The 72,089-nt window shown below is 35.2% G+C and overlaps 5 protein-coding genes and 1 pseudogene across 5 annotated transcripts; all 6 read right to left on the minus strand.

The window, feature by feature from the left end:
• Nucleotides 1-7,012: 7,012 nt before the first annotated feature.
• Nucleotides 7,013-7,949, minus strand: LOC124106332 (olfactory receptor-like protein OLF2; annotated as a pseudogene).
• A 5,013-nt stretch (nt 7,950-12,962) lies between these two features.
• LOC124106329 (olfactory receptor 5W2-like) lies at nt 12,963-13,886 on the minus strand. Its single transcript, XM_046463937.1, has one exon. The coding sequence runs from the start codon at nt 13,884-13,886 to the stop codon at nt 12,963-12,965; it is 924 nt and encodes a 307-aa protein (XP_046319893.1).
• A 7,665-nt stretch (nt 13,887-21,551) lies between these two features.
• LOC124106327 (olfactory receptor-like protein OLF2) lies at nt 21,552-26,146 on the minus strand. The gene is made up of 2 exons (XM_046463936.1): nt 25,252-26,146; nt 21,552-21,574 (listed from the first exon to the last, which is right to left on the minus strand). Exons 1-2 carry the CDS (start codon nt 26,144-26,146, stop codon nt 21,552-21,554), a joined length of 918 nt encoding a protein of 305 aa, XP_046319892.1.
• Nucleotides 26,147-33,154: 7,008 nt separating this feature from the next.
• LOC124106333 (olfactory receptor 5W2-like) lies at nt 33,155-34,087 on the minus strand. Its single transcript, XM_046463940.1, has one exon. The coding sequence runs from the start codon at nt 34,085-34,087 to the stop codon at nt 33,155-33,157; it is 933 nt and encodes a 310-aa protein (XP_046319896.1).
• An 18,205-nt stretch (nt 34,088-52,292) lies between these two features.
• LOC124106338 (olfactory receptor 5W2-like) lies at nt 52,293-53,240 on the minus strand. Its single transcript, XM_046463945.1, has one exon. The coding sequence runs from the start codon at nt 53,223-53,225 to the stop codon at nt 52,293-52,295; it is 933 nt and encodes a 310-aa protein (XP_046319901.1). The 5' UTR covers nt 53,226-53,240.
• Nucleotides 53,241-64,097: 10,857 nt separating this feature from the next.
• LOC124106322 (olfactory receptor 5I1-like) lies at nt 64,098-64,874 on the minus strand. Its single transcript, XM_046463932.1, has one exon. The coding sequence runs from the start codon at nt 64,872-64,874 to the stop codon at nt 64,098-64,100; it is 777 nt and encodes a 258-aa protein (XP_046319888.1).
• Between the last annotated feature and the right edge of the window lie 7,215 nt (nt 64,875-72,089).

A 72,089-nucleotide genomic window follows, 5' to 3' on the forward strand; every position in this document is an offset into this window, starting at 1 on the left:
GCATTGAACTGCACTAATCATAGACATGCTTAGTTTTTATCAATCAGTATATTCACTTGATTTAGAATTTATTCATTTTATAGGGCTTTTTTGGCTTTTGTCAGTACAGATTATTCGTTTATTTTATTTCATTTATTTATTTATTTTGGTGCATCTCAACTATACAAACTGGTATTTGTTGTGGCATATTGCAATATATGAATCTACAATTTGATCAATTTCACTCCCCAATAATTCCCACTCTCTGCCCTTCCTCCTCAGAACCCCTGCCTCTACCCCAATTGTCACCCTTCTACTTTGATGGAGTCCCTTTATTTCCCTATGTTTTCCATCTAGCTTGCACATCTGAAGGAAAACATACAGTATTTTCTCTCTGACTTATTTCTCACAGAATTATGATTTCAATTACCATCCTTTTTTTCTACAAATGACAGAATGCCATTCTTATTTGTGAATGAATAAAACCCCAGTGTGAATAGAGAACATTTTCTTTATCCATTCATCTGTGGATAATCATGTAGATTGAAATAATAACTTAGCTATTATTTATTGTGCTTCTATAAACATAGGTAAGCATAGACCACTAAATTTTGCTGATTTATTTTCTTTTTTGTTTTGTTTTAGTGTGGAGGAGTGAGGTAGCTAGGTCATATAGAAGATTTATTATAGCTTTTTGAAGCTCCTCTACATTGACTTCCATAATAGCTGTACTAATTTATATTCCCACATACAAGATAGTTCCTTTCCTCTGCATCCTCACCAGAGTTTATTGTTATTTGCATGCTTGAGGATTGTCATTCTAATTGAGGTGAGGTGGATCTCAGTGTAGTTTTGATTTGTATTTCCCTAAGGGCTATACATAATAAGAGACAAAAATGGTAAAATTACAACAGATACAACTGAAATCAGAAGGAATTTATATACTACTTTGAGGTATTATGTTCCAATAAATTGAAACATATGTAAAAAATGGATAAATTTCTAGACACATGTGATTCACCAAAACTGACCAAAGACAACAAAGAGGATATAGAAAACCTAAAGAGACCAATAAAAAGATGGATGTATAGCTGAATTTTACTAGTTGTTTAAAGAATTAATTCCAAGACTCCTTAAATTACTCCATGAAATTGAGAGAAAAGGAATGCTTCCAACACCATTTTATGAAGCCTGTATCACCTTGATAGCAAAACTGGAAAAGAACACTTTAAGAAAACTACAAACGAACATACTTGATGAAAATAGATGCATAAATCCTCAATAAAATATAAGAAAAGAGAAAGAGACTTCCACAACACATTTGTTATGGTTTAGATGTGGGGCGTCCCACCTAACTAGTATGGGACAATGCAAGAAAGTTTAGAGGTGAGAAATTGGGTTATAACAGCATTAATTTTATTAGTCCATTCATCAACTGATAGGGATTAACTGGGTGGTAACCGTAGGCAGGCTATTGGGAGCATGCCTTTAGGATATATACTTTGTCTCTGGTAAGCAGAGCTTAGTCTTTCTCTGCTTTCTTGCTGTCAGGTCCTGACTACTTTCCTCCACCAAGCTCTTCTGCTGTGATGTTCTCCCTCTATGGCACAGAGCAGCCATTAGCCATCTATGGATTGAGACCTCTGAAACTGTATTAACGAAACCTTTAAAATTGTTCTTCTCAGGTCTTTTGGTTACAGCAGCAAAAAAAGCTTACTAAAACAACATTAAAAAATCATATACCATAATCAAGTTGACTGCAGTCCAGGGATGCAATACAATGCTGGTTCAATGAAATCAAATCAATAAATGCCATACACCACACAAATAGAAACAAGGACAATAAAAGGAAGAAGAAGAAAAAAAGCAGGATAATTTCAATAGATAAAGAAAAAGCCTTTGACAAAATATATCCACTATTTATGATAAAAACCTTGAAGAAAGTAGGGGTAGAAGAAACTTACATGAATACAATAAAGGCTATGCATAACAAACACAAAGTCAACATCATATTGGATGGGTTAAAATGAACACTATTTTCTCTAATATTGGGAATAAGATAAGAATATGCACTCTCACATTCCTATTCAATACAGAAGTTGAAATTTTAGAACACTTACTCAAGATAAAGAAATAAAAGGGATACAGATAAGAAAGAAAGTAGTCAAATTATGTCAATTTGCAGGTTATTTACCCTATGGTTAGAAGATTAAAAGTTTCACCAAGAGTGTCCAGGGTATTATTAACACTTTCATCTTTACTCTGTCATGGTTCCATCTAGGAGCACCCTAGATAATGAAGTGGGAATGTGACACACTGAAGATGGAAATCCTTCTCCTGGGATTCAGTGACCATCCAGAACTTCTAAATCTTCTTTTTGCTGTGTTCTTTTCCATCTACTCTGTTCCCTAATGGGGAATCTTGGGATGATTTTACTAATCCCCACCAGTTCCCACTTGCCCATCCCAGTGTACTTTTCATCTGCATACTGTTCTTTATTGGTGCATGTTACTCTTCTATCATTGCCCTTGAATTACTGTGGGCTTGATTTCTGATATGAAAACCATTTGTTTCATTGACTATACTGCAGAGTTATATATTTTTTCTGTTTTTTGATTGACACAGAATCCTTCTTCTTGGCCTCCATGGCTTATGACAGGTACATAGCAATCTGCAACCCACTGCTTAATACTATTATTATCTCCAAGAGGTCTGTTGCAAGATTGTGCTCAGAGCACTTTGTTGGTGTGTGTGGGATTCAATTCTGACACTGGCATGTTTGACATCATTCTTGTGGTCTTGTGCTAGCTTGGTAGAGGCAATCTGTTTTCTAACAGTTCTCCTCTCCTATGCCTGCGTTTTGGCAGCCATCCTTAGAACAGATTCAGCAGAGGCCAGAAGAAAAGGCTTCTCCTTCTGTGCTTCCAACCTGATAGTGGCCACTCTCTACCATGGCTCCCTGATCTTCATTTATTTGTGGCCCAGGACAGGTCATTCACTGGATATTGACAAAGTGACCTCTGTGCTTTATAAGTTGATTATATCTATGCTGAACCCCTTAATATAAAATCTAAGGAACAAAGATGCAAATAATTCCTATAAAAATAATCATTAAGATTGCTCTCCTTTGATAAAAGGAATCAGTCCTGTAATTTTCAAATATGTCTATTCTTTGACATTTTTTTCTGTCTGTTGCAAATGTCAATTAATAAGGATATTTCTCCAAGCTGTGGATAATGAAACTTCCACAAAAGAAAAGACCAGAGCCCAACAGTGGAGCTATACTCTCATTTTATTTATATCATCACTATCTGTTATTTCACAGTTGAAATTTTTCATATTTATTTCAGGGAAAGATTTACCTTTTCTTACATGTTTGTGTCTCTTATTCTTACACATTTTCTGTTCTTACTCTTTAACTTTTTTTCACAATTTTTGTCAATAATTAATAAGTCACTGAAATAACATAATGCTCCTTTTGTGAAAGAAAATTAATGACATTAACAAAGATTATTTGCCAATTAATTTTAATTTTCATATAAATATATGTTCATTGTACTTTACCTATCCAAATTTCACTCATTCTAAAAAGACTTCTTAAATATTATTGTCAAAATTTTATTCTGAGTCCTCCATTACAATCACAGGGTAGTTTGTACTCTAAATCTCGTAAGAATCATAGGTGTACTTTGAGTACTCTATTCTCATCATTTTGTGTCTTACATTTATTTATGTCTGTGTTCTATTTTCCTACAAAAGTTATTTATAAATTTTGATTTGTTATTTGTATCTTTTGCATTTGTTTCATAATGTCTTCCTGGTTTATATTCTGAGTAAATTTTATGAAAAAAATACAGGTTTACTATTGATTGTTTTCAGTTCTTGCCATATATATCTGACATGAAAAAAAATGTTATTCCTTTTACAATATTTTTAGTTCAGTTTCCACAGTGGTACCATATGCTTGGATGTCCATTACAAGTTATTACCAAGTAGGATGTCTAAAAAATAGGTCAATTGTTAACAAATTTGTGTATATAGAATAATATAAAGTCTGGTTCTTAGACTGCTTCCTAAAAAGTCGAATGGGTACGGAATTTCTTGATATATAAAGTACAAAGCAAAAATTTCTGAGGGATTCTTTAGTGTTAGGGTCAAGACTGGGCATTGAAGCCTGAAATTGGTGGAGTTATGGCTTAGTTGGCTGCTGGAAAAGACCTTTACAGAATATGTGGATGAGAAGTAAAAAAAAAAAAAAAGTTAAATCTGAAGATGAGGTTAAATAATTAGAAAGCCCATGAGCAAAGAGGAAGACTTTCTGACAAGGAAAATATATGGTGGATTGTAACTTACAGCCACAGTTTCACTCACTATAATGGGATGTATTTTTGTAAAAAAATAATTTATCCATAATGATCAGTAAGAATATGGCATTCTGAGACTGAAGAGAACTAAGTACTTCAACCTGAGTACTTAGCAATAAATATTTTTTGAAGTGCATGGATGTTTCAAAATAGATGGCTATTGATTCTTCATAGCTGCCATTTCAGCAAGAGCTTTTAGGATCAGCCCCTCAGGGTATAACATAAAATGAGTTGCTGTGGGATTAATTATCCAAATTTCTTGGAAATGTGGAGTCTGGGACTGAACTCCTTAGTGAAGTTTTAGGCCCCTGATCTGAGCAGCATAGAGGTGTGCTTGGCAGAATGTCAGCAGGGGTAGCACGAGGAGCCTCTACTCAGCTTTAACCAGGAGCAAAGGCAGAGTCAAGAAAATAGGTCATGAGGAGGATAAGGAGAAAGCTGCACACATGATGGAAACCATATTCTAAAGCTGGATTCTGACCAGCTAAGGGAGACAGATCCTAGAGAACAACTCATGACGTGGTTCTATCAGCAACACCATCCTTTCTTGGAGCACTAGAAGATCAGTTCCTGAGAGCTTACTCAGTAGACTCACAGAGACTGTCCAGAACAAAATCATATGTATGTCTACTATCCTTTACGTATGTAACTTATAAATATGGATATACAGATATAATCAGAGAATGTGTATATTAAACCCCTGTTTCACAGATGAAAAATCTAAGACCTGAACGTAGACACATAACCACCAAGTAATGAGAGCACACAGATTTGAAACCAATACCTGGCTCACTTTAAGGTCCAAATTTTATTCTTAAATTCTCTCTTATTTTTATCATTTTTAATAATTAAAACAATAAAGTCAAAAATTAAAGACTGTTATATATCTTTCTTTAAAAGAAAAGCTGACAAAAATATATGAGAAATATGTAGCAAAAGGAATTCACAATGTGTGTTTGCTTTTTATATATGCCAATATATTGAATATGTTTTCAATAAATCACATTGAGTTGGGAAACTGGACAATGATTAAGAGCTCCTTATAAGTAATATATTCCATGAACAATATGTATGCCACCTGAGATTATAGAGACAAGCAGATATTTAAAAGATAGGACACTATTGTTTGTTTCTTTTAAATTATTCAGCCAGTAATACAAGATATACATTCTGAGAAAATTACATATTTTTATAAATTTGTTCATTTCTATAAATTTTAATGTAATAGTTTTTTAGCACATTTTATAAACAAAATGATGTATAAAAGTAGGGAAGAGGATTTTAATGAAAAACTTGCATAAATGCAATCTTCCATTTATAACAACAACCTGAGATAAGATGAATGCTCTTGAAAGCTTGAAATTCTGTGATATTATTCATCACCATATTAACCAATGAGTGATAACATTGACAACATTCGCCACCAATTAATTTAACTATTAGAATATTTATAGTATTTTCTGATACTCAACCACGCTTAAATTACCATTATTAACATTGTTTATAATAGAGTTTCAGTTTATTTTTCAGACATAGAAAGAACCAATATAAATCATTGTAAAGGAAATAATAATGTAAATGTTACTTTTTTATATATATTTATGTTAATTCTTCTTCCTTACAACTTAAACTGTACCAATTGGTCATTACCATTGTTCTAATTTTAACTAACAATAATATATTATAAAATGCTATAAACCCACTGAGAGAGAAGGAGGCACCTTTCCAGATGCCTTTGGAGAAGGTCCTGGTCTTAAATCTCTGGCTTCCAACTGTGCAGCACCACATCTGTCCTCTAATCTGAGGGCAAAGAGGGAAGTCCACTCCTATGCCCAGACTACAAGGTGAAAGGAAAGGCTCTAGCTTCTGGTTCAGGGGTTATTACTGCTAATTAAGGCAGACTGGAGAAGAGTGGATGTGAGCTAAGAAGTTCTGTACATTAAATGCCCTCTTTTACTGATATTTTCTTTCAGTTTAAGCAGAAGTCAAGAGGTGTGGAGAGATTTCCTCTAAAACAAAATAGTTCATGAAAAGTGAGGAAGGGAGAACCTTTAAATTTACAAATACTCCTTTTTGCATTTATTTTGCTGGAGACACTGCTTGGTTTATTCCGTTACTGTTTTCAAATGGCTCTCTGAAGCCAAACACCCCAAACAACAGAGCCAAAAATAATGGGAAAGGAACCAGACAAGAACATTGCCTTAAAAACTGTGTCTAATGTGCTCCCTCTTTTTCATTCTTAATTTTTTATTTACTATTTAGTTATTCTAAGTGTTATAATGGAAATTTATAGAAACACATTAGTGCTTAGGAAGGAAACCACGAAGAAGAATGAGTTTTACTCCCTCAATTTTCCTCCAGTGTGTCAACTGTGTCCACTAATCCCATATTTGAAGTTGAAAGCTTAAGGAGGGTGTGTTGAATTAGCAAGGCATCTTTCTGGGTCAAACATCAACAAGGTGGGAGACATTAAAGGACCCTTTCTGCAAAACACCTCAGTGATGTTCTTTTGCTCTTCACTTAAAACAGGAAAACCAATAATTACAGCTACTTAATCTCAATTTCATCACAAGAGATATTTCCAAGTTTCTACTGATAAGAACCTATGTCAATGCATTTATGTTTTACTCTCAAAATCTGTTGATGTCTTCTGAGTGTGAAACATGATTTCACCCAGAACACAAGTTAGTGCTGATAGCTTTGCTCAGAGCACCCTTTACATCCTTATTTCTTAAGCTGTAGATCAGAAGGTTCAACATGGGGATAACAACTGTGTAGAAAACAGAGGCCATTTTATCTGTGTCCATTGAGTAACTCGAGCTGGGTCGAAAATACATGAAAAGGAGTGTGCCATGAAATATGGCCACAGCTGTAAAGTGAGAGGCGCATGTGGAGAAGGCTTTATGTCTGCCTTCAGCTGAGTTCATCCTAAAGATAGTCGTGATGATGTAGCTGTAGGAGAGGAGGACAGTGACAATGCTGAGTCCTACAACACAGCCATGAAGGTGAACATCACTATCTCGTTGATGGAGGTATCTGAGCAAGAGAGGGCTAGCAAAGGTGGGATGTCACAGAAAAAGTGATTGATGACATTTGAATTGCAGAAGGACAATCGAAATGTCAAGCAAGTGTGGATTGCTGAGTCTACCAAGCCTACAAGGTAGGCAACTGCCACTAGCTGGGTACAGATCCTCCTGGACATTGCGATTGTATAAAGAAGTGGATTGCAGATGGCAACATATCAATCATAGGCCATGACAGCCAACATGAGACATTCCACATCTGCAAAGGCACCAAAAAATACATTTGGATGGCACATAAATCATGTGTAATTTCCTTTTGCTCAGATAAGAAATCAGCCAGCATCTTTGGAGAGACAGTGGAAGAATAGCAGATGTCACAGAAAGACAGATTGCTCAGGAAAAAATACATGGGTGTGTGAAGTCTGGGGTTCACCTTGATCAGCAAGATCATCCCTAGATTGGCAATCAAGGTTATGCCATAAACAAGGAAGAAGAACACAAAGAGCCCCTTTTGCACATCCTGTCTGCCAGATAGTCCCAAGAAGATGAACTCAGTAAACAGAGTGAAGTTCTCAACTGCCATTGTTCAGATCTGGAAATTCCTGTATATGTAAAAACAAAGTGAAAGTGGAGGTCATCACAGTCTTTCCTTAGTACTAGTTAATCTCCTGGCTCACTCTGTCGTCTTTCTCTCTCTCCCTTCCTCCCTCTCTTCCTTCCTTCCTTCCTTTCTTTCTTCTTTCACAATCTTTCCTTAGTACTAGTTAATCTCCTGGCTCACTGAATTTTCTCTCTCTCTCTCCCTTCCTCCCTCCCTCCCTCCCTCCATCCCTTCCTTGATTTCTTCCTTCCTTCCGTCCTTTCAGTAATCATTGAAGAAAGAATGCTACAGTTATTTAAGATTAGTTTTCTCTATTGGAAAAGTTATAATATTCTTTCATCTAAATTATGCCTGATGCTTTTATGAAAACCTATGTAGTTCTTGGAAATATTTTTGTTAGTTCTTTGTATAGATTAATAAGTTGATGTACTTATAATTTAATGTAATAGTTCCTACAATTAGTTGGTCCAGATATCCACATTTTCTGAGGAGACTGTTGTTGATGTCAAATTTGTAGAAAATTCTTCATCCTGTAAGAAAGAATTTTAGTTATGTGAAGATGGAAATAAAGTATACATCCCATTCTTGTTCCCTCATTGTCTTGGATACCTGGGCAAGTAGCAATTAGTCTTACACTAGCTTTCTACCTCTCCTTTACCTTTTTAGTGCTATTTAGCTGCTATCATATGTCTATATGCTATTGTCACTGGGAAGAAGATGGTGTGTAGATGAGGACTCACTAGGGTAGGAAGGTTAGTTGTTTCTGGAGAAGTAGATAGTCTGGGTTTCATGAGCAGTAAACTAGCATAGGTAGAAGGAAACATGCCAGAGTGCACCATTTTTCCCTTTTAAAGTGGTTATGGTCTGGCTGAGATTCTAAAGGCATTGTGAACTTAATTGCAGAGACATTGGTAGGGTAGGTAACATAAAGGCAAGAAAAGCACTGTAGTTTACTAGATGAGTCCTTTCAATTAACTAGTATCCACATGATCTGTTCACTACAGTTCATATGATGAAAGTAATACATGATGAATATCTTATTTGTTCACTGTCCCATATCCTCAGAGAGATTTGTCTCTGAACTGTGTCTCCCCAAATTTGTTATATGTTTTATTATTTTCATTGTTCCCTGTTTCTGTTTTATACTAATGAATTCTGCTAATTTTTATTTAAAAGGCCAATGGAATTATAGGTCCCACTGTCATATTTTGTCAAAACTAATTGTACATCTTATAATAACATTCCTGTGACCTTTGACCAGTGAAGATATAAGAAAAGTCTAGTTGAAGGTAAATGAAGAAAAATGAAAATTTGAAACCTTACCAGGAGTACAATGGTCAATGTGCAGGTCTCTGTATCTCAGCATAAACTATTTTAAATATTGACCACTATTTAAAGATCTCTAAAAGCAGTGATTTTCTTTGTAATATGAGAAGGTTTTAAGATATATAAAAATGCATGAAAGAGGTTAAATGACAAATGATATTAATTAATAATGCTACATGGTATATGGTATATAATTACCATATACCATGGTAGCATTTAGTGTATTCTCTGCTATATTTGTATTATTTAAATTGCTAAATAAATAAAGTAATTATAGTAAATGTTTGCATCAAGTTTCATAATTTTCTTCTGTTATATAACAATTTTACTTTTATTTCAAAAGTGTTACAAAAAACTAAAGTAATATATAAGATAGAACAAAAGTAAAATTAAAAAAAAAAAAAATTCAGAACCTGATTCAGAGCTACAGACCTGGTATCCGGATGCACCTAATCCTTCCCAAGGCTATTCATTGTCTTCAGATTGCCTGGGATTTTAAAGATCTCTGTGTTTGACCCCTGGGTGCTGAGCACTTTATCCCTTGGGAATAAGTTTAGCATCTGATATTTTAAAGAAGTAAGGTAATTGGGAAATAAATGCAGACCCGTTTTTGAAAACATAAAAAAATTGTTCTTACATTCTTATCTAGTTTAATGCCCAATATTAGGTCATGTAACACTAAAGTGGCTGCAGTCAACCAACATTCCATATCTCAGTGTGCCGGTTTATTTGTTTTAATGACATAAATGTAAAATCAGTGAATCCTTAAACATTTACATGGACACGAACACACAAATATTCTTTATCAAACACATTCAAATATTATGGTGGCCATGGTGACGCATGCCTCTAAACCCAGTGGCTTGGAAGGCTGAGACAGGAGAATCATGAGTTCAAAGCCAGCCTCAATAACAGCAAGGCACTAAGTAACTCAACAAGACCCTGTCTCTAAATAAATATCTGGCATGCAGATCAGTAGTCCAGTGCCCCTGAGTTTAGTCCCTGGTACTAAACTTTTTAGGTAAAAAGAAATAAAAGATGAAAATAGAAATAATTTTACAAAGGAGCAAAAATGAACAGTTTTCACATGGTCTTATGATAACTAGGTTTTGTTTTCTATACTAAGGAGTTTCTCATCTTCAACAAAAATAATGTCAGATTAACATACCTTGCATACAAATAAATATTGTGATTAGATATGATGCTTTCCTTTCTATTTGCATCCATTAATTTATTTAATCTCTTCTACTAATGACCATTTTTCTTATATCTAATTTTCATATTATAAAACATCTACTTATAAGTAAAATTATGCATACATAATTTATCATGTATAAGGGTTATTTTTAAACATATATTCTAAGAAATAGCCTATAAGAACAAATAGATTTCACCTTCAAAAGAAAATTTTAGCCTTCTCAACCTAGTCAGGCATTTTACATTATTTAATTATCACCACAGATTGTCATATATATTAGGCACTGAGTTGTCTAAAACCCATAAGTGAAAGAGTCAACTTATAGTGTTTTGTAGGCGTTGTTTCACTGAATCCATAGAAATTTCTCATGTTAGATTCCTGAAAGAAGCACAATAAAATATATATCTTAAAAATTACTTTTTATAATTTCTCACAGAAGTTAAAATGTGCTGATTTTAAAGCAATATTTGAAAACTTACAAAATTAGAGAGCCAAAGAACCTTCAGAGGCCATTAGGATCCATTTGTAAACCTAGGCAGTATCCCAACAGTGACTGAAAATAAAAGGGAGCAAATAGCAAGGGTTTCCACACTGGCGGACCATTTGTTTTATTTCTATCAACTTGGCTGGAAATCATTAACATTTTTACTAATAGAAAATAGTGTGGAGGGCAATGGCATTTCACAGTTCCAGGAAGAAAATAAATTAAACAGTTAAACTCATTCCTAAGTGCTCTGTCATGATTTTATCACCTCTCCAAGACTTTGATTCTGAATAGCATCCTTTAGGTGGCATGACGTCAGGGAAACAAAGAATGACAGTGCTTATAAGTAAACATTGCAAAAGAGTATAATCAATTAAAACAAACAAAAAAAAATAAAAAAGAGTAGGGGGTTAATTGATAAAATATGGAACAGGTGGAAATATATGAAGCCTTTTGTTAAGGATGTTGCATAGGTATTTTCCATCAGGATGTCTTCTCCTAACTTGTCAAAGTGTTTCACATGCAACTTTGGAAGCAGAGGTCTTTGGATCTTCATTTTAGCCTATAGTATTTTCACAAAGAGACATATCCCTGAGGCAGCTGGAAAACCAGAGAGACACAGTGACTTTTGCTTCCAAAATTGAAAAGGATAATTAAGCAATGCCTTGTGTTTTCCAGGGCTCTTAAAATGTGGCGATTCACAAGAAGTTAAATCAGTACTTGAGTCATGAGAAAATCAACGTACAGAATATTGATAACAGCAAATATCAAGGATATACACATATATAGGCCATTTACTTGCTATTAAGTTGATATTCATGTCACTGTGAATATTTTGGATTTGTATACACAACAATTTTATGTACTTTCTTTAAAGATATTTGGGATGTGGTGTGTGTGTATGTGTTGTCTCTCTCTCTCTCTCTCTCTCTCTCTATATATATATATATATATATATATATATATATATATATATATATATATACCATGCCACTGATTGTTTTCTTTTTCTTTAACAGCATCTATTATGTACTCAGAACTACTTTGCTATTTAGAATTTGTTTACTTTACCCATTTTGTGTCCCAGATTTCAGGCAAGTATTTTAAATAGGATAAAATGCTCAGTCCTTAAGCAAATATGCTCACAATCTCATATTGGAGATATTGACTTAAGAAAAAAAATTAATTATACAATTCTTTAAAGAAGTAAATGTTTGTGGAGGACAGATGATGACTTGACCGAGAATGGGGAAGAAGGAAGAGAAATAAATCTTCCTGGAAGAAGTTACTGAGGAGATGAACTTGATAATTTCATCACAAAATAGTCCTTAACAAGTTCATTTTAATTCTTTATTGTATTATTTGCTTTTTAAATGTCATGGATTTGTCCATATGAAGACTTCTCTAGTTGCCCAAATCTCTGCCTAGAATCAATATCTCTGAAAGATTTTAAATGTGAAACTGACCTTTGCTGTCCAAGGAAGATTTTTTTCCTGCACATTATATTTAGGCATTTTGCTTTGAAATGTAACTCATCATCTTTTTTATTTCAGAGTTTTTTGAGGCCTATTATCATAATTAATGAATTGACTGATTTACCTAGAATACAATGTACACTCTTATATAAACTAATAAATTCACAATAAAACATAAGGCACAAAAATATATAAAAGGCAGTTAACAAGAGTTTACTGTATTGTAATATAATTGAAATAAAGCACAAATAGGAGAGTGACCAAATAAAACTTTGAGAAAATTAAAAATTTGAGGATTTTTTTTAAATGGAGATAACATGTTAATTTCAGGTAAACATGGAAGCAGAAAGTTTGTACAACTGAAACATTTTCTTATAACTAAAAATTAGTACAAATACTTATTTAATAAACTATGTGAAACAATTTTCCTTCTGTGCATCATGTAATATTTTAAAATAACCCTAACTATAAATATGCAGACAATGTCTAAATATTATAATTATTTAAGTCCATCATTTATTTTTGAGTTTTTCCAGGGCCTCTTTCACATCCTTGTTCCGAAGGCTATAAATCAGGGGGTTCAACATGGGAATCACAATGGTGTAGAACAGTGAGGTCATTTTGTCTTGATTTAAAGAGTAGGAAGAACTGGGCCGAAAATACATGAAGAGCATGGTGCCCTGGAAAACTGCAACTGCAGTCAAGTGGGAGGCACAGGTGGAGAAAGCTTTGAGCCTCCCCTCTGCAGAGCGGATCTTTAAGACTGATGAAAGGATGTAGCCATAAGAGACCAGGACTCCAGAAAAGGTGCTCAGTTCAATGAAACCAAAAAGTGTGAATATTGCTAACTCATTGACCTGTGTGTCAGAGCAAGACAGTAACAGGAGAGGAGGGACATCACAGAAGAAATGATTAATCTCATTAGACTCACAGAAACATAAGCGGAATGTTAATGTCGTGTGTATCAAAGCATCTCCCAGCCCCACAAGGTAAACCCCAATCATGAGCAGGTAGCAAACCCTGCTGGACATGTTGACTGTGTACAGCAAGGGGTTGCTGATGGCCTTGTACCTATCAAAGGCCATCACTGCCAGCAGCAGACACTCAGAATCAGCAAAGATACAGAAGATCAAGAACTGCAGAGCACAGCCAATAAAGGAAATTGATTTGTTCTTAGCAAATATGTCAACCAGCATCTTGGGTCCAATTGCTGTGGAATAGCAGAGGTCACAGAAAGAGAGGTGGCTGAGGAAAAAGTACATTGGTGTGTGAAGCTGGGGATCCACTGTAATCAAGAAGATCATTCCAAGATTCGCCAGAAAATTAATGAGATAAACCAGGAGAAACACAGTAAATAGAGTGCTTTTCATTTCAGGGTTATTAGTAATTCCCATAAAAATAAATTCAGTCTGTGAGGAACAATTTCCTCTGTCCATTATTCCTTGTTCTTACCTAACTTTTAGATAAATCATTTAAAAAAAAAGATATATTCATGTTTCATTCTTTACATTCAGACTGTATCTACGTGAAAGAACACCATTTGTTTCCTAGATTTTCTTTTTAGTCTCAGAAAAACACCCATTCATGTGTCACTCTTTAAAGAACAATTGTATCTGCTTGACAATATTCATGATAAATCTGAGAAAGCTGATAGAAAATTTTGATTCAAATCTGAATGTCATTTAAGAAATATGTGATTTCTACAATTTCATTACTTTCTCTCCATCTTTCCTTCTTATGTTAAGGAGAATATTTTTTATTCCACTGAAATCTGTGTTCATCTGCAAAATAATATGGAAGAAACACTAGAGTAACTATTACAGTTAGAGAATTGACAACATTCACATAGACCAAAAGGGTAACTTCAATTACATTGGTTTTCAAAAATCATGATTGGTTGAAAAGATCATTGTAGTAGTTCTAGAAATATTAAGCATATCACTGACTAATAAAAATAAAAAATTCTTATTCTACTGTTACTACATATGGCTTTTACTGTTTGTGAAATATAAAATAAATATTCATTGATTTTTGTATTTTTTATAAATGTTGTATGATTTTACCACAATGATTGTTGCCTCTTTTTAAAGATATTCTGGAATTAAAGATTAGCCTATGGACCATGCAAAGAAAAATGCTAAAAAAAACAGTAAAACCACCTTCATTTAATACATATATTTACATTTCAACTAGATCGTAAATGGAAGCTTATACTTTTAAAAAAAAAGAAAAAGAATAAGGATTTTTGAATAGACATGTTTTACTTAACCATAAGTGGATTTATGTACTTCTAAAGTGATTGCATGTGTGTATTATTCCTAACTGGAATATGAGAAATAGTGAGAGATAGATATAAATGGGATGCCTGTTTTTCTGCTTTTGGCCTAAGTAACAATAATATATGATTCATCCTGACGTGATTTTGCATATATAATTATTTGTAATTCAGTACTTCAAATATCTATTAAATAAGAAAACAGCAAAAAATTAAAACAAAACCACTTAATTCAATGCAAATACCTACATGGTATAAAAAAGTGAACATTTGTTGGTGAATCTATATTAAAATGGAATTAGTAAACAGGAAATTCAGTGGTAAGGAAATTTACTTATGTCTTCCAGTTTTGAGAAGAAATCATCATTTTTTATCATAAAACCAGAATTTATGGAACAGAGTAGCTTGGCATAAAATGATTTATTTACAGATGTCTTTTTTTAAATGTAATTTCTTTAAACCTCAAGTCTTTGAGTTTGGAAACTCAGGAACTTACCTGTCAAAAATTTACCTGACATTTCTTTGTTAACTGAACCTTAAGCAGGTAGCATGGAATTATACCAGGTAACTTTTGGGATTTAACTCTCTGAAGCTATTCCCTCAGGCTTTGTTGTTATGCAAACTTATGACTTAATTATATTTATGGTTCTTTATTTTCCCCTCTGAATATATCCACATCTTTATGAAAGATAGAGTTTTTATTATTGACTATTATCAACAAACTGATATATGACAGAATGAAAACTATGAGTAAATTTTATGGTGCAAAGTACACAGAATACATACATAGCTTTTACTATAAAATATGATCTATGTCATCCTTGTCTAATTAAAACAGAATGTGAAGGAAATCAGCCCCTCACATTAGTCATTTCCAACACCTTTTTTTAAAAAAAATTTTCTGCTTTTTAAAATATTCTCCATAGTCTTAATGGATAAGTAATGACTAAGTAACTTTACTAGTACTTGCATGGAAGATGGAAGGATAACCTCATTGTTATACAGAATATATGTATGATGATGTGAGGGCGAAAATAAAAAGTGTGTCACATTAGATTGGGTAGAGAGAAGTGATAGGAGGGGTGGGGAGAGGAAGGGGAAATGGAAGGACAGCAGAATAAAATAGACATTATCAATGCTGTGTGTATATATGTGACTACATGACCAATGTGATTTTGCAACCTGTACACTCAGAAAAATGAGAAATTATATCCCATCTGATTCAAATGTATGATCTGTCAAGATCATTATACTGTCACGTGTAACTAATTAAAACAAATTAAAAAAATAATGTAAAAAAAATCTATGGGGGGGTCACTTGCCTTCTATTCTATCCCTATTCCTTAGAAACTTTACTTTATGGTTCTATGTGTTCACTTATCCTAAGCATAAACGTCATCTAATATGTCCTTTATATCAGTCTCCCCTCATTTAGCATCCCTTTGTCTGAATATATCCATGTTGCAGCATGTTTCTGAATCTTGTTTTCTTTTATGACTGCATAGCATTTCATTTTATGAATAAGAGACCCTTTGATTATTCATTTCTACTGGATGGACATCTGGGTTGTTTCTATTTTTATCTGTCGTAATAATAACACTGTGACTACTCATATAATAAGGGCCATATTCTTCACCCAGAATTGTCACATCCCCACTCCAACCATGTGCCATCCATCCACATATCTTAGATTTTACAATTATGTTGCATGCTATACAGTCAATACACTGCATTTTGAATTATGTGGAATTCATCCATATAAGGATTTCTCTAATAAATTTAAGACTTTAGGGATATTTTTTTCGTATTCTCTATAATCAGTACTAAAAGATTTAACAGAGTTAATTGCTTACTAAATATTTTTGGCTATTTTAGAGAGCATTGATCAAAAGTTAAAAGTATAATGTATCTGAAGGATTTTTACACATATAGCTTACATGTGTTAGAATGATTCACTCAAATATTGTACATAAATAATAATCTTCCTAAAAAACAGTTACAAATGTTTTGTAAAAGTGATTTCACTTCCTACTATTCATACTAATTCTTTGCTAAATTGCTTAATACTGGAAGAGTGAATTCATTACACTCCAAATATCACATAGCAAGAGATTCTTCATATTTCTTGAACCTTGGTGTACTACTGCAGTGTTTAATTTGATTAAGCTACCTCTAAAGGACCCAGAGCCAACTCCTGCTTCTATATTGGTCTGATTGAAATTTCTGTCTTTCTTCTATATAGGTGCTATTCAAGTATTTGTTATGTTTATGCACAGTAAAAAAAAAGATCACACACATAGTCACTATTTATTTAAATTGTTAAGTTAAATGTTAAGCTAGGTTGTGAAGAATTTAAGAATTTCTGCAATGATAATTTTCATAGATTAAAGATAGATGCATCTTCTTAGAAACACAGTGTACATTTAGCCTCCCTTCAAAATTTTGTTGTCATTAATTCCTCTGAGCAACAAAACATAGAAGTCATTCTAGGTTGTACTATTTCCAGTGTTTAAGAAATTATAGCGGTAGTCACAAGCTGTTACCTAATAAGCTAAGCTATCAATGTGAATCAATCCGAGACTAAATGGGGGAGTGCAAGAGGATCAGATGAGCCTGTCTTTCTAGAGATATTCACATGCTTATGTCACTTTGTGACACTCTTTCACCTAGCCCAGCTGGTTCCTGAATACCACAGTGTGACCTCAGTCATTGGGAAGAGCAGCAGAATAATGACAGTGGTTATTTTGAGCCCTATGTTCTAGTACTTTATGTAGCAAAAGTTAACTAGAGCAATGTGGAGAGAATATAATTAGATATGTATTTTTTCAGAAAGCTCTTGTTTTTAATATTAGACACTATGTCTGTATATACACATAGTCTGGTATATACGCTTGGGTTTATGTAGATATGCATGTGTCTGTTTTCTCACAGTCTGAAGAAAGCATTTGACAAAATTAGATCTGACAAAGGACTTGTAGTCAGAATATGAAGGACTCACAGGAATAATAAGAAAATAATAACCAACAGTATAAAAAATGGAGAAGAGGTTTCAATAGAAACTTCCCCAAAGAAAATCTCTGGATGAAAAATTAATGTATGAGAAGATGAACAGCAGCTGTAGTTATTGGGGAAGTGATAATTAAAGCCAAAATGAGATATCATGACATAACTGCAATAATACATGAGCTAAAATTTTAAAGAATCATATGTACCGTTAATAAAGATATTGTGAAATATGAACTTTCATGAACTTCAGGTGGAAAGGTATAATGTTGCATTTTGGAATACATGTGGGCAATTTCTATGAAAGTTACACAGACTTGAACAGCAATACAACTATTTAATTCCTGTGTATTCCTTATACTTAGGTATAAGTCAAGCCCCATCTTCATACAATGTTTTCTTAATGGGTGTTTATAGCTGTTTTATTTCTAATAACAAAAACATTGGGAATAACTCAAATATATCAATGTGAGTGGTTGCACAAATTGTAGCATATTACTGTACAAGAAATATACACATAAATAAAAAAGGATAAATTAGAGAAACATGCAATATTTGGATGAATCTCAAAATAATTGTGATGTTTGGGGAAAAAAACACACTTGAGAGACTATATAATGTATAATTCCACTTATAAAAATTATATCAGAATAAAATCTAATCTATACTGACAAAGTATATATCAATGCAAAATGCTTATAAAATGCATGTGGTCTCCTGAGGTAATATGAAAAGAACAGATGAAAAAAAGTGGTGCAAGGAAATTTTGGGTGGTGATTGATTTTTTCCTCGTCTTATTGTACTCATATTTAAAACAAGGATACATGGCAGAAAGAAAACTGAAAGGAAAGACTAGTGAATGGGACTGATTAATATCTTTATATTCATCCAATCATCTCATTTCATTCTTTTAATGGAATCTTTTAGAAATCTGGTAGCCTGTACTACACTCAATTATTTGGTTAAGTCATTTATTTTGATTTATCTGAAAATTATTCAAATACTTGTTGTTTAGTTTCCTTACCAAAAACAATTGATCTAAAAAATTCATAAGAAAATTTACAGCAGTAAAAGATGGTAAATGAATTCCAAAGGCAAGTTATGAAAGGCTATAAGAATTAGAAAAGATATGAAATGATAGCTATGTGAACCTACTTTCTATAGTAATCATTTTACTACCTAAAGGTTTCTGGTAACATCATACATATATATTAAATATACATAATGAAATTTATTTAAAAAATTAATCTGAAATTTTTTTCTAAATTTGCATTAACAGGGAACATTGATGTGATTTTCAGAGACATTTAGTTTCCATTAATAGTCTTAATGAATGTAATAATGTAAAAATATACAGTTTCAAATTTAGAGCAGGTAATATTTTCAGGTATTATGTTCCAATAAATTAAAAACTATATAAGAAATGGATAAATTTCTAGACACGTGTGATTCACCAAAACTCACCAAAGAGAACAAAGAGGATATAGAAAACCTAAAGAGACCAATAAAAATGATGGATTTATTAGCTGAATTTTACTAGTTGATTAAAGAATTAATTTCAAGTCTCCTTAAATTAGTCCATGAAATTGAGAGAAAAGGAATGCTTCCAAAAACATTCTAGGAAGCCTGTATCACCCTGATTAAAAAACTGAATAAGAACACTTTAAGAAAACTATAAACGAACATATTTGATGAATATAGATGCAAAAATCGTCAATAAAATATTAGAAAAGAGAAAGAGACTTCCCCAACACATTTATTATGGTTTAGATGTGGGGTGTCTGACCTAACTTGTATGAGACAATGCAAGAAAAGATTAGAGGTGGGAAATTGGGTTATAAGAGCCTTAATTTCATTCATTAGTCCATTAATCAACTAATAGTAATTAACTGGGTGGTAACTGTAGGCAGGTAGGGTGTATCTGGAACAGGCAGGCCATTGGGCGCATGCCTTTAGGGTATATACTTTGTCTCTGGTGAGCAGAGCTTAGTCTTTCTCTGCTTTCTTGTGGTCAGGTCCCGACTGCTTTCCCCTACCATGCAGAGCAGCCATTAGCCATCTATGGATTGAGACCTCTGAAACTGTATTAAAGAAACTTCTACTCCTCTAAAATTGTTCTTGTCAGGTCTTTTGGTTACAGCAGCGAAAAAGCTTACTAAACCAACATTAAAAAATATCATACACCATAATCAAGTTGACTGCAACCCAGAGGTGCAATACAATGCTGGCTCAATGTAAGCAAATCAATAAATGCCATACTCCACACAAATAGAAACAAGGACAAAAAAAGAAAGAAAAAGAAAAAAAAAACAGGATAATCTCAATAGATTGACAAAATATATCCACTATTTATGGTAAAAACCTTGAAGAAAGTAGGGATAGAAGAAACTTGCCTGAATACAATAAAGGCTATGCATAACAAACACAAAGTCAACATCATATTAAATGGGGAAAAATGTAAACTATTTTCTCTAAAATTGGGAACAAGTTAAGAATAGCCACTCTCACATTCCTATTCAATAAAGGAGTTGAAATTTTAGAAAACTTACTCAAGATAAAGAAATAAAAGGAATATAGATAGGAAAGGAAGAAGTCAAATCATGTCTAGTTGCTGGTTATTGATTCTGTAGTTAGAAGACTAAAAGTTTTACCAAAAGTTTCCAGGATATTACTAACACTTTCATCTTTGCTCTGTCATGGTTCCATCTAGGAGCACCCTAGATAATGAGGTGGGAAGATGACATATTGAAGATGGAAATCCTTCTCCTGGGATTCAGTGACCATCCAGAACTTCTGAGTCTTCTTTTTGCTGTGTTCTTTTCCACCTACTATGTACCCTGATGGGGGATCTTGGAATGATTTTACTAATCACCACCAGTTCCCACTTGCCTGTCCCAATGTACCTTTTCATCTGCATACTGTTCTTTATTGGTGCATGTTACTCTTCTATCATTGCCCTTGAATTACTGTGGGCTTGATTTCTGATATGAAAACCATTTGTTTCACTAGCTATACTGCAGAGTTATAATTTTTCTGTTCAATCCTTCTTCTTGGCCACGTGGCTTATGACAGGTACATAGCAATCGGCAACCCACTGCTTAATACTATTATTATCTCCAAGAGGTCTGTTGCAAGATTGTGCTCAGAGCACTTTGTTGGTGTGTGGGGGATTCAATTCTGACACTGGCATGTTTGACATCATTCTTGTGGTCTTTGCTAGCTTGGTAGAGGCAGTCTGTTTTCTAACAGTTCTCCTCTCCTGTTCCTGCATTTTGGCAGCCATCCTTAGAACAGATTCCGCAGAGGCCAGAAGGAAAGGCTTCTCCTCCTGTACTTCCCACCTAATAGTGGCCACTCTCTACCATGGCTCCCTGATCTTCATTTATTTGTGGCCCAGGACAGGTCATTCACTGGATATTAACAAAGTGGCCTTTGTGTTTTATAAGTTGATTATCCCTATGCTGAAGCCCTTAATATAAAACCTAAGGAACAAAGATGCAAATAATTCCTATAAAAATAATCATTAAGATTACTCTCCTTTGATAAAAGGAATCAGTCTTATAATTTTCAAACATACCTATTCTTTGACATTTTTTTCTGTCTGTTGCAAATGTCAATTTAATAAGGATATTTCTCTAATCTGTGGATAATGAAAGTTCCACAAAAGAAAAGGCCAGAGCCCAACAGTGGAGCTAGACTCTCATTTTATTTATATCATCAATATCTGTTATTTTGCAGTTGAAATTTTTAATATTTATTTCAGGTGAAGATTTACCTTTTCTTACACTCTTGTGTCTATTATTCTAACACATTTTCTGTTTTACTATTTAACTTTTTTCACAATTTCTATCAAAAATGAAAAAGTCACTGAAACAAAAATGAAGCTCCTTTTGTGAAAGACAATTAATGACAGTAACAAAGATTATTTGCCAATTAATTTTGATTTTAATGTAAATATGTGTTTACCTATCCAAATTTCACTCATTCTAAAAAGACTCATTATATATTGTTGTCAAAATTTTATTCTGAATCCTCCTTTACAATCACAGGGTAGTTTGTACTCTAAATCATATAAGAATCATAGGTGTACTTCTTTAAGTACTCTATTCTCATTATTTTGAGTCTTAAAGTTATTTATGTCTGTGTTCTATTTTCCTACAAAATTATTTATTAATTTTGATTCATTGCTTTTTATCTTTTGCATTTGTATCACAGTGTCTTCCCAGTGAATATTCTGAGTAAATTTTATGAAATATATACAGGTTTACTATTGATTGTTTTCAGTTCTTATCATATATATCTGACTTGCAAAAAATAGTTATTTCTTTTACAATATTTTTGGTTTATTCTCCACAGTGGTACCATATATGCTTGGATAACCATTACAAGTTATTATCAAGTAGGATGTCTAAAAAATAGGTAAATTTTTAGCAAATTTCTGTATATAGAATATGATAAAGTCTGGTTCTTAGACTGTTTCCTCAAAAGTCTAATGGGTCTGAAGTTTCTTGATCTATGAAGTACAAAGAAAAAGTTTCTGAGGGATGCTCTACTGTTAGGGTCAGGACTGGGAACTGAAGCCTGGAACTGGTGGTTTATGGCTTAGTTGACTACTGGAAATGACCTTTATAGAAAGTGTGAATGAAAATTGAAGAAAAAAAGTTAAATCTGAAGATGAGGTTAAATAATTAGAAAGTGGATAAGCTAAGAGGAAGACTTTCTGACAGGGGAAATGTATGATGGATTGTAACTTACGGCCACAGTTTTACTCACTACAGTGAGATGCATTTTTGTAAAAAAATAATTTATCCATAAAGATCAGTAAGACTATGGCATTTTGAGACTGAAGAGAACTAAGCACTTCAACCTGAGTCCTTAGCAGTAAATATTCTTTGAAATGCATGGATGTGTCACAGTAAATGGCTATTGATTCTTCATAGCTGCCATTTCAGCAACAGCCTTTAGGATCAGCCCCACAGGGTATAACATAGAATGAATTGCTCTGGGATTAATTATCTAAATTTCTTGGAAATGTGGAGTCTGGGACTGGATTCCTTAATGCAGTTTTAGGCCCCTGATCTAAGCAGGATAGAAATGTGCTTGGCAGATGGTCAGCAGAGGTAGCCATGGACAGCCTCTACTCAGCTTTAGCCAGGAGCAAAGGCAGAGTTAAGAAAAATAGGTCATGAGGAGGATACAGAGAGAGCTGCACACATGATGGAAACAAGACTCTGAAGCCGAATTCTGACCAGCTAAGGGAGCAGGCTCTATCCAGCACAGGAGACAGACCCTAGAGAACATCTCATGACGTGGTTCTATCAGCAACACCATCCTTTCTTGGAGCACTAGAAGATCAGTTCCTGAGCACTACTCAGTAGACTCTTAGAGACTGTCTAGAATGATATCATATGTATGTCTACTACTATCTTTACATATGTAACTGATAAATATGAATATACAGATACAATCATAGAATGTGTATATAAAACCCCTGTTTAACAGATGAAAAATCTAAGACCTGAAAGTAGACACATAACCACCAAGTAATGAGAGCACAAAGATCTGAAACCAATACCTGGCTCACTTTAAGGTCCAAATTTTATTCTTAAATTCTCTCGTGTTTTTATCATTTTTAACAATTAAAACAAAACAAAAAAGTCAAAAAATAAGGACTATTATATCTCTGCTTTTAAAAGAAATGCTGACAAAAAATATATGAGAAACATGTAGCAAAAGGAATTCACAATGTGTTTGCTTTTTATACATGCCAATATATTCAATATGTTTTCAAAAAATTACATTGAGTTGGGAAACTGAGCAATGATTGAGAGCTCCTGATAAGTAATATATTCCATAAACAATAAATGTGCTATCTGAGATTATAGAGACAAGCAGATATTTAAAAGATAGGACATTATTTTTTGTTTCTTTTAAATTATTCAGCCAGTAATACTAGACATACACCCTGAGAAAATTACATATTTTTTAAAAAATTGGTCCATTCCTATACATTTAAAAGTAATAGTTTTAGCACATCTTATAAGCAAAATGATGTATAAAAGTAGGGAAGAGAATTTGAATGAAAAACTTGCATAAACTCAATCTACCTTTTATAACAACAACCTGAAATAAGACAAATACTATTGAAAGCTTGAAATTCTGTGATATTTTCCATCACCAGATTAACCAATGAGTGATAACATTTAGAACAACATTTGCTACCAATTAATTTAGCTATTAGAATATTTATAGTACTTTCTGATATTCAACCACTCTTAAATGACAATTATTAACATTGTTTATAATAGAGTTTCAGTTTATTTTAAAGACACAGAAAGAATCAGTATAAATCATCTAAAGGAAATAATAATGCTATGTTGTTGTTGTTGTTTTTTTTCCCAGAGAGCCTATATTTAATTCTTCTTCCTTACAACTTAAACTGTACCAATTGGTCATTACCATTGTGATAATTTTAACTAACAATAATATATTATAAAATGCTATGAACCCACTGAGACAGAAGGAGGCTCCCTTTCCAGATGCCTTTGGAGAAGGTCCTGGTCTTAAATCTCTGGCTTCCAGCTGTGCATCACCACATCTGTCCTCTAGTTTGACTGCAAAAAGGGATGTCCACTCCTATGCCCAGACTTCAAGGGGAAAAAAAGGCTGGAGTTTCTGGTGCAGGGGTTATTACTGCTAATTGAGGCAGGCTGAAGAAGTGTGGATGTGAAGTAAAAAGTTCTGTACACTAAATGCCCTCTTTTGCTGATAATTTCCTTCAGTTTAAGCAGAAGGCAAGAGGTGTGAAGAGATTTGCTCTAAAACAATATAGTTCATGAAAAGTGAGGAAGGGATAACATTTAAATTTACAAATACTCCTTTTTGCATTTATTTTGCAGGAGACACTGCTTGGTTTATTCAGTAACTGTTTTCAAATGGCTCTCTGAAGCCAAACATCCCAAACAACAGAGCCAAAAATAATGGGAAAGGAACCAGACAAGAACACTGCCTTAATAAACTGTGTCTAATGTGCTCCCTCTTTTTCATTCTTAAGTATTTATTTACTATTTAGTTATTCTAAGTGTTATGATGGAAAGTTATAGAAAGACATTAATGCTGAGGAAGGAAAAACAAAGACTGGGTTTTACTCCCTCAATTTTCTTCCAGTGTGCAAACTATGTCCACTAAACCCATATTTGAAGTTGAAAGCTTAAGGAGGGTGTGTTGAATTAGCAAGGCATCTTTCTGGCTCAAACATCAACAAGGTGGGAGACATAAAGGACCCTTTATGCAAAACACCTCAGTGATGTTCTTTTGCTCTTCACTTAAAACAGGAAAACCAATAATTACAGCTACTTAATCTCAATTTCATCACAAGAACTATGAATATTTCAAAGTTGTATCAATAAGAACCTATGTCAATGCATTTATGTTTTACTCTCAAAATCTGTTGATGTCTTCTGAGTGTGAAACATGATTTCACCCAGAACACAAGTTAGTGCTGATAGCTTTGCTCAGAGCACCCTTTACATCCTTATTTCTTAAGCTGTAGATCAGAGGGTTCAACATGGGGATAACAACTGTGTAGAAAACAGAGGCCATTTTATCTGTGTCCATTGAGTAACTCGAGCTGGGTCGAAAATACATGAACAGGAGTGTGCCATGAAATATGGCCACAGCTATAAGGTGAGAGGCGCATGTGGAGAAGGCTTTGCGTCTGCCCTCAGCTGAGTTCATCCTAAAGATAGTCGTGATGATGTAGCTGTAGGAGAGGAGGACAGTGACAATGCTGAGTCCTACAACACAGCCAATGAAGGTGAACATCACTATCTCGTTGATGGAGGTATCTGAGCAAGAGAGGGCTAGCAAGGGTGGGATGTCACAGAAAAAGTGATTGATGACATTTGAATTGCAGAAGGACAATCGAAATGTCAAGCAAGTGTGGATTGCTGAGTCTACCAAGCCTACAAGGTAGGCAATTGCCACTAGCTGGGTACAGATCTTCCTGGACATTGCGATTGTATAAAGAAGTGGATTGCAGATGGCAACATAACGATCATAGGCCATGACAGCCAACATGAGACATTCCACATCTGCAAAGGCACCAAAAAAATACATTTGGATGGCACATAAATCATATGGAATTTCCTTTTGCTCAGATAAGAAATCAGCCAGCATCTTTGGAGAGACAGTGGAAGAATAGCAGATGTCACAGAAAGACAGATTGCTCAGGAAAAAATACATGGGTGTGTCAAGTCTGGGGTCTACCTTGATCAGCAAGATCATCCCTAGATTGGCAATCAAGGTTATGCCATAAACAAGGAAGAAGAACACAAAGAGCCCCTTTTGCACATCCTGTCTGCCACATAGTCCCAAGAAGATGAACTCAGTAAACAGAGTGAAGTTCTCAACTGCCATTGTTCATATCTGGAAATTCCTGTATATGTAAAAACAAAGTGAAAGTGAAGGTCATCACAATCTTTCCTTAGTACTAGTTAATATCCTGGCTCACTGAATTTTCTTTCTCTCTCTCCCTTCCTCCCTCCCTCCCTCCCTCCATCCCTTTCTTGATTTCTTCCTTCCTTCCTTCCTTCCTTCCTTCCTTCCTTCCTTCCTTCCTTCCTTCCTTCCTTCCTTCCTTCCTTCCTTCCTTCTTTCCGGTAATCATAGAAGAAAGAATGCTACAGTTCTTTAAGATAAGTTTTCTCTACTGGAAATATTCCATTTTAATGTAAATCAAGAGAATAATGGTACCTCTTATAATTATCTTACTCTGTACAACGTTTATAACATTCTTTCATCTAAATTATGCCTGGTGTTTATGAAAATCTATGTAGTCCTTGGAAATAAGTTATTATTTCTTTGTATAGATTAATAAGTTGATGTACTTATAATTTAATGTAATAGTTCCTACAATTAGTTGGTCCAGATATCCACATTTTCTGAGGAGACTGTTGTTGATTTCAAATTTGTAGAAAACTCTTCATCCTGTAAGAAAGAATTTTAGTTATGTGAAAATGGAAATAAAGTATATATCCCATTCTTGTTCCCTCATTATCTTGGATACCTGGGCAAGTAGCAATTAGCCTTACACTAGCTTTCTACCTCTCCTTTAACTTCTTAGTGCTATTTAGCTGCTATCATATGTCTATATGCTATTGTCACTGGGAAGAAGATAGTGTGTAGATGAGGACTCACTAGGGTAGGAAGATTAGTTGTTTCAGGAGAAGTAGATAGTCTGGGCTTCATGACCAGTAAACTAACATAGGTAAAAGAAAACATGCCAGAGTGCACCATTTTTTCCCTTTGAAAGTGGCTATGCTCTGGCTGAGATTCTAACGGCATTGTGAACTTAATTGCAGAGACATTGGTAGGGTAGGTAACATAAAGGCAAGAAAGCACTGTAGTTTACTAGATGAGTCCTTTCAATTAACTAGAATTCACATGATCTGTTCACTACAGTTCATATGATGAAAGTAATACATGATGAATATCTTATTTGTTCACTGTCTCATATCCTCAGAGAGATTTGTCTCTGAACTGTGTCTCCCCAAAGCTGTTGTATTGTTTTTTTTTTTATTTTCATTGTTCCCTGTTTCTGTTTTATACCAATGAATTCTGCTAATTTTTATTTAAAAGGCCAATGGAATTCTAGGTCCCACTGTCATTTGGTCGAAACTAATTGTACATCTTATAATAACATTCCTGTGACCTTAGACCAGTGCAGATATAAGAAAAGTGGAGTTGAAGGTAAATGAAGAAAAATGAAGAAGTTGAAACCTTACCAGGAGTACAATGGTCAATGTGTAGGTCTCTGTATCTCAGCATAAGCTCTTTTAAATATTTACCACTATTTAAAGATCTCTAAAAGCAGTGATTTTCTTTGTAATATTAAAAGATTTTAAAATACATAAAGTGTAGGTAAGAGGTTAAATGAAAAATGATATCAGTACCTCTATACCATGATAGCATTTAGTGTATTCTCTACTATCTTTGTATTATTTAAAATGCTAAATAAGTAAAGTAATTAAAGTAAATGTTTGCATCAAGTTTCATAGTATTCTTTTGTTATATAACAATTTTATTTCAAAAGTATTTCAAAAAACTAAAGCAATATACAAGTCAGAACAAAAGTAAAATAAAAAATAAAAAAAAATTAGGACCTATTTCAGAGCTATTGACCTGGTAACTGGATGCACCTATACCTTCCCAAGAATAGTCATTGTCTTAAGATTGCCCGGGATTTTAAACATCTCTGTGTTTGACCCCTGGGTGCTGAGCACTTGATCCCTTGGGAATAAGTTTAGCATCTGATATTTTAAACAAGTAAGGTAAATGGGGAAAAATACAAACTTGTATTTATTTTTTTTAAATATCTTACTTTTTTATCCAGTTTAATTCCCAATATCATGTCATGAATTACTAAAGTGACTGCAGTCAACCAGCATTCCATACCTCAGTGTGCCAGTTTATTTGTTTTAATGACATAAATGTAAAACAAATGAATCTCAAATGCTTATATGGACACACATGCACAAATACTCTTCATCAAACACATTCAAAAGATAGTTTGATGCAGGGTGTGGTGGCACACTCCTGTAATCCCAGTGGCTTGGAAGGCTGAGACAGGAGGATCATGAGTTTAAAGCCAGCCTCAACAAAAGCAAGGCACTAAGCAACTCAGTGAGACCTTGTCTCTAAATAAAATACAAAATAGAGTTGAGTATGCATCTCAGTGGTCAAGTGCCCCTGAGTTTAGTCCCTGGTACCTAAAAAAAAAATTAATAAAGAAATAATTTTACAAAGGGAGCAAAAATGAACAGTTTTCACACTGTCTTGTGATAATTAGGTTTTGTTTTATATACTCAGGGGTTCTTATCTTCAACAAAAATAATGTCAGAATAAACATACTTTGCATACAAATAAATATTGTGATATTATGCTTTTCTTTCTATTTGCATACATTAATTTATTTAATCTCTTCTACTAATGGCCATTTTTTCTTGTATCTAATTTTCATATCATAAAACATCTACTCATAAGTAAAATTATGCATATATAATTTATCATGTGCAAAGGTTATTTTTAAACACATATTCTAAGAAATACCCTATAAGAACAATTAGATTTCACCTTCAAAAGAAAATTTAGACTTCTCAACCTAGTCAGGCATTTTACATTATTTAATTATCACCACAGATTGTCATATATATTAGGCACTAAGTTGTCTAAAACTCATAAGTGATAAGTCAACTTATAGAGTATTGTAGGCATTATTTCACTGAATTCATAGAAATTTATCATGTTAGATTTCTGAAAGAAGCACAAGCATAATTTACTATGTGATATTCAAATGTCTTTGGTTGACGATTTTAAGAAAGTGTGTAGTGACTATGTATATTAACTATATAATGTAAATCTTAATGTAGTTCATGCAATTGCCACAAGTCTTAAGTATGATGAATGTGAAAAATTGCAAAACAATAAGGGGTACAAAAAGTGCAACAGGTTATGCATACTAATGCTTTAAGTAGTTTCACTTTCCCTCTACAGCCCAACTTGAAGTAATGGTTGTAGGTTTTGTGGTGGTCATTTTTGTTTGTCTTGTTTGTTGATATGGAGCATTTCTTTTGCTTTCTAGAAAGCTAGAATACTCACCAGGTGAAGTTCTGTTACATCTGAGTATTTTAGTCTTTGGAAAAGTGATTCTTAGTGATAATTTTTAATGTCTCTTGATATTTCATTTTTTGAATGATGATTTCAACAGTAAAATACCAAATGTATTCCTCTGAAAGATACTATTGAGACAAAAAGCAAATCTAAATAATTGCCAGTAATTTTCCACCAGGTTAGCTCAAGAATGTAATATTTTGTGTTACTCAAGAGCTTTATTAATTCTCTGGTGTACATTTGGAGGAGACATTCAAGGGTATGTGTTTTTCTGATTTCTTTTCAAATTCATTATTTTTTTCACTCCTAGTTCTTCCCTATCTGCAGTGATGGCTCACTTTCCTCAGTGTAGAGTCTGGGAAGAATGCAACCTTTAGCTTCATGAACATGGCAGCCCCTCCAGGCTCTGTGGTCCTACTTCTACTTCCCATCAATACAGGAAAACCAGTAATATACTAATATGTTGCTGAAAAACAGTTAATCCAAATTATGTCACAAAGAATTTGAGTATTAATAGAGAGTGGCTCAAAAATAAACAGCATCAAGAGTAACTTCAGAAATGGAAATGGAAATGGTCATGTACCAAGACCTAGACAACAAAACAGAGCAGAATCAGCATTTCAGACAGTATCTCTAGGTCCTATCCATAAATTGCTATTCAAAATACTAGCTTCATTTTGGATGTTTTAAAAGCCCTATAAAAGTGAAATAATTCTGTTTGTATTCCTAAATGGCAGGATTCTTTAACTCTTTTTATGTTAAATTACTCTATTCTTTTGTATGTGGTGATAGTTTATTTGTTTTCAATGTGCAGCAGCATCTTAACAAATAAACACACCATCCATTATTAATCAAATTGCAAACACTTCTACTGTGATCATTTTTGCACAAGTGTGATTGTGCATCGTGCATTCAATCTATTGGGTGTAAAATAAGGAAGAGAATTGTGGGGTAATAAGGTATGTGTATGTTCAGTTATAAAAGACACTGCCAACTAATTTTCCCGTTGAAACTATTATGACTCCTACTGTCACTAAAAGCAGTAGTTGTTATATATCTTCACAAATGTCTGAAATTAACATCATGAATCATTTTCATTTGATTATTTCATTGGATAAGTTAGAGTTATATAGTTTTAATTTTTATTCATCTGAGGTCTAGTAGTCTTAAAACCACTTGAGTGATGTGATTGTAAGTCTAAATGCAGAAATGAAAATCAGTGAAAGAGACTTTGGTTAAAAATGCATCTGAATTTTCACAACTCACATTTTCAGCTGATACCAGTGGTCATTGTCCATTTAGGCCATATTACCAGGAGTTACCATGTAGTTCTTTTGTGCAAAGTTGAAGTGACTTATCATTTTTATTATTATTATTTTGATATTTAAAATATCTCTAATAGTCATGATAGGTTTAGATGGCAGCAACACCACAGATATATTGAGGAAAACTGGAGTCCACTGTAAACTACCTCATAGATGATCTGCCAACCCCCCCTCCCCCACTTTTTTAAAATAAAGAGGTAACTGGTGTCTATTGAGGAAGAGTAACTTGATAAATTCTACCTCATAAAATGTTGATGTCTACCTCATAAAATGTTGAGGGAAAGAATGAAATAGGAGGCAGAGAAAGAAAGGAGCCCTGGGCAAAATGTAGTATAAGAGCATGTCCTCAGTTGTATCCTTCCTCCTATTATGTCCTCCTGCCAACAGTTACTACCTACGAGTCAGCTAAAATTATTCATCTATCAAATGGATTAATCTACTGATAACATTGCAGCCCTAATCACTATCTAAAAAGCCTTCTGAACCTCTCTGCTTTGGTATCATGTTTTCAAGACATCAGTTTTTTAAGATGATGTTTTTTATTCAAACCATAACAACATTCATGTATCTTAGCTTGTATACTTTTATCAGATAACTAACAATATCGTATAGTTTTGTGTATTTCTTCTAACATGTGACTGTATACCCATTTCCTCACCTACCTTCTTCCAGTTTTGTGGTATAATAAACTTCAGCAGAGTCCAATGGAGTAACTAAACATCAGTGAAGTACAGAAACAATATTTTTACTTCCTGTTTAATTAATTTTCATGCCTTTTTTGATTCATTATCCTAGAATCCACAGTTTTATTTACTTTCTTCCAAACTATAAAATAGGTATTTAAGGCACATACCACAATGTCAGTTAAATTTAATTTAATATCTAATAGGTTCTCAAAACGCTATCACATAGGTTGATTTTTTTTTTTTGTGGGAGGGGGGCACCTGGGATTAAACCTAGAGACACTTAACCACTGATTAACCACTGAGCCACATCTTTTTATTGTTTTTTACTTTGAGACTGGGTTGCACTAAATTGCTTAGGGCTTCACAAATTTCCTGCAGCTAATCTGCCTCAGCCTTCCCAGTCACTGGGATTGCCTTAGGTTGATTTTTGTTGTTGTTGTTGTTTGTTTGTTTGTTTTTCCCATTTTGTGTCTTAGTCATGGAGTAGTGCTAGAGTGACAGGAACAAACCATGCTGTCCTTAAGCAGAGAATCTTCACTGTCTCCTAAGGAAGGTGATAGTTTAATGAACAGACTGATGAATGGATCGATGCCTGTAGGAGAGATAATTTATGAATTACAAGATGTACTTAGGGCTGAGAAAGGGAAGAAGAGAACCTCAGTGTAAGTGACTGAGTGGAGTATTTTAGCACAAAACCCTTATCTTTGCAAGTTTGTTTTCCTTAATTTTATTTACATATAGTTGACATGAAATTTTACAAATATACGGGTATGATGTGAGGCTGAGTCATATGCTTACAATGTAATGACAAAATCAGAGCCATGAGTATATTTGACATATATTTTCTTTGAGGCTTAGCACTAAAACCCACTTTTTCTATTTATTTTTAAGTATACAGTACATTTACTTGACTATATTAACCTTAGTATAACATAAGAAATCATGGTTACAATGGAAATCCAAGAAATTAGTAGAAGGAGAAAGAAAAGCAAAACAAAGATAGTGTAAAAATATACAAATGATCCAAATAGATACTGCTCAAAAAAAAATAAAAAAGACATAAAAATTGCCAATAAGTAATGACAACCTGTTCAGCACCACACATCATTAGGGGAATACAAATGAAAACATGTTTCTTTTTATTCCTCAGTGTGGACTTCCTTATCTGTAAAAGCCAGTGCTCCTATCTGCCTAGGATCTCTAATTCTCATCCCCATCTAGAATCTTTTCTTCTCCCCATCACCCCACCAGTGTATGTCTATTGATTGTTCTTTTCTAAAACTAAAAGTCCTCATTTCCAAGAGTATTTTCTTCTTTGCAGTATAGATTTTTGACATTTTGCTTCTTCTTAGGATCCTTTACTTTTTGGCATTATGGTGTTACAAAGTTTGTTGTAAATTATACATGCCTAATCAATCAATGTTGTGAATTTCCAATACATTATAGGATTTATTAACATAAATAATTAGTTATACTTACTAAAGGCACAATAACTAGTAGAAAAATAAAAATTGTGCATAAAATATACACCAAAAAAGCCCCTTCCCCCCCACCCCCCCCAAAAAAAAAAAAAAAAAAAAAAAAAAAAAAAATCACCTCTGGCACACTAACAAAGAGACCAGAAAGCTTTTTTTTTTTTTTTTTTTTAAGAAATAAAGAGTACCATATTTTGGCATCCCACCATGAAGTACAGAACATTTCATGAATATATATATTTGTGTGTCAATGTATATCAATAAAATATACTAAAACAAAATTTTATTTTTCAGTTTTTGTAGGGCCTCTTTCACATCCTTGTTACGTAGGCTATAAATCAGAGGGTTCAACATAGGAATAAAAAGGGTATAAAACAGTGAAGTGATTTTGTCTTGATCTAGAGAGTAGGAAGAACTTGGCCGGAAATACATGAAAAGCATGGTGCCTTGGAAAATCGAAACAGCAGTTAGATGGGAGGCACAGGTGGAGAAAGCTTTGAGCCTCCCCTTAGCAGAGCGGATCTTTAACACTGATGAGATGATGTAGCCATAAGAGACCAGGACTCCACAAATGGTACTCAGTTCAATGAAACCAAAAATGGTGAAGATCACTAACACATTGACCTGTGTGTCTGAGCAGGATATGGATAGGACAGGAGGAATATCACAGAAGAAATGGTTAATCTCATTAGACCCACAGAAACACAAGTGGAATGTCAAAGACGTATGTATCAAAGCATCTGTCAGGCCCACCAGGTGAACCCCGACCAGCAGTTGGGAGCACACCTTGCTGGACATGTCTATTGCATAGCTCAAGGGCCTGCTGATGGCCTTGTACCTATCAAAGGCCATCACTGCCAGCAGCATGCACTCAGTATCTATGAAGATACAGACAATGAAGAATTGCAGAGCACAACCAAGGAAGGGAATTGATTTGTTCTTGGCAAATATGTCCACCAGCATCTTGGGTCCAACTGCTGTAGAATAGCAGAGATCAGAGAATGAAAGGTGGCTCAGGAAGAAGTACATTGGAGTATGAAGCTGGGAGTCTGTTCTGATTAAAATGATCATTCCAAGATTTGTGAGGAGGCTAATGAGGTAAACAACTAGAAATGCAGTGAACAGAACAACTTTCATTTCAGGGTTATCAGTGATTCCCAAGAGAAAAAATTCAGTTAATGAGGAGCAGTTTCCAGGATCCATTCTTCTTCATTCTTCTCCTACACTATTAGAAAATTCATCAGGTTAAGATCCAATGTTTTCTGAATAGCCAAAAAAATAACATCTATAAGAAAAAATGAAATTTCTTTCTGTAAGTTATTTTCTGTACAATCAGAAAATGTCCCAGACATTTAAAGTTATTATCATAGGAAAACAAATTATTTTTTTTAGAATTGGAAGTTGATAAGCTTTTGTTGTTAATATTTATATAAATCCTGAGATATGTTCCTCTCTGAGCGTCTATCATTCATTCGGTGGATGGTAATAAACTAACATGGTTTTAGTTATAAAATGATATAAAGGAAATACCAAATTTAGAGACAGAAGCCACAAAAGACTGAATATCCAATAACTTCGACAAAGGTATGACATTTATTATATTGTTCAAGAAGCAGGATTGATTTAATTACTAATAGTCATATACCATAAAGTTAATAAAATCATTATGATGACTTTTTTGGTGGTTTTAGGGTTTTTTTTTTGTAAAATAAAGCACATTTTATGGAACTAGTCTATCACACATCATCACTGATTTACCAATATCATATAAATACTTTGTATAACTGACCTGGTTCCAAAGGAAAAGACCCTTGAAAAGCCAAAAAGTAGTGATAAAAAGAAGTAGGAGCAACACAACACAACAAATGTTTGTCTTAAATTTGGCTGTTAATTGAGTTTTTCTTTTTTTTTTAATTTTTTTAGTTGTCAATAGACCTTTTTTTTTTAGAGAGAGAGAGAGAGAGAGAGAGAGAGAGAGAGAGAGAGAATTTTTTTTAATATTTATTTTTTAGTTTTCGGCGGACACAACATCTTTGTTTGTATGTGGTGCTGAGGATCCAACCCAGGCTGCACGCATGCCAGGTGAGCCCCCTACCTCTTGAGCCACATCCCCAGCCCCAAATTGAGTTTTTCTTTAAAGTGAAAATAGAAAAACAGTAAATATTTTAGAGTCAGGCTTCTGTTTCTTGTTTTTAGTATGTGCTTATATATGCACATGGTGGGGTGTCTGTCTATCTGCTTATATGTGAAAACTGGAATCTGGGCACTCATATATTAGCTCTTCTAGACATCAATAATATGACATGTGATCCACTCGGGCTTCAATTTACATATATTGGTATTTATAATGTGCTACCTCTATTATTATTTGGTTAAGCTAGTTCAGACTTTAAATTTACCTGCACCATATCGCTTGCAGAATGATTTTAACAGGAATGGGTTACTAATGAATTTTGATGAAAACAAATAAACAAGTAACACATCTACTATCCTTACACAAATGACAAATGAATGCAGTGGCATTTACAGAGCTCTAACATGAAAATATCGTTGGCAATATTTAACTGAGTAATAAGGAATAAAATCTTTCATTGAAACATTCCTCAATACTTGATTTCTGATTTTTCCAAACCAGGCAGGAATTTCTGTTTCCTTTCTTTTTCAATTAGACATTCAGAAACTTACCTGAATAAGAAAGTCTTTCTGTCCTTATCTCTGGTACGTGAATGCTCAGTAGATCACATTGTATTTTAAACTAGTGACTGTTGGGACTTATATCTCTTAAGCATCTGTCCTCACTCATTTGTATTATTCAAGCATGATTAATTAGATCCCTGGCTCAGTATTTTCACCTGGGATTTATTCAGCACAGGCTGAAATTTTAATGTAATTCTTTACCCTTCTCACAAATTGATCTATGTCAGAATTTATTTAGCAACATACTCCATGACAATCAGGATCACATGCATTTCTACTGAAGACAGACAGTTTTTAAAATTTTTAAATTTGTTTTAATTAGTTATACCTGACAGTAGAATACATACACTTTGATATATCATATATAGATGAGATATAATTTCTCATTTTTCTGAGTGTACATGTTGCAGAATCATATTGGTCATGTAGTCACATGTATACATGCAGAAATAATGCTCGCTTCATTGTACTATATTTCCTAACCCACATCTCCTCTCCTATTCTTAATGATGTTCATGTCCCTTTCATTGGTCATCCTCCTCCTTCCATTTTTTTTAAATAGTCTCCTTATACCAGGTTTAAAAATGTGCTCATCTCACATGCTATTTTCCAGTAATCAGTGTCTGATGCCTCTCCCAAATTTCATACCAACCACACTCGAGTCTATTGTTTTACGAATGCACAAACTTGACTGTACCCAGAATGCTCTCTTGTGTTTATATAATCATATATGAGGTCACTACATTCTCATAATCCCTAGTAGAGATTTAAGTAAAAAATAGACTTGTAAAGATGTGTTGTTAAATATGTTCAGGCTATCATGGTGGATATTCAACAAAGAGTAGAAATAGTCAACCTTTGAGGTCTGTTTCTACTAATATAGATAATACATACTGTATTTAAAAAAAAAAAAAAAAAACAAGTTTGATGATACTTTCAAGAAAGAAGCCAACTTCTATTCTTTTCCAAAATAATATGTGTATAATATTATGCATTGAAGTTCTTAGCTAATTGGGAGACCTGGAGTGTGAATTTTGTCTGTCCTTCAAAATCTTCCCTACGTCTACCAATAAAATGTTATATCTTCTCTCAAAGTTAGTTTACCATCTTGGTCTCTGACTTTGACTTCATTGGACTCTTGCTGGGACAAAGAGGTAAATTCTGCATTCAGATTTTTCTTACCATAATAATTTCTCTGCTCACCATTCTATGAATGGGTTTTTTAAGCATCTATGCACTCAGCAATGGACTTGTGAAGGCAAAACCTGTGAATTTAAATATAGATTATTGTGAATATTTTATGAAAAGCGAGGTGCTCTTACATATTATGTAATTTATCTCTTTATATACTATCATATATATGAAACATTACTGTGTATTTCCCTAACAACTACACTATACAGAAAGAAATTATGAGGTTCAGAAGTAATCAGGAAACTTCTGGAATCCATCAGCATCATGTTTGAGTATAAAACTTGTGCTCTCAATAGATTTATAACTATAGTTTAATAGGAGAAAATATTTCCATCTTTGGAAAAAAAAATTGTCTTGGCTTCTATCAGGAAATGTTTAGTGTGTTTTATTACATTCATAAAAATAGGAATATACAGTCTTAGATTCTAAGACAATGAAGAGGTCCTTGAAGTTCCAACTCCATACCAAAGCAAGATTTCACCAGAGATGGAATGTAGAGGGAAGCAATAAGGTAGGTTGCCAGATTGAAACATAGTTTGTTCATTTGTTTTTATCTGGACACTTCAACTTTGTACATTGGTTTGCAAAAGTCTGCCATAACACACAACCCCCAGAATCACTTAGAAAATAAATAAAATAGCACTCCCGAGGGTGTGCACCTAGGCGGTCTTGGAATAAATGGTCTGTATTAGCGACTTTTTTTTTTTTTTTTTTTTGAGTTTTTTGTTTCTGTGGTGTTAAGATTTTTAGGTTTTTTTTTGTCTATCCTGGAGACTAATGCTCTATCTGAGGTGCAGGTGGCAAAGATTTTCTCCCATTCTGTAGGCTCTCTCTCCATATTCTTTTTTTTTTTTTTTAATTTTTTATTGTGGGTTGTTCAAAACATTACAAATTTCTTGACATATCATATTCCACACTTTGATTCTAGTGGGTTATGAACTCCCACCTTCACCCCATACACAGATTGCAGATTCACATCAGTTACACATCCATTGATTTACAAATTGCCATACTAGTGTCTGTTGTGCTCCGCTGCCTTTCCCATCATCCACCCTCCCCCCTCCCCACCTCTCCCCTCCCCTCCCCTCCTCTCCCCTCCCCTCCTCTCTCTCTACCCCCTCCACTGTATAACCCTGAGGGTCTCCTTCCATTACCGTGCAATTTACCTTCTCTCTCCCTTTCCCTCCCACCTCTCATCCCTGTTAAATGTTAATCTTCTTCTCCTGTTCTTCGTCCCTACTCTGTTCTTAGTTACTTTCCTTATATCAAAGAAGACATTTGGCATTTGTTTTTTAGGGATTGGCTAGCTTCACTTAGCATAATCTGCTCTAATGCCATCCATTTCCCTGTAAATTCTATGATTTTGTCATTTTTTAATGCAGAGTAATACTCCATTGTGTATAAATGCCACATTTTTTTTATCCATTCGTCTATTGAAGGGCATCTAGGTTGGTTCCACAGTCTTGCTATTGTGAACTGTGCTGCTATGAACATCGATGTAGCAGTGTCCCTGTAGCATGCTCTTTTTAGGTCTTTAGGGAATAGACCAAGAAGGGGAATAGCTGGGTCAAATGGTGGCTCCATTCCCAGCTTTCCAAGAAATCTCCATACTGCTTTCCAAATTGGCTGCACCAATCTGCAGTCCCACCAGCAATGTACAAGTGTACCCTTTTCCCCACATCCTCGCCAGCACTTGTTGTTGTTTGACTTCCTAATGGCTGCCAATCTTACTGGAGTGAGATGGTATCTTAGGGTGGTTTTGATTTGCATTTCTCTGACAGCTAGAGATGTTGAGCATTTTTTCATGTACTTGTTGATTGACTGTATGTCCTCCTCTGTGAAGGGTCTGTTCAGGTCCTTGGCCCATTTGTTGATTGGGTTGTTTGTTCTCTTATTGTCTAATTTTTTGAGTTCTTTGTATACTCTGGATATTAGGGCTCTATCTGAAGTGTGAGGAGTAAAGATTTGTTCCCAGGATGTAGGCTCCCTATTTACCTCTCTTATTGTTTCTTTTGCTGAGAAAAAACTTCTTAGTTTGAGTAAGTCCCATTTGTTGATTCTAGTTATTAACTTTTGTGCTATGGGTGTCCTATTGAGGAATTTGGAGCCCGACCCCACCGACTGTAGATCGTAGCCAACTTTTTCTTCTATCAGACGGCGCGTCTCTGATTTGATATCAAGTTCCTTGATCCATTTTGAATTCACTTTTGTGCATGGCGAGAGAAAGGGATTCAGTTTCATTTTGTTGCATATGGATTTCCAGTTTTCCCAGCACCATTTGTTGAAGATGCTATCCTTCCTCCATTGCATGCTTTTAGCCCCTTTATCAAATATAAGATAGTTGTAGTTTTGTGGATTGGTTTCTGTGTCCTCTATTCTGTACCATTGGTCCACACGCCTGTTTTGGTACCAGTACCATGCTGTTTTTGTTACTATTGCTCTGTAGTATAGTTTGAAGTCTGGTATCGCTATACCGCCTGATTCACACTTCTTGCTTAGCATTGTTTTTGCTATTCTGGGTCTTTTATTTTTCCATATGAATTTCATGATTGCTTTCTCTATTTCTACAAGAAATGCCGTTGGGATTTTGATTGGCATTGCATTAAACCTATAGAGAACTTTTGGTAATATCGCCATTTTGATGATGTTAGTTCTGCCTATCCATGAACAGGGTATATTTTTCCATCTTCTAAGATCTTCTTCTATTTCTCTCTTTAGGGTTCTGTAGTTTTCATTGTATAAGTCTTTCACCTCTTTTGTTAGGTTGATTCCCAAGTATTTTATTTTTTTTGAAGATATTTTGAATGGAGTGGTTGTCCTCATTTCCATTTCAGAGGATTTGTCGCTGATATACAGGAATGCCTTTGATTTATGCGTGTTGATTTTAAATCCTGCCACTTTGCTGAATTCATTTATTAGCTCTAATAGTTTCTTTGTAGAGCCTTTTGGGTCTGCTAGATATAGAATCATATCATCTGCAAATAGTGATAATTTAATTTCTTCTTTTCCTATTTTTATGCCTTTAATTTCTTTCGTCTGTCTAATTGCTCTGGCCAGTGTTTCGAGAACTATGTTGAAGAGAAGTGGAGAGAGAGGGCATCCCTGTCTTGTTCCAGATTTTAGAGGGAATGCCTTCAGTTTTTCTCCATTCAGAATAATGCTAGCCTGAGGCTTAGCATAGATTGCTTTTACAATATTGAGGTATGTTCCTGTTATCCCTAGTTTTTCTAGAGTTTTGAACATAAAGGGATGCTGTACTTTGTCAAATGCTTTTTCCGCATCTATCGAGATGATCATATGGTTCTTATTTTTAAGTCTATTGATGTGGTGAATAACATTTATTGATTTCCGTATATTGAACCAGCCTTGCATCCCAGGGATGAATCCTACTTGATCATGGTGTACAATTTTTTTTATATGTTTTTGTATCCGATTCGCCAGAATTTTATTGAGGATTTTTGCATCTAGGTTCATTAGAGATATTGGTCTGTAGTTTTCTTTCTTTGAAGTGTCTTTGTCTGGTTTAGGTATCAGGGTGATGTTGGCCTCATAGAATGAATTTGGAAGTTCTCCCTCCTTTTCTATTTCCTGAAGTAGCTTGAAAAGTATTGGTATTAGTTCTTCTTTAAAGGTTTTGTAAAATTCTGCTGTATACCCATCGGGACCTGGGCTTTTCTTAGTTGGTAGTCTTTTGATGGTTTCTTCTATCTCCTCAATTGATATTGGTCTGTTTAGGTTTTCTATATCCTCCTGACTCAATCTGGGCAGATCATATGACTTAAGAAATTTATCTATGCCTGCACTATCTTCTAATTTATTGGAGTATAAGGATTCAAAATAGTTTTTGATTATCTTCTGTATTTCTGAAGTGTCTGTTGTGATATTGCCTTTTTCATCCCGTATGCTAGTAATTTGAGTTCTCTCTCTTCTTCTCTTCACTAGCATCGCTAAGGGTCTGTCGATTTTGTTTATTTTTTCAAAGAACCAACTTTTAGTTTTGTCAATTTTTTCAATTGTTTCTTTTGTTTCGATTTCATTAATTTCAGCTCTGATTTTAATTATTTCTTGCCTTCTACTTCTTTTGCTGTTGTTTTGCTCTTCTTTTTCAAGGATTTTGAGATGAAGTATGAGATCATTTATTTGTTGGTTTTTTCTTTTTTTAAGGAATGAACTCCAAGCAATGAATTTTCCTCTTAGAACTGCTTTCAATGTGTCCCATAGATTCCGATATGTTGTGTCTGTGTTTTCATTTATCTCTAAGAATTTTTTAATTTCCTCCTTGATGTCTTCTATAACCCATTGATCATTCAGTAACCTATTGTTCATTCTCCAATTGATGTATGCTTTTTCCTTCCTTCTTTTATCGTTGATTTTCAGTTTCATTCCATTATGATCAGATAAGATGCATGGTAATATCTCTACTCCTTTATATTGTCTAAGAGTTGCCCTGTGACATAATATATGATCTATTTTTGAGAAGGATCCATGTGCTGCTGAGAAAAAAGTGTAACTGCTTGATGTTGGGTGGTATACTCTATATATGTCAATTAGGTCTAGGTTATTAATAGTGTTATTGAGTTCTATAGTTTCCTTATTCAACTTTTGTTTGGAAGATCTGTCCAGTGGCGAGAGAGGTGTGTTGAAGTCTCCCATGATTATGGTGTGGTGGTCTATTAGACTCTTGAACTTGAGAAGAGTTTGTTTGACGAACATAGCTGCACCATTGTTTGGGGCATAAATATTTATGATTGTTATGTCTTGTTGGTGTATGGTTCCCTTAAGCAGTATGTAGTGTCCCTCTTTATCTCTTTTGATTAACTTTGGCTTGAAATCTATTTTATTTGATATGAGTATGGACACGCCTGCTTGTTTCCGAAGTCCATATGAGTGATATGATTTTTCCCAACCTTTCACCTTCAGCCTATGTATGTCTTTTCCTATCAAATGCGTCTCCTGTAGGCAGCATATTGTTGGGTCTTGTTTTGTGATCCATTCTACTAGCCTGTGTCTCTTAATTGGTGAGTTTAAGCCATTAACATTTAGGGTTATTATTGAGATATGGGTTGTTCTTCCAGCCATATTTGTTTATTTCTGTTACTAAACATTGTTTGTTTTCCTCTTTGATTGTTCCCCCCCCCTTTACTGTCCTACCTCCCACTGTTGGTTTTCATTGTTATTTTCCATTTCCTCTTCCTGTAATACTTTGGCTAGGATGTTTTGAAGAGATGGTTTTCTAGCTGCGAATTCTTTAAACTTTTGTTTATCGTGGAAGGTTTTAATTTCATTCTCCATCCTGAAGCTTAATTTCGCTGGATACACAATTCTTGGTTGGAACCCATTATCTTTCAGTGTTTGAAATATGTTATTCCAGGATCTTCTAGCTTTCAGAGTCTGTGTTGAAAGATCAGCTGTTATCCTGATTGGCTTGCCCCTAAATGTAATCTGCTTCCTTTCTCTTGTAGCTTTTAAAATTCTCTCCTTATTCTGTATGTTGGGCATCTTCATTATAATGTGTCTAGGTGTGGATCTCTTATGATTTTGCACATTCGGCGTCCTGTAGGCTTCTAGGATTTGGGATTCTGTCTCATTCTTCAAGTCTGGGAAGTTTTCTTGTATTATTTCATTGAATAGACTGCTCATTCCTTTGGTTTGGAGCTCTGTACCTTCCTGTATCCCAATGACTCTTAAGTTTGGTCTCTTAATGTTATCCCATATTTCTTGGATGTTCTGCTCATGGTTTCTTAACAGTCTTGCTGAGCTGTCTATGTTCTTTTCCAGTTGAAATACTTTGTCTTCATTGTCTGATGTTCTATCTTCTAAGTGTTCTACTCTGTTGGTAGTATTCTCCATTGAGTTTTTAAGTTGGTTTATTGCTTCCTGCATTTCTAGGATTTCTGATTGCTTGTTTTTTATAACCTCTATCTCCCTGTATAGTTGATCCTTTGCTTCCTGGATTTGTTTGCGTAATTCGTTGTCGAAGTGATCTTTCATTGTCTGATTTTGCTGTTTAATGTCTTCCTTGATACTCCAGATCATCTGAAGCATGTATATCCTGAATTCTTTATCTGACATTCCATCTGCTGCAGCTGTTACCTCTTCTAAAGTTGCGTTGACCTGCATTGCTTGTGGTCCTTTCTTTCCTTGTCTTTTCATACTGCTTGCGTATCTTTCCTGCAGGTGCGGGCGGTGGCTCTGCTCTCTCCTTATTCCAATTGGGGTGTCGTGGCTACCACGCCGGCAGGTCACTGGGCCTGTTCTGGGAGCTGGTGGCGGCTCTGTTCTGCCCCTACTCCAATTGGGGTGACGTGTCTGTCGTACCAGCAGGCCACTGGGCCTGTCCCGCTGGTCTGTCGCAGATCTGCCCACCTTTCGGGCACGGGTGGAGGCTCTGCTTTGCCCCTACTCCAATTGTGGTGTCGTGACTACCCCGCCTGCAGGATGCTGGGTCTGTTCCTGGCAAGGGAGGCGACTCTGCTCTGTCACTACTCCAATTAGGGTGGTGTTTGTACCACGCCGGCAGGCTCCTGGGCCTGATCCGCCGGTCTGTTGTAGGTCTGCCTACCTTGAAGGCGCGGGCGGCGGATCTGCCCTGCCCCTCCTACCACGCCTGCGGACCCCTGGGCCTGATCTGCAGGTTGATCACTGGTCTGCTCACCCTGCGGGCACGGGTGGCGGTTCCGCTCCACCCCCACTCCAATTGGGGTCACGTGACCACCACACCGGCAGGGCCTGATCCGGGCGTGGGATAAGGATCTGCTCTGCCCCTACTCGAGTTGGGGTGACGTGTGTACCACACTGGCAGGCCACTGGGCCTGACCCGCCAGGCTGTCACAGGTCTGTTTACCTTGCAAGCGCGAAGGGCGGCTCTGCCCTGCCCCTCCTACCACGCCCATGTACTACTGGGTCGTGGGTCTGCCCACCTAGCGGGTGTGGGTGGCGGCTCCGCTCCGCCCCCTCTCCAATTGGGGTCACGCGGTCACCACGCTGGCGAGCCGCTGGGCCTGCTCCGGGGGCTGGCGGCGGCCCGGCTCCTTCCCTCTGGCTCGAGGACAAATTGAGGAGACTCGGGTGACTGAGCCTCACCCCCCTTACCAGGAGACCAACTGCTTATGTCACCGCTGGTATTGATGAAGATCTCTCCTCCACCGCTTTCTGCTGACATCAGATCTCTGCCATGTTGGTATCCTATGCGAATGGCAGCATTTCGTTCCCCTTGCCGGGCAACCCAAGCAATGGGTGAGTCCTGACCTGCCCTCAGCAGGACCCGGACCGAGACACAGTTTCCGCGGGCTCCTAGCCCCGGTCCAGGGAAGTTCCGGGAGCCGGAACTCGGCCGCTCCGTGCTCGGTGTAAGCTCCTATAAGTGTAAGCTCCAAGAAGCAGCCCCCGCGGGCTCAGTTCCGGGAGCCGGAATTCGGCCGCTTAGTGCTTGGTGTATGCTCTGATAGTAGCAGGGTCCAAGAAGCAGCCTCCGCGGGCTCCGCAGCCCTGAGCCAGGGCGGTTCTGGGACGGTTCCGGGAGCCGGAACTCGGCCGCTCTGTGCTCGGTGTAAGCTCCTATAAGTGTAAGCTCCAAGAAGCAGTCCCCGTGGGCTCAGTTCCGGGAGCTGGAATTCGGCTTCTTGGTGCTTCGTGTTTGCTCTGATAGGAGCAGGGTCCAAGAAGCAGCCTCCGCAGGCTCCGCAGCCCTGAGCCAGGGCGGTTCCGGGACGGTTCCGGGAGCCGGAACTCGGCCGCCCCGCGCTCCGTGTTCACGCCGATAAGATCAGATTTTAAGAAGCCCCCAGGCGCTGAACCCTAGCAATCTGTCTGCAAGCCGCAGGCGAATTGCAGCCTGAAATTACCTGTTCTATGGCTGAATGAGCTGCGGTCAGTCAAAAACAGGTGTGGTGACGTCAGTTTACCAACATGGTGGCTGCTGGCCTCCTCTGTGGTCTGACCGGTGTGGAGAACCGAGATGGACCGCTTCCTTCCCCCGTCTCGAACCCAGAATTCAGCCCTGAGTGCGGTGCTTGCGCGTCTGGCAGAAACTGCAGCGCTGTAACCCTGCGTCTCTATCCCAGCGCGCCTTGTATTAGCGACTTTTTGAGGGATATTTTGCAACACGTGAAACATTTCAGAATGCAAAGTTTTATATGTGTTCATTAAACCCTATCTTTTAATGTAACATCAAATAAAATACCCTTACATTTTTAATGCAATTAATTGTATCTACTAAATCAGTAAATAAAAACATTGAATATTCAAAACTTCTGTGAAAAATGATAGGCATAAGCCATTGTATATACTCAAAAAAACTTGGTGATTCCAGTGTCTTCTCAATCCTTACCTGAGAATACGTAGATTGGGACATAGTCTTTTTTTCAAAATTCTTTTAAAGCTAGAAAATAACTTGGTCTAAAATCATTAAAATCTTCTTGTTTAGGGGCAAAAGTTTCCTTAGTGAAACACTTAATTGACTTTTCATGTTTCATTATTATTTATTGAGTAATGACACCAATACAAATGTACTAAATTTACTCTAGGAGAAATGTTGCCTAAGTCAAGCTGAAATTAAATAATTGTAATAATTTGCCACCCATTAAATTGAGAACACTAATACATCTGAATTACCCAAGAGCTTCATTCACTACCATTATCTACTTCTTTTTCATGTACTTAAAGGATGGAAATTACCCTTGTTCTAAAGTACTTTTCCCATTAGAGGACTCCCTGTCTCCAAGATGACAAATCTCTTTTGGTTATTTTCTGTTCAGGCAGAACTTAAATTTTGTTCCCTAAACACAAATGTGCCTGCAGACCATTAGGTCTAAGTTCTCTCCACCCTTTTCCATGACAATCTGAGACGAGAGCCTGAATTTTATTATTCTGGTTGGATAATTAATTTCCTAAAAAAAACTTGGATTTTATTTTGTCTAGTGACTCTTTCATCATGGAAGGAAATCATTTATTTGGAACTTAAAAAATCAGAAGTAATCATGTAAGAAAACAGACATTAGCTAAAGGACATCTTTTATGTCATTTAAAAATGTCATTTTAAAATTAGTGCCCCTAAATGTAATAATACTATCCAGGCAAATGCCTGTTTATAGACTCCTTCCTTCAAAAACTAATTTTCTGGTCCTAAGTTATGGACAGTGACAATAAGGTTAGTGAATGGTACCACTCTCAAGAGAATCAGGTTTGTTTATTTCTTTTTGTGGGAAACAATAGTGAAAATACTCAGGGTTAGAATAAGATATTTTTGTTTTATTTAAAAGAGAGCCATTTTTATAAGAAAAAGGAAAATTATACTGCAGAAAAAATATAAAAACTGTACACAGTCTTCTTAAAAATGATTTTTATGTACATTTTTAAGACAAAAATGTGTGTGGATATTTGTAGTGTTTGTGTAAATACTTAGTAATCACCGTCATACAGCTTCCCAAAGGGGTATGCCCATGCATATGTCCACTAAACACTTTCAGTAACTGAGTCATTTTATTGTTTCTCTTCTTCACCAGTAACTTAGAGTGGTTTGGGATTTCAATTTTAACCATCATGTAGGGTATGAACTTTGCCCTGATAACTAGTAAAGCTGGATATCTACTTTTATGAAGCATCTCTTATAGTCAAAAGACAAAGTAGAAGGCCCATCAGTTGTCCAGATTAATGGTATTGGGTTCCAGAAACTCCTGCTGTCTAGCTAGCATCACTGTCACTGCCCCTTCAGGTCAAATTGGCTGATAAATGCAAAGACACCATTTTGCATGAATATGCTCCCACATGCCCCCTTTTTTTCTTCCCCAATATAGAAACAAATATAGGTATTAACAAAAGCACATTGATTTAGACCGACAGTATGGCAGTAGGAATAAGAGTATAATAAAGGTCATCCAGTTTAAGACTCTGTTTGACCAGATGGATACTGAGGCCCAAAAGGAAAAGTGATTTTTTTTTAAAGTCACACTTCTTATAAATTGAGAATTGAGATTAAGACTCCATTTATGTAATGTTTTGAACAGCCAACAATAAAAAAATTTAAAAAAATTAAAAAAAATTAAAAGCCACGTACTTCAGTAGAAAACACATTTTGAATTTTGGTCTTTTCCTAGGCTACCCAAGTGCAGTGCAATTTTCTCATGCAATACTGGGCAGCAGCAATAAAGCACAGCTCCCAGTTACACGATCACCATGGAAAACAACTGATTCTCCACACTGGACTCTGTTGCTAAGCTGGGGCATTCTGCAGATTGTTTTAAATGCATTTCCAACTTGTGAGATTTTTTCAATTTACCAGAGGTTTGTCATGAAAAATCCCATCATAAAACAAGGAGCATCAGTATTTATTTGCTTCTTCCAAGTCCTAATAGGCTCACTGAGATCAGTTACTGTACGACGTAACTGTCCTTGAATTCCGACAATACATGCAGTATCAGACTTTCAGCAGGGGGTTTCTTGTCAAACTGAATTGAGCTCAGGGGCTACGGTCCATATCTTGTTTTGTGTGGGTACTAAAGGCCCACCTTTCCTCAAATCACTCAATGTCATAGTTTTGGCCCCAAAACTAGACCATCTGTTGGTTGACTGTCTTTCCTAATTATGGTTCCTATATCTGCTTATATATTATGCATTCATTCAACAACAGGCACTGTACAGCCACCACAAGCCAAGTCCTGCTCTAGGTACTGGCAGTAGACTGCAGAATGAAACAGGCAAACCCCCATGCCCTCATGGAAGAGATGGGCAACAAATAAGTAAAACATATCTGGTGTTTTACTGATGGTGATAAATCCTTTGGAGAACAGTGAGCCAGAAGAAAGGATAGGGAATTTTGACAAAGAAAGAGGGTGAAGGTCTGTGATGGTCTCACTGAAAAGATGACATTGAAGCAAAGCTCTAAAGGAGGTAGGAGGTGTTATGGGCCAGCCTAGGCAAAGACCAAACAGACTCCATTTTACCCTGAGACTCCATATCATGTAAGAAATGCTTCTCCTATGGGAAGGCCCCACCTCTGTACCCATTAATAGTTACCTAGCAGTTCTTATACAATGTAAAATTGTTCTCTTTGCTTTGCATATTTCTTGGACAGTGTACCTTGTGAGAGATTAATTGTCTAGACATTAGTAACCATTCTCTAACTTGTACTCAACTAGGGTCATTTGACCCACTTCCTGTCTGCTTGCTTGCTGCTATGCCAACCTGGAAAATCCTGTGGGAAATACCAATGTAACCCATTGCATTGTCTCATTAACTGCCCAACTCAGCTTCTGTACTTGCTTATTTACATTGGCTAAACCCCCAAACATCCCTTTTGTGGTTTTTTGGCTTAAATATGAGGCCAAATGAAGATGGATGTGTCACTCTGACCATCTCACTTTTAGAGCGTAGAGTGTCCGCCACTGGCCAGCAATAAAGGCTTTATTGGCAAAAAAAAAAAAAAAAAAGACTCCATTTATTGTCAATGTCTCTGTAATTAGAGTTCAGTTTATAGTTTCTATAGTGTATTTAAATGTAGGTTGAGTTGGCTTCCTCTGAAGAAGGTAACAAACTATTTAGCAAGTACTACCATTTTCTTATTTCCATACATTTTGCTAGTCATATTTTTTTAAAAAAGTTGATTTTCAATGTATGAACACATATAATGTTAGTGTGTATTATATAAATAATATAAGTACACACTAACCTGTCATTACTGGCCATGATTATGATTTGGGATATAGGTGTTTAGGCATAGCAGATACTATAATAATGGAATTGAGAGAAATTATTGTCTAATTGAATATGGGCACTTAATCTAATTGGATATTAATATTGTACTTAGACAACAATGTTTGCAACCAATAGATGGTAGGTATAATATGAGAAGAATATGTATTAGAGAGATTAAAAAATTAAAGATAACAGGATTGAATTAGAAGGGTAAATTAGATTAAAATGTTTCATAATAGCTTTTACTTATTTTGTACACAAAGTCAATATCAAAAACTTGGATTGTCATCTGCATAAGCCTATATTTGAATAATGAGCTCTCTAAAGATTGTTTCCAATAAATTATTATAGGCATTTTACTTTCACTTATTTAGGCAAAAGGGTAACACAAATTGTGTAAATCAGTCTATTCCATTTATAAAGAAACTTTTTTAACTTTCAAGTAATTTAGTAGACAACATTTTTCATTTTAATTCAGACATTAGATTTCTATTGTTTACAAAATGCAATAAGTAAATCAGATATAAATTTAAACATTTTGCAATAGTCAAATGGACAGTAATATGCTAGCTGCATTGCATGTTCATATATCTGTGATTGACACCAAACTTGTCATGGGTCAAACATACCTCTGCTTTGAGGCTATTTCAGATATAGGACTTTTTAGATAATTTTTTTTTTAAGAAATAGGCTGAGAAGTGATTATGACTAAGATAATCATTGCTCATTACTTTTTTTATGCCTCTATACTTCCACATACAATGTCTTTGGATCTCTGAAAAATGACATTCTAGAAAGCACAGGAATTTAACTGTCCTACATGGGTTTAATAAGAAGTCCAAAATATTTTGCTCAAAGGAATAATACAATGGCAGCTGCATAACTTTAGATGTTTAAGAACATTTAGCTGATATAGTTGTAGCTGAAATTTTAAGTGTTCTTTATGACTTTCAAATATGTGTTCATATGAAGAAGTCACTTCCAGTGCTTTGCTCATTAAAAAACTATAGCACAGCAATTGAAAGTTCCTCAATGTCTTAGAAACACTCAGAGAAGTCTCTTTTTTATTTTCCAAATTATTTATTTGCCTTTATTTAATGTTCCATTAATTTTAGCACAACTGCTTCACATACTTACTTATAAGACACACAAAATATATTCAGCACAATACTAGACATTTGGTCACTTTTTTGGTAACCTCATAAGTAATAAACTCCCAACAAAAATAACAGATTTTTTTCTCTCCCAAACTCTTTGTGTCTCTCCTGCCCTCCTTTATATCTTGCTCCTTTCCTTTTCCTTCTTTCCTTCCTTCCTTCCTTTGCTCAAATGGTAGGCTGGAGTGGGGCGAAGAGATAAAAGCATGGTCCTTACTCTCAAAGTGCTCATAACTCCACATTGGAGGCAATGACTTGGGAAACAGAGTCACAGATTCAGCATGATCTGAGGCCCACTGGGGTGTGAGAACAAGGACAGGAGATGCCGGAGGTCAGAAAAGCACCCAGAAGGAAGTGACCTGAGTGGAGAATTGTAGCAAGGACTTGCCTAGTCAAGTCTGTTCTCTTTGTTTGCCATCACTTAGCTGCACTGGCCTTTTTCACATCTCTATGACATTGGCCTGACCACCTCATGGCCTCTCACACTGCTGACCATCTCTCCAGAATGAGTTTTTATTTCCCCCAATAGAATCTCCCACTTAAATATACTTATCCCTTAATTAAGGATTAAATGTTGCCATTTCAAGGACACAGGACACATGTCTTAAATTCTGGTAACTATATATGTCCAGTGTGCTTTGGACTTATAAGGTTCAGTTGATTTATATTAGACATAATTGCAGGTATTATGAACAAGTTGAATAAGCATTTGGTTCACATTCATTATTTTCATTAGATTAAAAGATGAGTTAGAAAAAGCACTTCAGGATTCACCAGTAAATTACAAAGTACTTGGGATTGCAACTGGAATTCGGGAATCTATAAATTCTTAAAACAATAAAATTCATAAGTGTAACTTTGCAAACAAGAGATTGAACATATTAGCAATCCTGAATTTGCCCACATAGTGAATACTGTATATATAAAATGAACCAAAACCTATTTGAGGAATTATAAATGTTGATGTTTCTTTAACATGTATAAATAATTACCATATTATACCACATTAGTGAAAATTATTTTATTTTCATGTAATGCAGTGTAAGAGTGGGAGAAAACTCTATGCACATAATTAACTAATAAAACCCCTTTTCAAGTTTTCTCAGGGCCTCTTTCACATCATTATAAGATTGGATGGAAGAAGGTTCAAGACACTTGTTTTTTCAAAAGAAAAAGAGATTTGATATAAGTCACATTTATTGAAGAACAGAGTCATTTGGACTGCAGTTGTAGTTAAATGAGAAGATACAAGATACCCGATAACTAAGTTCTATACTAGTAATAACTAAGAGTGTCCTTATGTCATATATGTGTGTGTGTGCACACATGCATGTGTGTATAGACATTCCTTCACATATAGGGACACACCCAGGTTTTCTCAAGAAGCTCATTCAGTTCTTGAGAAATAAGAAAATTAGAGCAGAGAAAGTTAAAAATGAAAATATTAAGAGAATACACAGATGTGCATTTTTTCACTTCTCAGAAAATTAATATTCATGTCAGTAGAATCATTGTATTTATATGAAATTATTTTTGTAATTTCTTAAGAAACACCATGTGTATATGTGTGCATGCATGTGTGTGGCAAACACATATTTCTATTGATTTTGTTTTACAACATCTTATAAGCAAACAAATAATAAACAAAGTATCAAAAATGATATCTAGTACTTTATTTATTATTTGTTTCTTTCCCACTCTATGTCTCAGACTTGATGCAAGTAAGTGTTTTGGATTAAACAGGTGGAAGGCTCAGTACAATTTGGAAAAATAAATTTTGTAATTTCACATTGGAGAAACTGATTTAAGAATCAAAGAAACATTAAATATTTCTTTAGAGAGTTGATTTGTGGACCTCAGAGGAGCACTTAGCCAGGGCTGAGAATGGGGAAAGAGCAGAGGGAATCATCCTGGAGGAAGTGATGAAGGAAGGAGTTGATGGTTTATGATTCCAGTACCCAGAGCCCCTTCACCAGGACCCTTTAGCGGCTCTCTGTAAACAAATCTGGTTAGGTTTCTTCACTTGCCAGCTATAATAAACCTATTCATCTTTAAACTTCTCTAATTGTAAATGCCCTGATACAATCCCTACCTTTCCCAAGCATACCTGTGTTTAGATTTTAACTGGATATCTCCATCCCAGGAAGATTTTGTCCTGTACATATAATTTAGACATTGAATTATATTTCAATCCTTTTTTGAGTTTGGTTGTTTCAAGATCAATTTTACTTTCAGCATGAATTATTTGAGTGCTTATTGAATCTTGTTATTCTATTTCCATTAGAATATAAAATTTACCACAAGGACTACTGGACTTGTGATGGAATGCCTGACACTTAAATTTGCAAAATAAAAAAAAATAGTAGACACTCACTAAATCTTAACATAATAAGTTTTAATTAAAATATAAACAAAAGTTTTATGCTATTGAAAGCATGCAGAAATTTTTGCACAGAAAATGAATGCCATATATTTATTCAAGAAATATAAAGAAGCATGATTCATTTGGAGGTCTGCAACAGTTTTCTTATGATTAGACTCTAATACAAATTATTATATGTGAAAATTAAACTATGGGACATATCTTTGTTTCTTGTGTCATACAAATATAATTTTATAAGTACAATACCAACTATACATGCATGCATATGTACACAAAAGGAAATTATTTAAAACCACCTTCTGTTTTTCAGTTTCTCTAGGGCTCCTTTCACATCTTTGTTGCGTAGGCTATAAATCAGAGGATTCAGCATGGGAATCACAAGGATGTAAAACAGTGAGCTCATTTTATCTTGATCTAGAGAGTAGGCAGAACTCGGCCGGAAATACATGAAGAGCATAGTGCCCTGGAAAATTGCTACTGCAGTTAAGTGGGAGGCACAGGTGGAGAAAGCTTTGAGCCTCCCCTCAGCAGAGCGGATCTTTAAGACTGATGAGATGATGTAGCCATAAGAGACCAGGACTCCACAAATGGTACTCAGTTCAATGAATCCAAAAAGGGCAAATAATACCAACTCATTGACTTGTATGTCAGAACAAGAAAGGAGTAAGAGTGGAGGTAAATCACAGAAGAAATGATTTATCTTGTTAGATCCACAGAAACATAAGTGGAATGCCAATATCGTATGTATCAAACCATCTGCTGTTCCCACCAGGTAAACCCCAACCAGCACTTGGGAGCACACCCTGCTGGACATGTCCACTGCATAGCGCAAGGGGTCGCTGATGGCCTTGTACCTATCAAAGGCCATCACTGCCAGTAGCATGCATTCAGTATCTATGAAGATACAGACAACGAGGAATTGCAGAGCACAACCAAGGAAGGGAATTGATTTGTTGTTGGCAAATATGTCCACCAGCATCTTGGGTCCAACTGCTGTAGAATAGCAGAGGTCAGAGAATGAAAGGTGGCTCAGGAAGAAGTACATTGGAGTATGAAGCTGGGAGTCTGTTCTGATTAAAATGATCATTCCAAGATTTGTGAGGAGGTTAATGAGGTAAAGAACCATAAATATAAAGAATAGAAACACTTTCATTTCAGGGTTATCAGTGATTCCCAAGAGAAGGAATTCAGTTAATGAGGAGCAGTTTCCCTTGTCCATTTTTCTTAGTAAATAGTTAAGAATATCATCAAAGTTATGGCAGGTTAGGCTTTGATTTTTTTCTGAACAGTAAAGATAAAAACTTATCTGTAAAGCAAAACATAATTTCATTCTGTAAATTGTTTTGTGTTTATTCGGAATATATCCCAAACATATGTCAATTTCAAAAAGACATTATAATATTAAAAATGTAGTGCGGGAAGTTTGTGATCTTTGACTCTAACTTTTTATATATCCCAGATGTGCAACTTGTCTTATCTATTACCCATTCTCAGTAGAAGCCTCAAGCCAGATGCTGGAAAAGTGAACATCTCCTATCCTTAACCAATAGCCAAGTTCTCTCATTCTTCATCATTGGTATACCATGCTTTTATATCTTCTGTGAATGCTTTTTCCTGGTTCCAAAGGAAATAGTCCTTGAAAAGCCAAGGAAAAGTCATAAAATGAACTGGTAGGGAGGAATACCACCAACCATTTGCTCATTCATGGGTTTTACATTCATGTTTTCATTAAAATGAAAGTGTGATGATAGACAAAGTTTTGCAGTTATATAAGCTTCTGTTTCTTTTGGTCATCTATGTGTTTACGTGCATTATGGCATGTTACATGATGGTGTGTCTATGTGTACTTACCTGTTGATGTATAAAAACTGGAATGTGACTGGTCATCTGCATTTCTTTAAATATTAGAGCATGTGATCCACATGGACTTAAATTGACACAGATTTTTTTTGTAATAGGTCACTTCTATTATTATTTGGATACAACAAAAACAAATCTTTATATGTACGACATCACTTGAAGAGGGATTTTAAAAATAGGATGTTTTCTTTATGAATCTTGATTAAAATATAAATAAAGAATTCCTTTACTATTATTCTACAAATGAGAAGTATAGTGAATCCAATTCACTCAGATCACCAAGAAAATATCACTGACCATGAGACTGTGGAGCATGATTCAATTAGCAAGCAGGTATAAAATCGTTCATCTATACATTTCATAATACTTGATCTCTTATTTTTTTTTTCCAAAGAAGGCCAGGATTTATTTTTCTTCTATCCTTCAAACATAGCCATTTAGAAACCTACCTGAGATAAGCATGTCTTCCTGTCCTTATCTCTGGTGTGTGAACAATATGAGGATTATATTTATTTCTTCCCAATGTCTGTTGGGACTTAAAACTTCTAGACCTCTGCCTTCAGGTTTTTGTGTAATTTAAACATGATTAATTAGTTTCCTGGCTCAGTATTTTCCTATGAGAATACTGCAATGAATTTAGCAAACAGCATGCTTCACAACAAACATATGTCACCTTCTTCCAGTGAAATCATACATCTAAGAAACTGAAATGCACAGTCTGCTTAACATGCTGAAATACAGACTCCACTTCCAGGTCCCTTCCATAGCTTGGCTGTTCATAATGTAGAATCCCACTAGTCACGTAGTCATATATGTACAGAGGGTAATAATTTCTGATTCATTCTACTAATGTTCCTACCCCATAAGCCTTCCCCTCCCTCCACTCCCCTCCACCTAATTTTAGTAATTCGAGTCTTCTTTTAAAATAAACATATCACTTGTATATTCATAAGGCTGTGCAGCCACCCCCACTATTCAATCACTGAACAATTTTCATCATCTTAGTAAGAAACACATCTCATGGCAGGCACCCTTGTTCTCCCTTTTCTGTTAGACTTGGCAATCATTAACCTATTCTGAGGCTGCGTGCTTCCCTAATCAGGAGAGTACATATAAACAGAAGTATGAAATATGTAGCCAGTTGTCTCAGGCTCCTGTCAATGAGTCTAATATTTCCAGGAATCATCCATGCCTTTGCATGTGTCAGAAAGCCCTATTTTGTAGAACTGAAATAACATTTATTTTTAAGTATATAATATATTTTCATTGTTCATTCACCCTTGATGAACACTTGGTTTGTTTCTACATTTTCACTGTTATGAATAATGATGCTATAAACATGCATTTCAATGGAGAATTTAAAGACAACAACATTTCCTGTTGTCATACTCTGAGTCTCAAATGGCAAGTCATCATATGTGAAGAAATAAGGCCAAAAACTTTTCAGCCTGAAAAGTTTGGGGCCTTATTTCTTCACATATATTTCTGTCTTTCCTACACTTTTTCTCCTTCTGTCATTTAGAAAATGTATATGTTGTTATGATTTTTAGTGTCCCATATGTCTCTTAAATCATCTTATGTTTTCATTTTTTCTCCAGGCTTCCTAGATTGTACAATTTCTAGGCACCTGTTTTCCAAGTTCACTAACACTTACTTCTGATTCATCTACTTTGCTGGAGAATCTTTCTATTGAATTCATTAGTTCAATTATAACATTATTCAGATCTATGATTTCTGTTTGCTACTTTTTAAGTATATATTTTTCTCTCTCTTGATAAAAATTCTATGTTTATTTTTGCATTGCTGTCTTGAGCTCTGAATGCATTTCTTCAATGATTATTTTTAATTTGCTGTCAGGTCAATCACAAGTCCTCACTTCACTCATGTCAGTTGGAGATTTATCATGTTGTCTTCACTGTTTTAACTTGGAATAAATATCCCTGATTTTTCATTTTCCTTAATATTTTTTTCATTTGGTCCAAGGAGAATTATAAAGTCAAATCCCCTCTGCGGTCAGAGTTTATGAGTTGAGAGCCAAACCTTGGAGGAAGACTTTGGAGGTAGTAGTAAAATGTGAGGTATAGGCTCTACTTTCCATAGGAAGTGATCAGTATTAGATATTTATATCCCAGTTTTATGTCACAGTTCCTAGGACATGTTTTATGTGAGAGTATACCTCACACATTCTTATTCATTTAATATGGATGTTCTCTCTTTTGCCAGGTGGGTGGGGCTCTTCTCAAAAGGAATTGATACAAGAATAGAGGTTGATGTGGTGTATTCATAAAAGAATCGATACTTGAGCTAATTTACCATGTTGCTGATATAATATCCTTAATTACATGTTATATGAACAGTTTGGTTATGATATGTCATACTATAGTCAGCTTTGCTTTAAGCCTTATTACAGGTCTTTGAACTTTCTCCATTTGAATGTTTATATTTGCCACATCTTTGTTAATTTTTAAGCTTTGATTTCTTCATGCAGATTTTTACTCAATCTGTTTATTCTCCTTCTTTAACTCCAAAGGTATGAATATAAGCTGTCTTTAAGGTATCCCATAAATCTCATGGATTTTCTTCATTCCTACTCAATTATTTGTTATTTTTTCCCATTAAGTATTTATTTTTAAAATACTATGCTCAAGTACACTGGTTCTTTCTTCTCCTTGATCAATTATACAGTAAATTCTTTCTGTTGCACTTTTCATTTCATTAAATTTTTTCATCAGCTCCAAAATTTCTGTTCTGTTCTACATTTTTTATTTCAAACTTTCATGTTTCTATTTGGTTGATTTATTGTTAAATTATTTAATTTTGTTGAATTATCTCTATGTTCTTTTGATGTTGACTGAGATTCCTTAAAACCACACAACTCCTTTAAAGGTCATTTATAGGTCTCCCTTTCTTTGACGATAGTTAATGAAAAATTAGTCTGTCTGATGTCAGTGTGCACAGTCTTTCCCTATGGAAGATGTGAGCAAGGTCCCATTGTCCTACCTCCAGTGAGGGAGCAGTATCATGGTTTGTAAGAAACCTTTTAGCTTAAGTCAGTGTTAATGAGGATTGGATTAATCCTCAGTGGTCAATATTGTGCGTGCTTACAGTAGAAGTAAGGGCTGTAGGAGTATCTGATGGAGAAGGCTCTAATCTTTTTCCCAGTGATGAAATCATTCTCAAGAGGATGACTGTTGGCACTAAGTCTAGTTGGGGACATGATGATGGTGATAGTAGGGGTAGAATGGGCAAGCAACTTGAGTCTTAATCCTGAGTACTCATACAGAATTTATAGCTCTGAATTCGGGACAGTGGTGGCCTCAGGGTTCATGATACATTTTGTCTTAATAAATTATTGATAATGATGAGCAAAGTGTGAGTGCTTGTTCATCAGCTGGGACTCCAGACTCCAAAGCCTGAGTATATGCAGAGACAGTGCAGTACTAAGGGACAGACAGAGCTGGGTTGTTAGGGAAGAGGAACTTCTTAGGTCTTCTTGCTCTTATACCAAAATAACTGAGATTGGGTAACTTATAAACAATATAAGTTTGGTTTCACAACACTAAATGCTATTAAGTCCAAGATGAAGACACCAGAAGATTCAGTGGTAAAGGCCTTTTCCTCATAGATGTTACCTTTCTCAGTGTCACCAAATAGCAGACTAGGTGAAAGCTCTATTGTCACATGTCAGAAGCCAGGGAGTTCCTGTTTTGAAAGGGCAGTATGAGCTTATCAGGGGAAAATCCTCAAGATTTAATTATTTTCCTGAAAGCCAAACCTCCTAATAACATAGTAGGAGTTAAGTTTTAATATGAATTTTAGAAGGACACTTTTAGACCATAACAACAACTGTGTTGTGTACCAAACATAGGTACACACAGACATATTGTGTTGGAATTTAATGGAGATATAGCAGTTCTGGGGTGCCGGGCACATACTAAGTTGCAAATGCAACAGAGTTATTGACGAGAGCGTGGGCATGCACAGAGAAAATGAGGATCTGGGTGCAACATGCAGTCTAGTTTCCAATACTGGTCGTTCTAGGGTCTGAGGCATGAATATATGCACTGCAGCTATGGAGCTAGTACAGAAGGAGACTACTGTGGAAAGGCTGCAGGATAGGGTGAGTGGTATGTGTGTGTTTTAAATTGATGTTGCTTCTATTCCTGGGAGGACACAACAGTCCATTACTGACAAGTTGCAAGCTTCAATGTCTCTCTCTTCAGAGTTGTCCACAGCAGCGCAACCCCAGGGACAAAAGATTTTGGTGTCCTCTACAAAGCACATTGTTGGAGACAAAGAGGGTACCACCCTTTGGCTCATAGCAACCACAGTCTCTTGTCTCCTGTTTCTAGCCATCCTCAAACATTCAAGCATTCTAATCTATCTCAGTATTTTTTCGTGTTATCCTCCATTTCTTTTTTTTTTCTTCCACTCTATTACAGCATGTAAATAAATGTTCCCTTGAGTAATTCTAAGACTGTTATGATTCCTGAATGATTATCTTTTTCCCCCCTGGGGAAATGAATTCTTCTATGCTAACTTGCTAACACCATTATTTTAACTCACCAAGATTGTGTCTGATAAATTAAGTGGGGGGAAAAAAGACAGCTCCTCACAGTTTTACATCTGAAGATACATTAAGACATTTTTCTCTTCCCATCCTCACAATTTTAGGATATGATTTATTTATTTAAAAAAATTCTTAATTATTTCTCCTGAGAACCTAACAATGATTTCATTAAATTAGATGGAAAACCGTGACCTGGTCATATTGGGATGCTCATGCAATAGAATCAATAGGCAAAAGAGTTTGTTTTCCTGATTGTGGTGATTGTCTATGAGTTGTTATTACTCCCATATAAGGAGGGAAATGGACAGAATTTCTGGAAGACACGAGAGCCTTTGAGGTGTCTTATATTCTCTTTAAACCTATTGGAAAAAATTAGAAAAAAACTAAAACAGCTCAGTTTAGAGATAACTGCTGATGACATAGATATTTCAAGAATAATAGTTTGGAAACCTTTACCAGAACAGAAACCATAGTAGTTGAGATGTTTGCTAAAATTGAAGAGACTATAAAAGATATCATAGAATGAAGTCTGTTATGTTTGCCACCTGAAATAATATCAACAGTAGTTGAAACCAACATTGTAGTATGAGTTCATTTCTCTCTGGCTTTGACACTCATATATTTATAATTAGAATATCCAATATCCCCCTCACTCCATTCTTCTGTTTCCTAATATAAGACATGGTAATTGTTGTTATACTTTTTATTTATTTATTTATTTATTCTAATTTGTTATACATGACAGCAGAATGCATTTCAATTCATAGTATACATATACAGCACAATTTTTCATTTCTCTGGTTGTACACAAAGTAGAATCACACCATTTGTATCTTTATACATGTGTTATATGAAGTTCATCTCATTTCACCATCGTTCCTTTCCTCATTCATCCTCCCTTTACCTCCTTCCCCTTTGCCCTATTCAAAGTTTCTCCATTCCTCCCATCAACCCCATTATGATTCAGCATCCACATATAAGAAAAAACTTTTGGCATTTGTTTTATTGGGATTGGCTTACTTCACTTAGCAGGATGTTCTCCAACTCCATCCGTTTACCTACAAATGCCATGATTTTATTTTCTTTTGATGTTGAGTAATAGTCCATTGTGTATATATTTTCTTTATCCATTCATATATTGAAAGGCATCTAGATTGGTTCCACAATTTTGCTACTTTGAATTATGCTGCTATAAACATTGATGTGACTTTGTCCCTGTAGTATGCTGTTTTTAAGTCCTTTGGGTATGTGCTGAGAAATGGGACAGCTGGATCAAATGGTGGTTCCATTCCAGTTTTCCAAGGAGCCTCCGTACTGCTTTCCAGATTAGTTGCACCAATTTGCAGTCCTACCAGATATTTATGAGTGTTTCTTTCCTCACACATCCTCGCCAGCACTCATTGTTGTTTGTATTCTTAATAGCTGCCATTCTGACTGGAGTAAGATGAAATCTTAGAGTAGTATTGACATGCATTTCTCTAACTGCTAGAGAGGTTGAATATTTTTTTGATATTATTTGTTGATGGATTGTATATCATCTTCTGAGAAGTGTCTGTTCAGTTTCCTAGGTTATTTATTTATTTATTTATTTATTTATTTTGGTGGGTTTTTTTTTTTCTTAGTTCTTCATATAGCCTAGATATTAGTGCTCTATCTGATGTGTGTGTGGTAAAAATTTGCTCCCATTCTGTAGGCTGTCTCTTCATCTCACTGATTCTTTCTTTTGCTGTGAAGAAGCTTTTCAGTTTAAATCCATCCCATTTATTCCTTTTTTATTTCTTTTTGGTGCTGGGAATTGAACTCACGGCAAGGCAAGCACTCTACCAACCGAGCTATATCTCCAGCCCTGAATCCATCCCATTTATTGATTCTCGATTTTCTTTCTTGCGCTGTAGGAGTCTTGTTAAGAAAGTCAGAGTCTAATCTGACATGATTAAGATTTTGGCCTACTTTTTCTTCTATTAGGTGTAGGGTCTCTGGTCTAATTCCTAGTTCCTTGATCCACTTTGAGTTGAGTTTTGTGCATGGTGAGAGATAGGGGCCTATTTTAATTTTGCTGCATCTGGATTTCCACTTTTCCCAGCACCATGTATTAAAGAGGCTGTCTTTTCTCCAATATATGTTTTTTGTGCCTTTGTCTGATTTAAGATAACTGTAATTTTTTGGATTAGTCTCTGTGACCTCTATTCTGTGCCATTGGTTTACCAGTCTATTTTGGTTTCAATATCATGCTGTTTTTTCTTATTGTTGCTCTGTAGTATAGTTTAAGGTCCAATATGCTAAGCTCGAGGCCAACATAAATCTTTTTTAAAAAATATTTATTCTTTAGTTTTAGATGGACACAATATCTTTATTTTACATTTATATGGTGCTGAGGATTGAACACAGTGCCTCGTGCATGCTAAGAGAGCACTCTACCACTGAGCCACAACCTCAGCCCCCAACATAATTCTAAATGGAGAAAAATTAAAAGCATTCTCTCTAAAAACAGGAACAAGACAGAGATACCCTCTTTCACCATTTCTATTTAATATAGGTCTTGAATCTCTAGTCAGAGCAGTTAGACAGATGAAAGAAATTAAAGGGATACAGATAGGAAAAGAAAAACTCAAACTATCACTATTTGCCAACAACATTATTCTATACTTAGAGGATCCAAAAAATTCCACCGGAAAATTTATAGAACTAATAAATGAATTCAGCAAACTAGTAGGTTATATCCATATTGTATATGGTTTATATAGTGATCTGTTAACATTGTCCTTCCCCTCAAAGGAGAGGTATTGGAATCCTTCAGGGGCACAATAAGCCTATAGGGTAAAAATGATAACAACTTGGAACTACAGTGCTAAAAAGTGAAGACACATGATCAACATGAAAAGATAAAGGAAGAAAGCACCCAAACAAATCAAGATATTACATTATTAGAATCATTGGCCAGCACATCAGAAGAAATGACAGAGAAGGGGTTCATAATTAAAATGCTCTGTGAATTCAAACCAACACCCATAAATCAAAGGCATTTCTGTACATCAGTGACAAACCCTATAAAAAAGAGGAACTAGCAGAACTAACCCATTTATAATAGCCTCAAATAAATAAATAAATAAATAAAATTGAGAATCAGTGAAAGACATCTACAATGAAAACTACAGAACACTAAAAAATGAATTTAAAGAAGACCTTAGAAGACGGAAAGATCTACCTTGATATTGAATAGGCAGAATAATATTGTCAAAATGGCCATAATACCAAAAGTACTATAGAGATTTCATGCAATTCCAATTAAAATTGAAATGACTTTCCTCCTGGAAATAGGAAAAGCAATCATAAAATTCATCTGGAAAAATAAGAGGCCCAGAATAACCAAAGGAATTCTTAGCAAGAAGAGTGAAACAGGTAATTACACGTCTAACTCAACAGTTTGATAAGCCACAGGGTACAAAGTTTCTGTGCCATTTCGACAGAAAAATTCTCAATCACCCCAGATTGATCAGATGGCATGTAAAATTCTACATATCCTCTTTATTCAGTTTTATGTGTACATCTGTTTGAAGTAAGCATACTTTTGTAATTGGTTTTACTTGAAAATTAAATTAAATATGATTAAATATATGTTCATGAACAAGCACTCTGAAAGAGCTGTATTCTTCTTCGTATAATTTTCAATATGTTCATGACTGAGAGCTACATTTATCCAAACAACTTCTAGGTTGGATTAGTTAAAAGAGGAAATTATATGAGACTTCAACATAAAACTTCTAACCCCATAATACTTACAAGTTTCTGCTGCCAATGAAATGCAGAGTAAGTTCCTTTGGATACCAGTTCAGGGACCACACTCACTTCAGTTAAGATGCTTCAGGAAGGATTTAATCATATTGTAGGTAGGTGGTCAGCTTCTGAAAATGATGACTGTGTTGGATCAAAAATATAATTTCAGCTTTGCTAGCTGCATTACAGCCGCGGGAATTCAGCAAGCACCTGCCATTGATGAAGAAATACAGCAGGCTCCCTGTATAATGAGGAGGGCAGGATTCCAGGAAACATAGCAGAAGACTGCAGCCCTCAGGGTGTGTGGTAAGCAGGCCAAGCTGAGCCAGGGTTTCTCTAAGTGCTGCTCCAGCTTGTACATTGGAATCGCCTGAGGAACTCTAAGGACCAGGGGCGCATTCTAACTTTTACTATTCCCTTACATAGAAATAATCATGTTTTCTGAAAGATGATATAATATCTGTGATATAATTATTGACTACCAAATGGAAGTATCATAGCAAATGTAAGAATTTAATTTGCAACTTTAATCTACCCAATGTAGATATTATCACTAATAGATGCTTAAATATGTAAAATACTTAACTGGAATGAAAAGCCATGTTTAGAAACCCTACATCTATCATGGTCTGTATGATTATAAACTTGATTGAATAAATCTGAAATAAAATTCAGGATTAAATTGTTCAGTTTGCTTGTGTAGTTTTGCATGCGTGTAGTCTCTTCCTACCAAGTAAAGCACCAGAGATGATGAGAAAAGCTGTCGGTCAGAAGTATCAAGAAAAGCTGCTTAGAGAAATTTAAAACTGACATGAACATGATTCTGGCTGTAACAAAGAGAATATTGATGTAAATGTACTTTTACACTGGCACTACCAGATCAAAGTTTGTAGATGTTTATTATCACAGAATAATATTTATGTACAGCAAAATGTTCTGGTTTCTAAACTACATTTTTCAAGGATACACATCCTCCAAAGCACTGAAATGATCACCCCAAGTAGACATAGATTGACACTATTATAAAACTAATGGCTTAGACTGTATCTGAAATGCCAAAGAAGAATGTTCCATACTTTCAGGAATACGTGGCATGACAAAAATATTAGATAGGGATAAAACAATTATTTTCCATTATAGTTTACCTCTATTGCTCTAGCTGCTATTCAGACAAGTTTCTAACATACGCAGACATAAACTAAGTATAGAATATTATTAAGTTACTAAAATCTACTTTATAAAAGTATTTTTAAAATTTTTTTACAAATGATACTATCACACATTTTATTATAAAATGTGCCTTCTAACTAATGTGAAATACAAATATATATAATAAAAATCATTCACTGGTAAAACAATATGAATATTATTCTTAGCACCTAAATGTATTAACACTATAGGTCATGAAAATCAATGATATAGGTAAAAGTATTCTCTCTCATTTGCAGACAAATGAACTGAGGCAGAGAAAAGTACAGTAACCTTTTCAATGCAACATTCATTATCAAGGTGCAGACTTAACATATAAACCTAGGCAATCTGGCTTCTTCTCTTACCCAGAAATCCACACATCTGAGATATTCTGCACACATATGTACTCACATTTTTTTCTGAGATATTTACTATATTCCTTAAGATAACCTGACCCAATCCATTTTAACACATATCCTAAGACTGTAACCAAAAACCTATTGAAGAGCAACTATTGTTCAGCTGCTACTTTTTAATATATATTTTTATTGTGGGATTATAAAATGACTTTGATTCTGTGAAAAAGCAAACGTGATAAAAGCCTGTTGTACAAGTAGTTGTGTGCTGCTGTTAAGGTTGCTGTGCCAAGTTAGAGTTACTAATTGAGGAATTAGGTGAAAATTGAAATATTATTTCTCATGAAGAATTTATCTTGGATTGTAGAGCTTTCTTCTCTGCATCTTTTACATCTTTATTTCTCAAACTGTAAATCAATGGGTTCAGCACTGGGATGATAATGGTGTAGAACACCGAGATAATTTTATTAGTGTTGGGAGCATACACAGAACTGGGACGGAAGTAAATGAAGAGAAGAGTCCCCTGGTAGACGACCACAGAAGTCGGGTGAGAGGCACAGGTAGAGAAGGTTTTCTTCCTCCCACCAGCAGAGTGGATCTTTAAGACTGAGAGAAGGATGAAATAGTAGGAGGTGATGATGATAATGAAACAGATAATTTCCACTGAGCTGCCATATGTGGAGAGGAGCCACTCATTAATTGATGTGTTTGTGCAGGAGAGCTTAAGCAGGGGAGGGAGGTCACAGAAAAAGTGGTTCATGACATTTTTGTCACAGTAGTTCAGAATAAAGGCAAAGGATGTGTGAACCAGAGAGCTCAGGTTGCCTCCAATGTAGGACAAGACAATTAACCTAATACAGACGCCCGGTGACATCACAACTGTGTACAGTAAAGGGTTGCAGATGGCCACATAGCGGTCATATGCCATGGCAGCCAAGATAAAGGATTCAGTATCTGCAAAAGTGCAGAAGAAATAAAACTTCAGGGCACACCCATAGTAGGAAATAGATTTGTTTACTGAGAGGAAATCATGTATGTATTCTAGCTTTCTAGAAAGCACAATCACTAAGGAATAGCAAAGGTCAACAAAGGACAGGTTTCTGAGGAAGAAATACATTACATTCACTGGTAAATAAGGTATTAGATTTAGCATGAAATACAAAGAAACTAAATGTATTAAAAGGCAGTTACTAAACACTAAATAAATCATGTAGTAATTGAATTGAGTGGAAGAATCAACAATAAAACTGTGGAACTATTGAAAGCATCATAATTTTTTTCACATGTATTAATTCATGACAAGTAATGTTTGGATACCTGCAAAATTTTCTAATGATTAGCTTTTGCAGAAATATTTTAGTGAATTAAACAATGTGACACAACTTTGTTTCTTCTGTACCATGCAATATAATTTTGCAGAAAAACACACAACTATTAAAAGGTGCATATGCACACATAATGAAAATATTTAAATCCACCTTTTATTTTTCAATCTTTGAAGGGCTCCTTTCTTGTTCCACAGACTATTACTCAGAGGGTTCAGCATGAGAATCACAAGGATGTAAAATAACGAGATTCTTTTGTCTTGTTCTACACAGCAGGAAGAACTTGGCTGGAAATACATGAAGAAGATATTGCCCTGGAAAACTGTAACAGCAGTTAAGTAGGAGGCACAGGTGGAGAAAAGTTTGAGCCTCCCCTCAGCACTGCAGATCTTTAAGGCTAAAGAGATGATGTAGTAATACGAGACAAGCACTTCATAAATGGTACTCAGCTCAATAAATCCCAAAATGGTGAATACATTTAACTCATTGATTTGTATCTGAGCAAGATCGTATAATAGAGAAGAAATATCAAGGAAGAAATGATTAACATCGTTAGACTGTCAATGTTTTATGCATCAAAGCATCTGCCATTTTCACCAGGTAAAACCCAGCCATGAGCAGGGGAAAGACCTACAGTCTATGTCTATTGCTGATGGTTTCATACCTACCAAAGGCCATCACCACTATCACTGGGCACTCAGAATCTGCAAGGATCCATGAGGTAAAGTACTGTAAAGTACAATCATAAAAGATAATTAACTTATTTTCATCAAATATTCCAATTGGCATCTAGCACCCAGTTGCTGCAGAATAGCAGAGGTCACAAGAAGAAAGGTGACAAAGGAAAAAATATATTGGTGTGTGAAGCTGGGAATCCACTATAATCAGCATGATTATTCCAAGATTTCCCAGAAGATTAATGAAATAAGCAAGCAGAGATATGATAAGTGTGGATAATGTTAATGCCAGTGTAAATGAACTCAGGCAAGGAGGAATCTCTCTCATCCATTTTCTTTTGTTTTGTGCAAACTTAAAAAAGACCCCTATAACGTTGTGAGTGTGTGTGTGTATATCTATCTATCTATCTATACATCTATATATATATATATATATATATATATATATATATATATATATATATATAAATTAGTCTGCATATCCATGGATTGTCTGTAATGAAAGAACAATGATTCCAACTCTAATATTTTTTTTTATCCTTAGAAAAAATATCTAGTCATGCTTCACTCTTAAAATAACATCTTATCTATTTGGAGAAAAAAAGTAGAAAAAAAACTAAAATAGCAGTTGAGAAAAGTTGAGAACTAGATATCATTAAAGAGGTATAGTACTTTCCTCATGGTTTTTATTTTTGGGACTTTGCCTTCCTTACTTCATGAAATCTAAGTATGGAATAAACACCAACTATACAAAGACTAGGCTGCAAGATAGAGAAACAAATAATTTTGTAATTTTGTGATTTGTATAAACATTCACAAAGATACAAAAACATACAATTATGACCTTTCTCAAAATCATCATTGGTTTAAAAAATTATTGTTTTAGTTCTATATGCATTGAGCATAGCACTAACCAGTAAAAATGTTATATTCTACTGTTGGTAATCAATGTTCTCTTTAGTAATTAATTAGACATAAAATAGACATTATTGATTTTTTTTTCAGAAAGCATATTATGATTCTACCACAAATTTGATTTTACCACAAAAATTGGAAAAAGGAGATGGATATTTGTGGGTTTCCCACCTTTCAGGTAACTAAGGTAAGTGGCCCTATTAAGTTGAAATCAAACATATTGTTACTTGTAATATGATACAGCAATTATCTCTCAACTTAAAAAATAAAACGAAATAACATCCTTAAGTTTTTTAATGTTTCTGTCCAATAATCAAATGAGCTAAGGGTTGCTTATGAACCCAGATTATAACAAAATAATTAAACATTATTTTGTGAATAGTAATACATTCAGTGAACGTCTTTTGGTTTTGAGTAGAAAATATTCATTTTGAGCAATAGATTTCAAAATTTAATAAACAAAATAAGCTGGCTTAAATAATTTATTTACAAAGCTCTCATTTATTTTCCCAAAAGGTAAGGGTTGTTTTATCCTTAATTTAAAAATTTGGAAATTCAGAAACCTTTCTAAGAGAAGCAATGTCCTTCGGTGTGTGATAGGTATGTGATATGTGTGTGTGTGTGTGTGTGTGTGTGTGTGTATATATATATATATGTATATATATATATATATATATATATATATAATGTTTGTCATTACCTCTGAAGCTAATTATTCTCTAAGCTACTTCCATCAGGGTTTCCCATTTTACAGAGGTAAGTATGATTAATTATATTTATGGCTCTTTATTTTCCCCTGTGAATGCATCCATGTCTTCAGTAAAGTTTGAGTTTTAACTCTTGACATTGATCATTTAATTGATCTATGTCAGTATGAAAAGTGTGGATTAAATTCATAGTGTTAAAATAATACACATACACAGAGCCACTTTTGTTATTTGAGCTGTGACTACGGCCCAGTTTCATGTTTGACCTGGAGTAACTGTTGGTGTGCCATTGGTATATGTGGTCATTGCTTCTGTACTAGAAGTCAATCTAAACCTAGGTAATCCCAAACATAATGTTGGTGTATTATGCAGAAAATACCAAATAATTACTTACAAAGTCTTACTGCCAAACTTCCCACTGGGTCTGAAATAAGTTGAGATGCCTTGTCCACAGTTAATAGCCAGTAATCAGGCACTGATGAAGTCTTCCTGGCTCTAGGAAGAACCTGGGGATGAAAGGACCATTCCCAGTCTCCTATGTTGCACCTGAGACCACCAATATTACTAAGCTGGATTACGCACTGCACATAAATAAATTATTTGGTCCCATAATAAGCTCAATACTGAGATAAGACCAAGGTCCACAATTCTATGGGCTGCCAACTACTGATGTAGACTTGTGACCCAAGACAGTTTAAACAGCCATATATTATACTAGCTTAATAGAAGCCTGATCATACAAGGGCTACAAGTCTGCCCTTGGCAATGAAGCTATCTCAGAGTCTTCACCCACAAGTAGGCTAGGGGATGGGCCTCCTTAGGTTCTGCCCGGGGTTATATCTCTACATTCCAATGCTAAGTTCCAGGGCAAAGTCTTCTGTTTACGATGATGACCTACATCTAATGAAAAGGATCATGTACCAGGCTATGTTTCCTGAGTTTGAAATGACATTTGTGACAACAGTTCCTTAGCCCCCTAGGCTGAGAGTAAGCTGAGTCATATCTGAGTCTCATGGCCACAACAACATGACAGTCTCAGATGTTCACCAAGGCCTTACCAACAGCTAGTGATGATTTAAGTCAAGAGATTATATCATTGGCTTATGATTCTCTCTGGTGTTGGAAACTTGTTTTAAGCAAAGGCCTAGTGAGGCCTGTGTTGCCTGATTTGGAGAATGTTTGGAGGAAGCAGTCCCTTGGCCACCAAAGCTGTCACTAAGCTGGATCAAGCCTGAATCTCATAGTAGTAGAGATTTGCACTGTCTCAAAGAGGCAGGCTGGCAATGGCTCAGGTCCAATTCAGGCTGAATTTCAGGTAGTCCCATCTCTCCCTGATGCTGGATCCAGTCTACAGGCCCCTTCTCTGAGCTCTGGCTGTTTAAAGCCCCAAGATTATACCAGGTCCTAAGGCTCACCATGGCGGGCTTGGTACTGGACTGTGACACAAAGTCCTGTACTAGATTTCATGCACATCTCCCCAGACAGTGGAGTCTGGCTCCACCTGCCACCTGAAGATGAGGTTGGCTTTAATTCAATTATATTTTAGATTATCTATCTTAAAATTATCTCAACATATAAGAATATTGATACCAACATTGGGGACGTAAGAATCAGGGCTTTTTATTTGACAATGGCTTACTGGAATATGAGGACCAGAGTATTATGGCTAAGAGAAGTGATATCAAGCTATTAGTGAAAGAAGTATTTCTCTACAGAAAATAAACATTAAAATATTAATGTGTATATAAACACACACACACACACGCACACACACACACACACAGTGAGAAACAACACCACTCAACCCCAATATGAGACTCTGAATATACCAAAGCCCTCTAAGAAAACTGAAGGTTTGAGACTGACTGGCTTATCTCTAATTAGGTGATGACCTGTTTGTCTCTGGCGCCATCTACTGTGTAGAACAGGTAAGAACACAGTGCCAAAGGAAACCACTTTGCAATCCCTCCTTGCCAAGCAGAACCAATGTGAAAGAAAGAGCATTTTCCTGGTCAGACTTCTTTCTTTTTTTTAAATTTATTTATTTGTATTTTAGTTATATGTAAGATTAAGGTTCACTTTCACATAATTATAAAAACATGGATTACAATTTGCTGTAATTTAGTCTCCAGTACTTCCTCATCCCCTCTTCCCTTCCCTTCCCTCTACTAATCACTCTGATATATATATATATATATATATATATATATATATATATATATATATATATATATATATATATATATATTTAATTATAAAAATTAATTAGTTTCTTGTGGATGTACATGTTGGTGATATTCAACACTGTGGTATATTCATAAATATACATAGAAAAATTATTTATTCCACTTTTCTTCCTGTATCCTGTCCCACCTCCCTCCACTTCAATCCTCCCACTTTTTTTTTCATTTCTCTCTTTTTCTCCCTTTATTTTGTACTTTTTTTCCATATGTCAGAGAAAATATTGTACCTTTGACTTTTGGAGTCTGGTTTATTTCACTTAGCATAATAGAGACTAATTTCTTAAGGTTGGTTCAGGGTGGACATTCTATGTAATTGGATAGAATTATATATTTTTTTCTGACAACCTTCTACATCAAATTAGTTGCATGTTCCAATTTTTTTTTCCCCAAAGTCTCATGGTAATCATTTGTTTTCACCCAATTCCCTGTATTCTAATAGTCAGTACTATTAAATTCATTCAATGAGCTGGCCATTCTAAGACTGTGTTTACCACCTCCATTTGAGTTTTTACTACAGCTTAATTCCATGGTGAATGACCCCACACTTTTTGTCATTATCCAAATCTTTCTAAAAATATTTTTTAAAATAGTATTTTCTATATTTTTATTTTTGTTTCATTTTTTGGAGGTATTAAGGATTGAAAGTGCTCTACAAACTGAGTTACATCCCCAACCAAACTCAAAAGGTCAAGGGTTGTCTGTTTCCTTCAGATATGGAAGCTAGGGAGGAAAAAAGGAAAAGAAATGTGGGAACAGATCTCAGGGAAATGAAAGGGAAATCAGTAGAGGAAAGGGACCAAAAGTGAGGATTGAGGAGTGGGAGGTGGGGGGGTTACGGGGAGTGATATTGACCAAATTATATTATGTTGTGGGTATGTATGAATATGAAACAACAAATCTCATCATTATGTCCAACTATAATGTGCCAATAAATTATGTGGAGAAAATAAAATATTATAGTTATTTTATAATCTGTTTGCCAACTCAAATTGTGTGTCAACATCATTGGATTTTTAGTATTTATTTTCTTGTTTATTGGCCATAGCTCTTGCCTATTCTCTTTAATTTTACATTTAGTAATTATTATATGTTATGTGTTGACTACAAAGAAAGATTTTCCAGATGATTTCTTTTATTAAAGAGGGCTAGATCCTTCCTCTGATAAAATTTAGACTGATAACTCAATCGCATCAGCAACTGATTAGAACAGGATCTTTCTTGCCTTGGCAAAAGGCAGTATCCCTACTTATAGAGCATAGCCATTCTGGCTTTCACATATGAGCTTGAGATCTTTGTCTTTTCAGTAGGAATAGTGTGAGAATCTCCACTGTCATGCTTCCAGAGACGTCTGGTTTATGGCATTAATATTGAGAAGGTTGTGGAAGCAACGTCACTGTGCATTTGAGGTCCCACTGATCTCCACTTGTGGAACTCTAATCATGTGCAATTACGAAAAGTTCTGCTAACCACTCTGACCATAGCCGCAGTGCTCCAGGAAGCATTATGTCTGTATTCTTTACTGTGAGAGGCACCCAGATTAGCAGGCCTTCTCTAAGAAATGTGGTTAAGAGTTGCCAGTGTCAAGCGATAATTCCCTCAAGCTTTTACACTTTTCTTTTTTACTCAAACCTTCAATCCATTGCAGATCCTTTTGTCCTTAGTAAAACAAGAGTATTCCACTTCATTTGTATGAGGTTTTGCAGTGATGTCAGTTTATTGTAAAATTTGAAGTTTAGCATATCTTGAATAGGAACTCATTCATGCATTCCAGGGTCCTCACATCTCCACTTTAAACAGTCCCATACTGTGTAACTTCCTCAAACACTCAGTAAGTCCATGTTCTGTTCTCTCACCCACACTCATGATTGTGAGATTGTGACTGTAGCACCTGCAGAGACATTGGCAGATCCTCAGCTCAGGTCTGAGTCTTTAAACCCTGAATTATATTCATTCTAATGCATACTGATGAGTTTATATATATATATATGATGCAAAAATTGACTCCCCCAATATTATCTAAGTAAAGATTTGATCAGTCAAAGCTTCAGTTTTGTTTAGTTTTTTGCTTTGTTTGTTTGTTTGTTTTTGCTGATAAGGGAGAAAATCACTCCACAAAAGCTTTGTCAGTTTCTAGAGGAGAGAGGAGGTAAGTGGAAAAAAAAAAAACTCTTTTAATAAGAGGAAACTGGGCTTCAGGTGGATCTTTCAAAGGAAAGATTTGATAGGGATTAGATGGAGAGTAAAAATAGAACAGTCCAAGGAGGTGGAAACAGCAAAAAAGGATTTTGAGGCAAAGCATTTAAAGACTCTAAGGAAGAAACTTTCACTAATGTATTCCATTGAAGAGGCCATGGATTGTTCAGGAAATTTCTGCAATGGGCAGTTGAAGCGTTTGCATGAAACTCTTGGAAAAATTAAAGGATCCTAAAGGATTAACAAGGTCATGACAATGCAAACTTTACTGT

Source organism: Marmota monax, unplaced genomic scaffold (genome assembly GCF_021218885.2).
Source record: "Marmota monax isolate L192 unplaced genomic scaffold, Marmota_monax_Labrador192_F-V1.1 WCK01_AAM20220418_F8-fsc00503, whole genome shotgun sequence".
NCBI classification, from domain to species: domain Eukaryota; kingdom Metazoa; phylum Chordata; class Mammalia; order Rodentia; family Sciuridae; genus Marmota; species Marmota monax.

Bases quoted from the DNA above. Each gene is read 5' to 3' on its own strand.
- LOC124106329 (XM_046463937.1), bottom strand. From the start codon at position 13,886: ATGGACAGAGGAAATTGTTCCTCACAGACTGAATTTATTTTTATGGGA.
- LOC124106327 (XM_046463936.1), bottom strand. From the start codon at position 26,146: ATGGCAGTTGAGAACTTCACTCTGTTTACTGAGTTCATCTTCTTGGGA. The intron at 21,575-25,251 runs GTGCTCTGAGCA...CATTTTTGATAG, and splicing joins AAGAAATAAGGATGTAAAGG to AAATTGTGAAAAAAGTTAAA.
- LOC124106333 (XM_046463940.1), bottom strand. From the start codon at position 34,087: ATGGATCCTGGAAACTGCTCCTCATTAACTGAATTTTTTCTCTTGGGA.
- LOC124106338 (XM_046463945.1), bottom strand. From the start codon at position 53,225: ATGGACAAGGGAAACTGCTCCTCATTAACTGAATTCCTTCTCTTGGGA.
- LOC124106322 (XM_046463932.1), bottom strand. From the start codon at position 64,874: ATGTATTTCTTCCTCAGAAACCTGTCCTTTGTTGACCTTTGCTATTCC.